Here is a 72,089-nt window from a genome sequence, read left to right on the forward strand (position 1 = left end):
CGCGTGCTCGTGTGCTTTATTGCTTGTTTCTTCAAAGATGTGCAGCGGAAATACAAAGAAATAAATGCATACAACGCTAACAAATAGATTTTACTTGGTATCCACCTCACGAGAGGTGACTAATCCAAGGATCCATGCACACACACACACACATCCACTATGTAAACACTCCTTTTCGATAACTACCGAAGGCGGAGAAGCCCTACCAGACTCTCAATACAAGAAGAAAGGAAAGGGCAGTAAAGACCAAGCAACAGCTTACAAGAAGTGCAGTAAAAGCCCTAACCCTAACTTCTCTTCTTCGCCTCTTGACTTAGACAATCCTTCCAAGAATCTTCAAGATCTGGCGTGGAGCTGGAGAAGGTCAGGGTGAAGATCCGGAGTACTTCGGGGAATCGAGTGCGTTCGACGCCAACCGCTCGGATCACGATCGATTGGATTGCTCCCGATCGACGGGGAGGCTTTGGATCGATCACGGATCAATCCAGCACCCTTTTGAAATTTGCTCGATCGATCGATCCGTGGCTTATCGCGACAAAACATACATTCCCAATCGATCCACCGATCGATTGGGATTCGATCCAGCAGGCTTCTATCACTCGCGACTTCCTCCCAATCGATCCACTAATCGATTAGGCGATTGGGGACACCCAATCGATCGGTCGATCGATTAAGGGCTGAGTATCCAGATCATGGTTTTTACCCAAAACCAAGTCCCAAAGCCCCAAACCAACATCCGTCAATCCATGACCTGTTGGTTCATCATGCCTAGTATCCGATCATCTTTGACCGCTAGGACCTCACCTAGTGTCCGGTCAATCCTTTGACCCACTTGGACTTTTCTTCATCATGCAGCAGTATCCCATCAATCCTTTGACCTACTTGGACTTTCACCATGTCCGGGTCAACCTTGACCCATATGGATTTTCCCCCACTTCCCGGACTTCCATCCTGCATAGCTTCACCACTAGGACTCTTCCGCCACGGCTTCACTCACTAGGACTTTCACCTAGCTTCACCACTGGGACTTTCACCGCTTCACTTATCGATTTTCCTAACATCCCGCTTAGGACTCAAGTATTTGGTCAACCTTGACCTACTTGACTCTTCTCCAACCAAATTGATCAGACCCTGATCAGAGGGGAATTGCACCAAATAATCTCCCCAAATGAACAACTGCACCTGCACTTGTCCATATCATCGAAGTCTTGTATTGTCAAACATCGAAACCCAAACCAAGACTCAAGCTTGGTCAACCAGGTCAGCCTTGACCTGAGGGATATTGCACTAACAATCTCCCCCTTTTTGATGTTTGACAATATCACATTTAAGTTAGGCTAATCTCATAGCCTCAACCTCCTTCATGTCACTAGGTAATGAAGGCATAAGTTAACCCTTCATTCTCCTCCTAAGAGGGCAAACTCCCTCTAGGTAATGAAGTCCTAACTTAAACCCTTCATTCTCCCCCTATTGACATACATCAACAAATGCCCCATCTTTAGACACACATCAACAAATTCACTTGTTGTAAACTCTCCCCTTTGAGACTCTCCCCCTGAAGAGTTACTCATCGTTGTTCATAACTTCACTCGTTGTGATCAACACGATAATGAAAGTCTCATACCCTTCATTATCCTTAACCCTATATTCTCCTATTAATGTAGTCAAATGCCCATTCTTGGGCATTTTTAACTTAAACCACTTGAACAATGAGGATATCCACTCCCCATTAAAGTTCAAACGCTCAACCTTGAGCATGTTCTGAAAAGAAGGTTAACAACCTTCCAAGGTTCATGAAAAATAGTTTTCATGTCTTTAAAGAGTCCCTCCCCCTAAAGATATGGTGGTAACTTCTGTCATTACACCAACAATGACTTGTAATCCCTAAACCTTTTGGAAACCCAAATTTAAAAGTTTTGAGGTTCAAATATTCAATATTTGAAGCAAACCTCAACCTAAACTTCTATTTAGTCTCCCTTAACCAATCCATCCTTGTTTTCAACATGAAAACACCTTTTTTATGTATACAAATGTATTTTTAAGGGTTTGGAATGGTTACCTAAACTAACCATGGTTCAAAAATGCTGAAATCAGGCTTTACCAGTCAAAATCAGTAACTTCGATCGATTGGAGTTGGATCCCAATCGATCGGACCATGCTGAATCGATCCACTGTTCGATTCAGGAGGGCTGGATCGATCGGTGGATCGATCCAGACGGCTTTTGTTTACGAGAAGCCTGTTCTCAATCGATCGCCCGATCGATTGAGACCCTTCAATCGATCGGGTGATCGATTGAGGTCTGATAGTTGCTGAAATTTCATTTCAGTCAACTTCAGAAACCCCTATAAAATTCTACAAAATTCCAAAAATCGTGAAAATTTGTGTAGACATTATTTAGGGTATATATTTTCAAGGGAAAATAGTTTTCTAAGAAAATACATCATATTTTCAAAGATTGACACAAACTTAAAAACTTGCAAAAACTTTAGTGTTTTCTTCAAGTTTGTGTCTAACTATTCAATGGTGATTACTATCAGAAGATAGCCTTCACCAAGGTTTTCCAAAATATATTCAAAAATATTTTCAAAACTAATATCCCACCATGTTCCTTGGGCATAATGCACATGACTTGTACATTAGCTTTCCCAATGATGATAAAACACATACTATGTGTTTTGATGAACTTAAAACTCAAAAGAATGCACTAAATTAACATCTTGAGTTTTGTTCATCATCCTAACATCTCACTTGTATCTAATGTGCACTAAAACACATACAAGTCATCTTATAGGTCTTTGTGAGATGTAAAATTTGGTTTTGCCCTAATATAGGGATCATGCATATCTATTTAGCTATTTTTGTGGATATTGAACATCCACTTAGGATATCACTTGTTGATACTTGCTGATAAATGCCTTTTGTCCTTAATTTTAAGGAAATAAACAAATACATGATAATGTTATGACATACATCAAAAAGGAATAATTTTCAAAAGAAAATTTCCTATAACTACATGATGTATGTATGTCATGACATGGTATTTTTGTGTTTTTCATAATAAGATATAAATGCAAAAATAATCATAATGTCATGTCATACAATGGGCAAGCAGATCATGGCAATTTAGCATAAATAAAATACCTAGATTACCTATCTAAGTATCTTTAAACCTTAGCTAAATTAAAAATTAAACCTAGATTGCCCTCTAAACGTGCCAAGTAAATGCCAACACCTAAATTGACATTTTTGGTTCTCTTGATTGACTTATGCCAATTGAAATTAAACTTATTCCTCAAATGTTGGCATATTTCGTTCTTCCATCAAGAGTAGCACTAAGAAAATACCAAAATCCCAACTTGGTATTTCCTTATGTTTTTTCAATATGTGTCATTTTAAAATAAGATTAATACTTCTCAAATTTGTTAGTGCAATATCCCTCAGGTCAAGGCTGACCTGGTTGACCAAGCTTGAGTCTTGGTTTGAGTTTCGATGTTTGACAATACAAGACTTCGATGATATAGACAAGTGCAGGTGCAGTTGTTCATTTGGGGAGATTATTTGGTGCAATTCCCCTCTGATCAGGGTCTGATCAGTTTGGTTGGAGAAGAGTCAAGTAGGTCAAGGTTGACCAGAAACTTGACTGGGAAGTCCTAACTGGGATGTTAGGCATAGGAAAATCCTGGTAAGTGAAGCCAGGTGAAAGTCCTAGTGAGTGAAGCTAGGTGAAAGTCCTGGTGAGTGAAGCCAGGCAGAAGAGAAGTCCTAGTTAGTGAAGCTATGCAGAATGGAAGTCCTGGTGAGTGAAGCCAGACACGGGGAAAATCCAGATGGGTCAAGGTTGACCAGACATCTGGTGAAAGTCCAAGTAGGTCAAAGGATTGACTGGATACTTGGCATGATGAAGAAAAGTCCAAGTGGGTCAAAGGGATTGACCGGACACTTGGTGAGGGAGTCCTAGCAGGTCAAGGATGACCGGATGCTAGACATGATGAACCAACAGATCATGGATTGACCGGATGTTAGTTTGGGGGCTTTGGGACTTAGTTTTGGGCAAAAACCAGCAGCTGGATCGATCAGCCGATCGATTGACTGGAGCCTAATCGATCGGCCGATCGATTGGGGTGTCCCCGCGAGAAGCCTTCGTCCCAATCGATTAGTGGATCGATTGGGAGGAAGTCGCGAGCGCATAGAACGCCTCTGGATCGATCAGCTGATCGATCCAGAGGTCCCAAGCGATCAGTGGATCGATTGGGAAGGTGTGTTTTGTCGCGATAAGCCCTGGATCGATCAGCCGATCGATCCAGGCAAATTTCTAGAGCACAGAGGTGCTCTGGATTGATCCGCTGATCGATCCAAAGCCTCCCCGATCGATCGGGAGCAATCCAATCGATCGTGATCCGACCGTTGGCGTCGTATTAAGTTGCAGGCGCTCGATTCCTTCGGAAGAACTCTCAGATCTTCACCAGTGACTCCACAGCTTCTCCACAGAGCTCTCCACGCCAGATCTTGAAGATTCTTGGAAGGATTGCCCAAGTCAAGAGGCGAAGAAGAGAAGTTAGGGTTAGGGCTTTTACTGCACTTCTTGTAAGTTGTTGCTTGGTCTTTACTACCCTTTCCTTTTTTTCTTGTATTGAGAGTCTTGTAGGGCTTCTCCGCCTTCGGTAGTTATCGAAAAGGAGTGTTTACATAGTGGAGGTGTGTGTGTGTGTGGATCCTTAGATTAGTCACCTCTTGTGAGGTGGATACTAAGTAAAATCCATTTGTTAGCGTTGTATGCATTTGTTTCTTTGTATTTCCGCTGCACATCTTTGAAGAAACAAGCAACGAAGCACACGATCACGCGACGAGCTATTCACCCCCCTTAGCTACTTTTCGGTCCCAACAAATACCAAGCACACTCATGGAGCACCAATAGGTTTTGGGTTCATAAGAGTATGTTCACTACACCCTAGGTGGGTTTTGAGTGTGTCAACTTTAATTAGAAGGGTAGTTAACCCAACCACGGTGAAGTTGACACTTTAAAATTTTTTAAAGATATTGTAATATCTTGAAAATGAGAAATGAATTTTTTACTCTTGAAGAGTAAAAGTGTGTAAATCAAAATTTTAAAGAATTGAGCTTGATCAAATTGACACAAATAGGATAAAATTCAAAGAAATGTCAAGTTGAAATTTTAGTATTTTCTAGGAAGATAAGGGCACCTTAGGTTTATATTTGACTTAGAGATTAGTTGATGATACTTAGATAGAAAATGTAGGTAATTTCTTTATGCTAAATTACCATGATTGGGTGCCCTATCACATGTCATGGCATAATGAGATACACATTGACATTACATCTCACCATGATATTTAATTTGATGTATGTCATGTCATACATACATCATTATTTATGATAGTCTTTCTTTTAAAAGTATGCATTTGATGTATGTCATGATCAGTATCATGCATAAATTATTAATTCCTTATAATTAAGGATAATGATATTAATTGACATCCTAGGTAAGATGATCAAAGGTAAATTATCTAGTTAGATGTGCATGATCCCTTAGTTTTAGAGAAAACTTATTTTACATTTTACAAGACTATAGGCTTGACTTGTATGTGTTTTTGAGACATATTAAATACATGTGATATGTTAGGAAGATGAACAAAGCTTAAGATGTTGATTTAGTACATTTTTTTAATTTTAGTATCATCTAAATAAATGGTTATGTGAAGTCCAATTATGGGGAAAGCTGGTGTACAGGTTATATACATTTAGTCCAAAGATCATGGTTGGAAATTATTTTCTAAAACTATTTCAAAATCATTTTAAAAAACTTTGGTAAAAACCTTAATATTTCTCTCTAACTTAGTGCCCACTTAATCAATGTAACTTCTATCAAAAGATAGATTAATTAATATTTATCTATATTAATCAAAGTTAAAATATTTATATTATAATAGCTATGAACTATAACTACTATAACATAGATTATTAATATTTATCAGAGTTATATATGTTATAACAATTATAGTTCATAGCTGCTAGTAGCGGAACTACCTTTATAACATAATTTATTTATGTTGACTAAAGTTGAAATGTTCATGTAATTACACTAACGTGGTAGTTTTAAAAATAAAAATATATTAATGCATGATAAAATGCTTTTTTAATAATAAATTAAAAAATGTTTCTTTACCGATTTTAATTAAAACCCCCTTTTAATTTTGGATAAAACTTAAAAGGGCATCCCTTTTTTATTGAATTGTCAAATGGGCACCTTGTTTTGCTTTATTATCAAAAGGGTGCCCCACCCCTGGTTAATTTACACTTCTCTCCCTAATCTACTATTCATCCAGGTTTGAGTTATTTCGGATGAGTTCAAGGTTGATCGAGGTGGGCGTGCAAGAACAAACCAAATACATTTAGGGTTTAATTGAGTTCATTTCTCGAAAAAAAACTCAAACATCTTGATCCCTTCTCCAAACTTCCTCATTCACCTTTCATTGTCTTTGCTGATCAACTCCCTCATTACTGCCTCACCTTGCTTGCCTGCCTCTAAAACTTCCTCTCTAAGCTTGTCTAAAGCTATCAGATATACAAAGAAAAAAAAATCCAATACATTTAGGATTTGTGCTTCTTGATAAAAAACACAAACATTTCAAGCTCTCCTCCTTCAAAATCCCTCATTCATCTACGGTGTGTTCCTCAATGTATGTGATAATCTTCAATTATTTATCTTTTAACTACATGATACTGCATTATCTTATTCAGTCCAGTTCCCATTGAAGTGGCATCTAAGTATGTTGTAGTAGCTACAATTCGGTAGCTCCTACAACATTGTAGGAGTTATCGAATCGTAGCTGCTACAACGTACTTAGACAAGAATGTTGTACCAACTATCGAATCTTACTTGTTATAACGTGCATATACCAGAATATTTTAGTAGTTATGAAATCATAGCTGCTACAACGTTATAGTTTTAGTGCTAATATAATTATTAATGGTATCGAGATTTATCCTCGAGCTTTTCCTCTTTGACCTGATTTTTTAATCAGACTTTATTTGACTGCGCTCCTTAGTCTGACTTGAAAGAAGGACATCTGATGATCACTACAATAAATATGACTTTCCGTAGTGCATCATCAATAGCGCACGGTTAAGACACACCGTTAATACTAATTTTTATTGTGCTCCTAACAAAGTACGCTACAGATAATATTATATTTATATAAACGATAGTATACATTAAAAGTATACTTTCAATACACTTTTCAAAGACATACAGAGTATGTCGTTAAAATTTAATATTAACAGCTTACGGAATACGCTGTTAATATTAATATACTTATATTATTGACGGCGCAAGAAAAATACATATTGTCAATAATTATTATTAAAATAGTGTGGGCTTGCATGCTATTAATAATATTAAAAATTTATAAAAAATTTAATCCCCTAAATCCTTCTCAAAACCTCCCAAAAACACTCTTCCGTCCAAAATACTCACAGCGGAAACTTTTTTTTTTTCGCGAAAACCCTCTTCTCCGTGCCCTCACCGCAACTGTTTTTTCTCTGCACCCTCTTCTCTGCAAAAAAACCAAATCTATGAAAACCCTTTTCTCCACGAAAACCCTCCTCCGCAAAACCCTCCTCATCCGTCCTCCGCCCTCCTCCACTAAACCCTCCTCCTCCCTCCTCCAAAATCTTTTTGTAGCAGAACTCTAAACCCTAAATTCTCTCTCCGCCGTTGTCGATCCATTGTGTCCACTGCAGTAGCACCATTGGTAGTCACTCCAATACACTCACTGGCAGCCACCCAAGCCCTCTCCACAGAAATGAACATCACCCGTTGTCTTCTGGCTTTTTTAGGTAATGTCCAAACTATTTGGCACTTACTTTTTAGTCGGAGGTGTGAGATGATTTAGGGTTGTTTTGAATGCAGGGACTGTGCACTAATGCTGTAATTCATCTCTTGATGCAAGGGAAGAACTCACATATTATGGTCTTCAGTGAAGGTCTCTTCTTTATCTATGTGCTTCCACCAATAATCTTCAATGCAGGGTACTTTTTATATTCTTTGTTCTAGTTTCACTTGTTAGTTTTATACCTAGGGAAATGATTTATATGTTTGTTTCTCTCATTTGAGTTTTGAGCTTCATAGTTTCATTATGATATGGGGCTTCTTTCTTTTATCTGTTGGTACATGAAATTTTTTGTTATTGTTCTGCCACTTCCCTATCTAATTAACAATGCATTAAATTTTTTCTGTTTAGGGGTCTAAATGCAGGATACTTATATACTTGTTTAAAATTACATTGCTAGTTCTCGTTAACCTTAACACGATGACTATTAACTAGTAATGAGATCAAACAAGTTCTCGTGTTGGCTTCAATCATGGAAGTTGCCCATGTTTTGTTCATTGTTTTTGAAAGCCTTTCAAGAAAAGAAAACAACATGGACTCAAGTTCCTTATGAACATGGTGAAGAAAGTGCTCAAAATAATTTATCTAATTGAATTGAAGGGTTTATGTGATGTTCAAAGGAGCATTACTTTAGGTATGTATTCTTGATCTTCAATTTAAAAATTGTCCATTTTGTTGTTCATACTATATGAGTTGTTAGAGATGGTCTACTTGTGATTCATATTCTCTCATTGATGTTGTTGTATATTTATGCTATAAAAAAAATAATGGCATTGCTTGAATTGTGTAGCTTCATATTGCTAATTAAATTGGCTAGTTGCCATGTTTTAAATAGAGTTAATGTATGGATATAAACTAATCCTACTCAAACTAAAGTTACCAATATTCTAATGAACTTTATTCCAATAAGCTTGCTATGTTTCTCATGTTCTAAGCCAATTTAATTCCAAAATCAGTTTCAGAATTCATGTGTGTTAGTGGATCAATGGGGAAAAAAACTTATACATATTTAGAAATTTTAAATAATTTAGTGATTTGAGAGGCGCACTGTATTATTGTTGATCTGTTAATAAACTTTAGTTTATTTATATATATATAAATTCACAAAATATCATCATAGCTAGGATGTGAAAGTGGTTAGTTGTAATTTGTATAGGTTATGTTAGGGGCATCATGATCTTGATATTAATGCTTGGTATGGTAGATTCACTTTTATTATCATCTCAGCAAAAACTTTTCCTCTTCTAATGATGATAAGCAAAGTAGCTATTATCTGATTCTTTCTTATAGAATCTATAATTATTCCTCCAATTAAGAAGCATAATTAAATACAATCAATTAAAATCCGAAGTGCATTATCATCAATCAAGGTGGACAATTTTCTCCTTATCATTCACTAGAGTCAATCAATCTACTACGAGAATTGACCTAATTTTTTACTTAATTGTTTTGGTTTAATTTGTTCTCCTTTACGTCATTTACCCCTCTTCCATTCTACCTAAATGGAAACTTATAATAACTTGTGTTTAAGAAGAAAAATAATAAAGAATGCCTAATAGCTAAGTATCAGGTAGTCCAATTCCTTGAAAATTTTATGTATTTGGAATCTAGTACATTCACATACCAAACATAGAGTAAAATGAGTTTATTAATATCTTCATGTGATTGGTAAGGTTAGCTTTGTTAGCTAGGTGATTTGGCCATTGGAATTTGATTTGTCTAAGTAGAAGAAGATTAGAAGCAGTTTGATTTGAAACTTCAGAAGAAGCTGTTTGACTTGAAATTTCTTGGAGTTTGTAAAATTTCTATGTCAACCATGATTTTATGTCAACTTTTTGTAATGCAATGGTTTTTAAAAGAATGATCTTTTGATATGTTGGACAATATTTTTGTTAGCTAGATGGATGCAACAGGAAAGATGTTTCTCTTAGTATTATTGATCCATTAATCTATTCAATTGAAATTCCTAAACAACCTTGTTCCTTCACTATTTATTTATCACATAAGTACCTGATTTACCTTGTTCCTTCATTATTTGTTAGTAAAATTATCTTATGATATATTACTTGATAATTTGTTTGTAAATTTAGGTTGCTACTGACGGTATTGGTAGCGGTATTGAGAATGATGTTAACGGCGATAGTCATGGGAAAAAAAGTGGTAATGTTGATAATATTAATTAATCTCTAACTGTTGCTCAGTAATTGTTTTGAAATTGTGTATTTTTCTAAATTAAAAATTTGTTATAAAAATAGGCATAGCAGAATTAATGTCACACCTCGAGGGTAATGTTGTCCGACGAAAATCAGACAACACCTCTCCTATAGCAGTGACAAATGAGTTATGTATACAAGGCCACACAAGAAATAATTAATAGCCAACACGGCTGGAACATACACAACCACGCAGTTATACACATAGCTCACACGGCTGGAACAAAAAGGGCATAACCATGCAATTGTACAATAAACAGCTCACACAGCTGTACTAAAAACACAACAAAACACAAAAATAAAACATAAAAACAACACAACATTATAAACTAACTGCATGCCGGCATGACTTCATCACAATAAAACCCAAATGAAATAAAAGTTGCCACAAGGCTCGGAACCATAAATAAGACTACATAACACAATACCAAATCCAAATACAAAGTACCAATAGCGTAATACGAAATAGCATGGAATGTTGATCTCAGATGTGACGTGGATTGGCAACCAGGATCCTCCAAGCAATTCCTCCATCATCTACCTATTATCTGGCAAAAGAAAAATCACTACAAGGGGTGGTGAGTGCAGATCACTCAGCGGGTAATAAGAATATAGTAGTGCATGGACAAAAATATAAGGCGATCAAAGATATACAGTCTCAGTAAGGAAATAAGAACATGATCATATATAAATGACATAACAAACATACATACCCATATTGGTCTAACACAAACAGTATAATAATCAGTAACTCACTAGGGATTCGCAATAAACCTATTCATAACACATGGGCAATATATATGACAGTATAACCATATATGATAAACAGTAATAGATCATCAAATGTGAGAGCATCGCTCCATCACAAGAATACATTATATGTGAGAGCAACACTCCACCACAAGCAATCCATTGTATGTGAGCAACGCTCCACCACAAATAATCCGCAATATGTGAGAGCAACGCTCCACCACAAGCAATCCATCGTATGTGGGAGCAACGCTCTACCACAAACAATCCGCAATATGTGGGGGCAACGCTCCACCACAAACAATCCGCAATATGTGGGAGTAAGACATCTAGCTATCTAGCTAGGGACTGCGTGAGATTACTCTACTACAAATCACTGTGGGCAGTCTGAAATGTCAGGGTCCCTGTCTACGCGAGATCAATCTATCACATATCATTATAGGCAGATAGAAAGTAACTATCTAGTTATGGGCTGAACGAGATCACTGTGGGCAGCCCAGGGTATAATAACACAAGGATAAACCACAAGCAAATCATCATATATGGGAGCAACGCTCCACCACAAGAAATACAAGTGACCAAGACATTTAGCTATATAGCTAGGGACTGCACGAGATCACTCTACCACAGATCACTATAGGCAATCCGAAATGTCAAGATTCCTGTCTGTACGAGATCACTCTACCCCAGATCACTATAGGCAAATAGGAGGTAGATATCTAGCTATGGGCTACGCGAGATGACTCTACCGCAGATCACTGTGGGCAACCCAGGATATAACACTCACTGTCAACTAGCTTTGATCTCATCCTAGAACAAGAGGGAGCCCTAGTTGATAGGAGACATGCAAATCCAGAGGTATAACAATCACTGTCAATTAGCTCCGACTACAAGGGAGCAATGGTCGTCAAACTAGCTCATACAACATGGGAGCAATGACCGTTAAACTAGCTTGTACCGAAAGGGAGCAATGGTCGTCAAACTAGCTCATACCACATGGGAGCAATGGTCGTCAAGCTAGCTCATACCGAAAGGGAACAATGATCCTCAAACTAGCTCACACCACAAGGGAGCAATGGTCATCAAACTAGCTCATACCACTAAGGAGCAATGGTCGTCAGCATGCATATAGTATAATGATGAACATGATGTAAATAACCATGATACGGATACAATGATATTCAATGCAACAACTCCCTCAACATAGGTACAATATAATCAACATGATCCTCCAATAGTGCACACCAAATACGTGTGCACACACCACATAGATATAATCAGCATGATACATCTAATAATACACACCCGACATGTGTGGACACTCAACGTAGATATAATCAACTAGAGATCTCTAATAGGACACACTAAATACGTGTACACATCCCACAATACAGGTATAATCGACAGGATACGTCTAATACGACTCACCAACCACTTGTACACACGATAAACACATGTACACTCACAACATAGGTATAATCATCAAGATACTTCTAACTAAACATGTTGGACACATGTACACATAACAACAAAGGTATAATCGACAAGATACCTCTAATAATACTCACTTGACATGTATGCACACACAACACACGATAGATCCAGAATCATGATCCATCAATCACATACACCTATATACATGAAAAGATCTAACATGTGTCTACCAACAACATCTACAATACGTAGTAACATCTATACACGTGTGCACACTAATGCATAATCAATATGATAATTCCTACAGTACACACCATACACGTGTGTATACTACAGAGTAAGAATAACCAATGATGAGACTGTATAGATAATAAACATATCATCTCAAAGATCAAGTATAAAAGTATCAAACGCAGATAAAATACGAATAGAGTCAAGATAAAACAATCTAATCCATAAGATAATCCATGCACTAAGTTCAAAGAACTATAGATGTCAAGAAAGAAGTACTTGCCTTTTTTGTAGATCGTTCTAAACAATGACCACGTCAAGACGCTCATCTTGTAACAAAGTCCTAAAACACAAAGTACAGGTTAGAAATCCTATCATGCATCCAAATAGCTATCCTAAATCTAAGTCCAATTGGAAACTCTAATTGAATCATCTGAATCATCAATCTACTCCAATTAATCCTATGAACATGGAAAAATCAACTTTCAACCACAACTGATCAATCTAATCCAGCAAATCAAGATTAATATCATTATCAATGATCTAACTCCTCTATAATGTTCCTCAAATCTGATAGCAACATAACAAAGCTGAATGAGTAGAGCTAATAGGGTAAAAGGGTTCATTTCCCTAGCACCAGCTTTCCCTTCTTCTCCGGTAGCGATGCACATCAGTAACAAACAACCCTCTAGGTTAAGGGTTAAGGTGATCGACGGTGAGTTGCCCTGTGATCGGAGCAAAGATGAAGTGACTCGGTTGGATCAAGAACTAGAGAAATGGAGTAGCGATTGGTTCATTCTGCAGCTAGACTGTGCCGAAAAGGGCAACAAATGGTAGCCCTCATTGCAGTGTTCGACAATGCTCGTGGCTAACAAGGAACCGGTGGTGACGACGATGAGAAGGAGACGGTTAGCTATGGATGGCAGATTAGTTGCGTGGGGCCAACACTCGATAGTGGAACAACGATGGAACGAGTAGGCTACGGGAGGGCTGCCCACCGCTCCTGGCACAATTGCGTCCCACACCGATGGCCGTGTTAGCTGTGCTGAAGGTGTCCAAGCCTTGTGGTTGTCGATGTCATCGCCTGGTGGCTGATGATGCATGCGAGCGCGAGCCGCGTCGGTACAGTGATAGAGGAAGAGGGAAATCGGCCAACGAGGAGAGGCTAGGGCAAGAGACCGAAGGCTTTCTCAAAAGCTTGTGCTGGGCGATCGGGTGCTAGCTGGTCGGCGATTGGGTGATGGCAGTGAAGTTGGCGAAGGTGGCTTAGGGGAGGAGATCGGGAGGGGAAAGGGGGAATCTACGATAATGAAGGGGAGGACTTAGGTTTATATTAAAATACCTAGGTTAATTAAACCAAACTTTAGATTAATAGAATCAATCAACTCCCAACTTAATTGATATATCAAACATACTTTCTCTAGGACTATTCAATTCATCCCCTTAAATGAATCATACAGACTCCATTTAAATTCTGAAAAAAATTTTAAAATTTTTTAAAAAATCCAATAAGATTCTTTCTCCAATAACACTTATTATTTAATTTTTTGTATCTTTTATTCTCCCCTACTAATAAAAATTTGATCCCTAAATTTATTGCTCAACTCAGGGATCCTCATCTGAGGATAACAAGTAAGCAGCACCCTCGAAGACTACTCCATCAAAATATCATGAATAAATCTCTACCCGTGAGGGATGACTCTGTGGGTTATGAGCTCACCCTGCTTCTGCTATTCCCATATTGCTGCCTAGCCAACTATCGATAAATCCACCACCTCTGAAATCCATAACACACTATCAGTAGATCTCCAAACATCTGTTTAGTGCGCTCAGACCATCTATTTGTTTGAGGGTAGAAAGTTGTATCAAAACAAAACTCTATACTCATTGTCTATTGTAAACTCTGTCAGAACCGTGATGTGAATCACAAATCTCTATCCGGTATGATACTTAAAGGTACATAATGAACTCTACAAATCGATCCAAAGAATTCATCCACAAATCGATAGAAAATGAGCAGATTTGGTTAACTGATCATCAATTACCCAATCACATCATATCCCCTCTGTGTCCTTGACAATCCCACAACAAAATCCAAAGGGTCAACTTCTTAACTGAGAGACTACCCATTAAGAGAATATCTCCACAACTCTTATAATCGTTCCTGTAATGTCCTCCGACAACTGTCAATAAAAAGATTGAACATTGTGATAAAAAATATAGACTTCAAGATATTGGGTAAATGATCATGTGATCAAGGTCTTGAGCGACTTGATGGAGACAATGTTAGCTGAGTCAACTAACTATTGTCTTGTAACCCATCATACTATGATTGCTCTACTTAAGATTCGGTAACCTGTAACGACGAGCAATAGAAAAAGAGGCAAAGAAATACTAGCTCTCCATAGAATCTCAAAATCAACACCAAATGATGCTTTGCCTCTCGAAGATCATCTTCTATACCTTATCACTAAGCAATATCATGATCTCGTAAGTTATAAGTAAATAACTCCATCTTCTCGCCATCATTGTGGGTCATAAATCTCAATACACCATCGATGAAAATCTAACTATATCTGATTGATCCATGACTCAGGATTTCCCATAGAATGATGTTAGGCGAGTCAACTAACCATCGTCTTGTTAACCATTATGCCTTGATTTCTTTTGTTTTCAGGTTCAAGAACGCCTAATGACGAGATATACAGAAAGATGTAGAGAAATACTATCTCTCTAGAGTATCTTGAAATCATCAACAAGAGATGCTTTATTCCTCTGAAAGTCATCCTCTGTATATTCCACCAAGTGACGGTCTAATCTCAAAGATGGTATGTAGCTAAATTGACCTTTCCTACATCTGTACAGGCTATGTACTCGAATGTGCATTCTAGGTTATCCAACCAGGCACGAGGAATCCAAGGATCGAAATATCTATGAAATAGAGTAAGTTGGTCCTCTACTGATCGAACCAACAAGAGTAAGTGACTCTAACTCTAGCCCAACTGTAGTAATAAACACTAGTAATACTGGTAATATGGTATGAGGAATCTACTGAGATTGTAATCTTTGATCTCCTATAAGTTGTTGACAAACCCAACCCCTGTTTCCCAACTTTGTATCAGTTGGTGCCACAGAAAATTCTACATTCTCTGCATCAGGTTCGAGTCCCAAAGTCTCAACTAGTTGCGTCTATAGTCGTCCTCGACAATGACTACAAATAAGCCTGACTCACAAAGTGTCACCATACTAACACCAAGTCAGTGGATACTTAACGGGCAGTTATAGAAATAACTATACAATCCAACATAACCGAACAAGGTAATAAACCTAAAGAAGTATGATAACCACTAGAACATACCTTAGTTTTTTATAGCTTGGAGATGTCCTGCCGTTGCCTGGTCTCAAAACTCGAAAAGTCAGATCGAGAAAACAAATCACAAAAATCAAATCACGAAAAATAGGCCTCATAAATCTATGTCTCTGATACCAATGAATTGTCATGCCTCGACGAAAATCAGACAGCACCTCCCCTGTAGCTGTGACAAATGAATCATGTGTACAAGGCCACAAGGCCACACAAGAAATAATTAGCAACTCACACGACTGGAACATACACACACACAGTTATATACACAGTCCACACGGCTGGAATAAAAATGATATTACCACACAGTTGTATAATAAACAACCCACATGACTGTACTAAAAACACAGTGGAAGATAAAAATAAAACATAAAAATAACACAACATTATAAACTGATTATTTGTCGGCATGACTTACACCACAATAAAATCCAAATCAAATAAAAGTTTCCACAAGGCTCAAAATCATAAACAAGACTACATAACACAATACCAAATCCAAATACAAAGTACCAATAGCGTAATACAAAATAACATGAAAGCTAATCTTAGATGTGACGTAGGATTGGCAACTAGGATCCTCCAAGCAACTCCTCCATCATCTACTTGTTACATGGCGAAAGAAAAATTAGTACAAGGAGTCGTGAGTGCAGATCACTCAGCGAGTAATAAGAACATGGTAGTGCATGGACAAAAGTATAAGGAGATCAAAGATATACAGTCTTAGTAGGGAAATAAAAACATGATCATATATAAATGACATAACAAATATATATACACATACCGGTCTAACACAAATAGTATATTGATCAGTAACTCACTAGGGATCAACAACAAACCTGCTCATAACATCTGGGTAATATATATGACAGTATAACCATGTATGATAAACAGTAATAGAACATCAAATGTGAGAGCATCGCTTCATTACAAGAATACGTCATATATGGGATCAATGCTCCATCACAAGCAATCCATTATATGTCGGAGTAACACTCCACCACCAACAATTCACAATATATGGGAGCATCGCTCCATCATAAACAATCTGTAATATGTGGGAGCATCGCTCAACCATAAACAATCCACAATATGTGGGAGCAACACTCCATCACAAATAATCTGTAATATGTGGGAGCAATGCTCCACCATAAATAATCCACAAGTGACCAAGACATCTAGCTATCTAGTTAGGAACTGCGCGAAATACTGTGGCCAGTCTGAAATGTCAGGGTCCTTGTCTGTGCGAGATCATGTTATCACAGATCACTGTGGGCAAATAGGAAGTAACTACCTAGCTACGGGCTACGTGAGATCGCTCTACCATAGATCACTGTGGGCAGCCTAGGGTATAATAACCCAAGGATAAAACCATAAGAAAACCATCATATATGGGAGCAACGCTACACCACAAGAAATACAAGTGACCAAGACATCTAGACAACTAGCTATCTAGCTAGGGACTGTGCAAGATCACTCTACCATGGATCACTATAGGCATTCCAAAATGTCAAGGTCCCTGTCTGTGCGAGATCACTTTACCACAGATCACTATAGGTAGATAGGAGATAGCTATCAAGCTATGGGTTACGCGAGATGACTTTACCGCAGATCACTGTGGGCAGCCCAGGATATAACACTCACTGTCAACTTGCTCTGACCTCATCCTACAATAGGAGGAAACCCTAGTTGATAGGAGACATGCAAATCTAGAGGTATAACAATCACTACCAACTGGCACTGACTACAAGGGAGTAATGGTCACCTAAATAGCTGGTACCACATTGGAGCAATGGTCGTCAAACTAGCTCATACAACATGGGAGCAATAGCCATTAAACTACCTAATACCGAAAGAGAGCAATGGTTGTCAAACTAGCTCTACTGCAAAGGAGCAATGATTGTCAAACTAGTTCATACCACATGGGAGCAATGGTCGTCAAGCTAGCTCATATTGAAAGGGAGCAATGGTCATTAAACTAGCTCATACCACAAGGGAGCAATGATCATCAAACTAGCTCATACTACTAAGGAGCAATGGTCGTCAACATGTATATAGTGCAATGATGAACATGGTGTAAATAACCATGATACCGATACAATGATATTCAATGCAACAACTCCCTCAACATAGGTACAATATAATCAACATGATCCTCTAATAGTGCACACCAAACACGTGTGCACACACCACATAGATATAATCAGCATGATACATCTAATAATACACACCCGACATGTGTGGACACTCAATGTAGGTATAATCAACTAGAGACCTCTAATAGTACACACTAAACACGTGTACACACACCACAATACAGGTATAATCGACAGGATACCTCTAATACGACTCACCAACCACCTATACACATGACAAACACATGTACACTCGCAACATAGGTATAATCATCAAGATACTTCCAACTAAACATGTTGGACACATATACACATAACAACAAAGGTATAATCGACAAGATACTTCTAATAATACTCACTTGACATATATGCACACACAACATAGGATAGATCTAGAATCAAGATTCATCAATAACATACACCTATATACATGAAAAGATCTAATATGTGTCTACCAACAACATCTACAATACGTAGCAACACCTATACATGTGTGCACACTAATAATGCATAATCAACATGATAACTCCTATAGTACACACCATACATGTGTGTATACTATAGAGTAAGAAAAGCCAAAGATGAGACTGTATAGATAATAAACAGATCATCTCAACGATCGAACATAAAAGTATCATACGTAGATAAAATACGAGTGGGGTCAAGATAAAATAACCTAATCCATAAAATAATCCATGCACTAAGTTCAAAGAACTATAGATGCCAAGAAAGAAGTATCTGGCTTTTTCGTAGATCGTTCTAAACAATGCCCATGTCAAGATGCTCGTCTCATAACAAAGTCCTGTAACACAAAGTACAGGTTAGAAATCTTATCATACGTCCAAATAGTTGTCCTAAATCTATGTCCAATTAGAAGCCCTAATTGAATTATCAATCAACTCCAATTAATCCAATGAACATGGAAAAATCAACTTCCAACCACAACCGATCAACCTAATCCACCAAATTGAGATTAATATCATTATCAATGATCTAACTCCTCTCTAATGTTTCTCAAATCTGATAGCAACATAACAAAGATGAATGAGTAGAGCTAATAGGGTAAAAGGGTTCGTTACCCTAGCACCGACTTTCCCTTCTTCTTCGACTGCAATGCACAGCAGTAACAAACAACCCTCTAGGTCAAGGGTGAAGGCGATCAACGGTGAGTTACCCTGTGACTGGAGCAAAGATGAAGTGACTCAATTGGATCAAGAACCAGAGAGATGGAGCAGTGACTTATTCGTTCTGCAGCTAGACTCAGCCGAAAAGGGTAACAAATGGTAGCCCTCACTGCAGTCAGCGGCGACGCTCGTGGTTGACACGGAACCGATGGTGATGATGATGAGAAGGAGACGATTGGCTGTGGATGGCAGATCGGTCGAGCGACACCTGCACTCGGTGGTGGAGTAGCAATGGTGGGAGCATGCCGCGGGAGGGTTGCCCGTTGCTCTTGGCGCAACCGCGTCCCACGCCGATGGTCGTGTTAGCTGCACTGGATGTGTCCAACCCTCATGGTTGTCGACGTCATCGCCTGGTGGCTGATGACGCATGTGAGCGCGAGTCGCATCGGTACAGTGACAGAGGAAGAGGGATATCAACCAATGAAGAGAGGCTAGGGAATAGGAGTCCGGAGGCTCTCTCAAAAGCTCATGCCGGGCGATCGGGCACTGGCCGATGTCAGGCGATACTGGTCGGTTGGCAATCGGGTGATGGTACTGAAGGCAGCGAAGGTGGCTTAGGGGAGGAGATCGGGAGGGGAAAGGGGGAATCGACAATAATGAAGGGGAGGACTTGTTAATTAAACCAAACTTTAGATTAATGGAATCAGTCAACTCCCAACTTAATTAATATATCAAACAGACTTTCTCTAAGCTTATTCGATTCATCCCCTTGAATGAATCATACAGACTCCGTTTAAATCCTAAAAAAATTCCTAAAAATTCTTGAAAAATCTAATAAGATTATTCCTCTAGTAATATTTATTATTTAATTTTTTGTATCTTATAATTAATAACTTTGTATTATAATACAGTCAAAAGTGAAAGATGTGAGACATGGAGATTTCAGTGATAATACTAAGTGTAAGCTACTTCATTGGTACAATTATGGAGCAGAAGGTCGAATTGCATTCATAGATCTAAAAGCAAAAGTGCATCATGTTTTCTTAGTGGATCTTGTTGAAAAGTTTAGATTGATAGAGTTTTTGTGGAGGTGGATCTAATTTGACCAAATGATGAAATATTTTTTTCTTGATGATGCAATAAGAACTACAGTCACTTGGTTATCTAAGTTTATAGTTTTGTATAACTGATATAGATTCTACTTATTTTAAAGTTATACTCTTTTGTAGGAAAGAAATTATGTTACTAAATAAATTTTTTATTAGTAGTTTGGATTATTTTACTTAAGTGATGTTTATATATGGTTGAATGTGATATTATAATTGATTAAATTTTGGTTTTATAATTTTATGTATGTGGTGTATGCATGTGGTATTATAATTTGTGTGTGATGTTATAATTGTATGCGGTATATGTATATAGTATTATAATTTGTTTATGGCATCTATATGTGGTATTTGAATGATCATAATCGCAGCGTGCATTTCATGCTGCGATTAAGAGCATTCGCAGCACGCGCTACGTGCTGCGAATGCTGTCAATTGCTCCTAATTGCAGCACACGTCGCGCGCTACAAATGCTCTTAATCGTAGCATGCATCGTGCACTACGAATGTTGTTTATTGCTCTTAACCGTAGCGTACGTCACGCACTGTGAATAGTCTTAATCGCAACGCACGACGTGTGCTACAAATGCTCTTAATCGCAGCACACGTTACGGGCTATGATTGATCTTAACTCCAGCACGCGGTGCGCACTGTCGATGTTTTATGACTTTTAACATCTTGTAGTTGTGTAGCATGCAATGTTGACATGTACACAAGTAGTGGTAACCTAGAAAATGCTATCTGATCTTTAGTAGATTGATTGAAAAAGATGTATTTTCTGGTAACTTGGATCAACAAACTCGGCAGAGCCCCTCGAGACCCTTAGGATGTAACTTTTCAACAAAATCATGCAATTGAGGACCTAATCGGTGGCACTAAAGCACACCACATGATTTCATCTAAGCCTTCGATGAAATGGTTTTTATGTAAAAAAAAAATTATATCGGGTGTATGTTCATATAAAATTATAATAGTGAATCATTTAAACAATTTTTGTTATTGTTGTTCGCTATATAATAAATTTGATTTAAATATCCAGACATTAGTTGATATTTATCTACTGAATAAATTTGGATGACACAATATTTATTTACTAAATAAATTTGAATCACACTCATATACTTCTAAAACAATACTTTGATTTTTAAACTATGCAAATATAATTCAGAAGCATGACAAGTCATCTAAAACTTCAACAAAAAAATAACATGAAAGAGCACGATGCATCATCTATAGAAGAAAATAATAGTTGAAAAGAGGAACGTTAGAGATAGTTCCCTTGATCCCTTCTTAAGTACGTGGCAATTGGTGAATGGTTGATAAACATTGGTTGTCAGAGATGGTTTTCTCAAAACCCCCTTAATCTTACATGACAGTCATGAATTGGACACTCCATAAAAAATCATCAGAATTACGTCTTCATCGACCTAGGCAAGAATAAGTGGGAAAGCGCAAAGAAGAGGAGATGTGGAGATACTTTTCTAATAACTATATAAACATCACAGATGGTAAGTTCTAGATACATTGGTCTTCTTATTCTCTCAAGCGGAGGTAACTCTTCTCCATTAAGACATGCTCTTCTTCTTTCTAGATCACATCTTCTTCTTCCTCTTTCCTCAGAGATTAACTTAAGCATTAGAGGGGTTGTACCAGTAAACTGAACCAAGCTCTAATCTATGGTACATCTTAGGGTGCTAGATCTCGTAAGTTGGGAGGAAAATCTAAGCTTTCTGGAGAGGAGGAGCATGAACGAGTGCAAAAAGCAACTATCAAATTGGTATATCTGTGAGAAAATCCTACAAAAATTCACTATGAAAGATAAGCTGAGGACATTGAGAGGAGGGGTAGCAGAGGCACTTGATAGTCACATGCCACTGTAACGATGAACTACACCGATGGTCTTACCAAAAGGTGTTAGGAACTAGGACGCTAAACACGCGAAAGCGCAGCGGAAAACTTCTAGTTCCTTTATCCAACATATCCATGCAAAGAGAAGAAACATTGCTTAAAACAATCTATACTAAGTTGTATGATAGTGGTTATACCTTTGATGCATGCTCATGAACTCCATATAGCTTAGATCTCAGCACGATCACATGTTCGTGCCTCTACGATATCCACACGAACAAGCCTTGCCTTCGTTTGTCTCACAAACTCACAAGAAAGAGATGAAAACACCTAAGATTGTGCTAGTAACCACACAAGGGGTTTCAGCAAGAGAGGGAAGGAGGAAGAAGAAGAAAACTAAAGGTTTTTCACATGATGAAAATGTCATCCAAAATGATATATATACCCATCTCATGAATATCAAAGGGTTTTACCCTTTCATCTTCCGATCCAATGGCTCAAACCATTTCATCTTCCAATCTAATGGCGTAAAATTGACCATTCAATCCAATGGTTCAATTTTGACCATTCAACTTCCTTGGTGAACTCAAGTTCACTCAATGAGTCTAACTCATTTATTCTCATGCAATTTTGAATTCAATGAATTACCATTCCAATCATTCGAATTAATTCAATGAATTTAGTTTGAATTGGACTTAATCCAATAATTAGATCCAATTGAGTCTTACTCAATAAGTCTAATTCGGATTAGACTTAATCCAATGAACCCATCTCTATATCTACTTGTTCTTTATGTGTGACCCAATAGGTTCTCGTAATGTTGGCAATCAACCCAAATTAACATTTAGATGCATAAGCAATGAGTGACATCTAGCAAGACATTATTGCTACCCAAGTCATGAGAAAGTCGAGATCCGACCTAACCTGTCCGTGGCTATTATCTTGTATGACTTGGTTCCTCTATTCTTAATATCTAGATTGATTAATGAGACATAGACCGTGTCATCCTCTTATCAACTTTTGTATTTCTTGATCTCTAAATAGACACTTAATCAAATAAGCTCAATATCTCATATTGACTCATTTACGCATGACCATGCTTTCTTGTGTTTTACTAATCAAGGGGTCCACAGATATCACTTCCGTCATATGGAAGAGATAGATCCCATCTACATTACTCACATCCCTCTCATGTAATTCATTGCGTACCGATCGACTTTTATTGTTCATCTCTACGTGATGTTTCACTGATTCAGTACACAACTCCTTATGTAGGGAATCGTAGTGACTTCAGGTCTAAGAACTATTCATACCAATAGTCACATGAGAATGTTTGACACTGATATAACAATCCATGAAATATTCTCATGGCGGGTCATTCAGTAATCAGTATTTATTTCTAATATATACTCATGTGTTAACCTGATATCTCATATCCATGACTTGTGAGATTAAGTCATCCGTTGACCTACATGCTAGTCTCAACGCATTAATATTGTCCTTGTATATTAATGCTTGACTAGGAATAGTTAAGAGTAGTGTTCTATATATATTTACAATATCTCACTATCAATTCAACTAATTGATATGTTGTAGATAAGAATCTACTACCTAAGGATATTATTATACTTATTCAATTGGAACTTAATTGAAACAAATATAATAATCAACTTTGCCTTTTATTAATAATAAAATATGATACAAAATTAAGCTATTTACAATAATCTCATAATTGGTACTAGGACTAATACTAACAAAAGGTCCAACCAAAGAATCCTCGAGCAGACATATGATTTTTTTAATTAGGATTTAGTCGTAGATTAGTTCCCCGCCTAGAGTGTACAAATCATTGTCTTCATACTAGGTTCAATCATATTTGTTTGATGTGCGTAGATTATATATACTTTTATGCATATTTTGGCATACATCTACTTGTACTTATGCATATAATGTATGCTTATTGCACCATATTTCATTATAATGTCATACTTACATTATATTCTATTCGGAGATCTGCTCTTTATTTGTTTTGATTGATAGGACGTGATTTGGAGCAAAAATGGAACTTAAATGAAGTCTAGAGCTTCCAGAGCGTCTGGGCAGTGTGGAACTCACACAGGCATGTGAAAACTAAGTTTTTCCATGTTTTGGCCATGTCAAAACCATGTGGAGGCCGTGTGGAGGTCGTGTGGAATCGAAACGGCCATGTCAAGACCATGTGGAATTTTTAACACTGCAGACTGAACTTAAAATGACCATAACTTTGTGCTCGGTTGGAGTTATGGACTTTTCTTTATATCAAAATGTAGATAACTTCAAGATCTACAACTTTTCTGAAGACTTCAACCAGAGAAAACCCCATCTTGGTTGTCTAAAAGACGTTGCAATAAAACATAGCCATGTAGAGCTATGACAAGGGCCATACAAGGGGTGTGTGAGATCAACACGGTCGTGCAGCACTTCCAGAGAGTAAGCAGAGGCAGGCCGTGTGAGCCACACGACCGTGCAAAATTTTCAGAGGCCAAGCAATGTCAGGTCGTGTGAGCCACACGGCCGTGTGAGCAAACCAGAGAAAGAACAATACACGACCATGTGACCTTGGCCGAAAGCAAAACATCCAGGGCCATGTGTGCCACACGACCATGGCACGGACCGTGTGGTGCCCATGTCCTGCTTTCTAAAAGGGGGTTTTCTCCCTTTTTCACTCATCTATGGCTTGGGGCTTGCCTCCATTCCTTGGAGAGGGGTTCTTCCCCTTGGGGGAACCCTAGATCTTCCATCTTCGTCGATCCGTCCACTTCTGGAGCAAGGGTTGCAAGTAAGAAGACCAGCGGCACATAGATAAGCATTCCTCTCTTCTCTATCTCTTGTTTTGGAGTGTAGAATGCTTAATTTCTTGTCTCTTATTTGTAAATCCTTTTCTATTGAGTAGATCTCTAGATCTAGGATGTAGGAAGTAGATGTGATGTGATATGTATTTGGATATTTTCCTATGCAATAAAGTGTTTATATCATCATCTATGTGTGTTGTGCCTTGTATGTGTTTGATGAAATGTGTGTGAGGTAAATCCATGTAGATGTAGGGTTAGATCACCATGTAGAGGAAGAGCCTTGGAATGTAAGATCATGAGACCTTGTGACAGAAGGTATCCCTTACTTTCTACAGCAGTTCCTTGAAATAGGGATCAATTCTTGTTAGGAAGATTAATTAGAGTTTAGAAAGTTATCCAAAATTAATGTTAGGAAGTGACTTGTGTAATCTAGGAACGTGGACCATGGGTCCTTGTGTGAAAATGATGTTCCCTATAATCAGACTTCCTAAATTACCTCTTCTACATAATTGCATTAATCTACCGTCAGGAAGTGATCTGAGTAATCTAGGAACATGGACCGTGGACTCTTGTCACAGAAGGATGTTCCCTATAATCGGACTTCCTAAATTACCTCTTCTACTTAATGGTGGTTGAACTTGGGTAAACTCTTTGGTGCAATCTTCGCAGGATTGTACCGGACTCTAGTTAGAACTCCTACATGAGTGTAAACATGGAGTTAGGGAGATGAACAATACATAGGGACATTAACTAACATCACAACGAAACCAAAATTCTAATATCTATCCATCTCCAAATCCAACTCTCCCTCTTTCTCTATTCTTTACATTCTCTCTTTTCCAACTAATCTCACGTTTGTCTAGATAATTCACCATGCGAAGTTAACTAGTGCTTAATCAGCAGTCTCTGTGGATTCGATATCTTTTTATTACTGACAACGAAACTGTGCCTTCTATGAACAATACGAAGACGCCTTCCATCAAACTTAAAGGTGTCTTCTGACACTGTTCATCTGAAGGAAAAATGTAAGGTCCTACTAGCATCGAATGATTAAATTAAGTAATTTGAATATTTTCGATGGTGATAATAATAATAATATAATATAAAATAAAATAATCACAGTTTATTAAGAAATACTTTTATAGTATTTTAAAGAATTTTTAGGAAGTTTTAGAGGTTAAACAGGACTCATACGATATGTTGGTGAAGATAAATCTATTAGGCTTCGAGGGGGGTGTGTTCAAATATCAATTAAGTATGAGTCAATAGATTCTATTAATCTAAGGTTGAGATTTATTTGCCCAAGGTATATATATATAAGCCTAAACCTAATCCCTATTCCCCACCGCCAACTTCTTTTCCCCTCTCTTCTCCGCCGCCTAACCGAAACCTCGCCGACTTCCCCTTCCCTTTTCTCTCTATCTCCACCACGCCGAACGGGGACATCACTGGTCTTAGGGACCAAATCTGGTGCTAGTTCATGTCGGTGAACTCTTTGGGGGTGTCGCGGTCGGATGTGGAGGGCTCCAACCAACTCATCGGCGACACAAAATGGTTGGGCAAGAGCCTCCATCGGTAGAACAAGGACGGAAGCGACAAGGGAAAGGCGAGTACTCTTTAGATATGTGGATATAAGGTCGGTAAGGTGAGGAATCGATGCTAGTAGGTGTTGCTAGATCTGCTGTTGATGTTTGAATACCTTGATGAGCTACGTTTTGAGGTTACGGTGTTGTACCTGTTCATTTTTGCTTGTTTTTGATTCATCGTTTGTTCCTCTCAGATTTCCACAACAGATCTAGGATTTTCATGAGACTGTCTGGGTTTGTCGGGTTCTTCTGGCCGATTGGTTTGTTTTGTTTCCCGATTGTTGAGGACTTGGCTTGGATTTAGTTCAAGGTCGCGCTGCTTGATCGAGATCTTCCTCTTTACAATTCTAGTTCGGTTGGTTCTTTGTTTGGCTTCTGGATTTGGGGAATGAGACTTGAAGAGACAAGATTCTCCTCCTTATCGATGATGTTGGCTTTACTTCAGACTCATCGAGCTGTTGGACTTTCGTTGCCAGATTTGAGTTTGATTTCTGAAGCTGTGAGGATTTCCTTTGGGTTGAGTTCTGATTTCTATGTTGTGATTTCTATGTTGTGTTGGTTCTTCAAGATAGCTTATAGTTTTGGGACAGATTTGGGTTCTCTTTGAAGATGCGTCGCCTTTCTGCTTTGTTGGTTTTCTGTGAGCAGATTTTGGATCGATTCCAAGGTTGTTTTATTCTTTAGTGATGCTTTCAGATTTTGGATGGAATTGTTTTATTTGTTTTCATTTTGCTTCCGATCTGTCCATATTGTTGGTGCAGTGGGGCCGACAAGAGGTGGGTGAATTACCTGCAAAACAAGGTATACCCTCCTTAAGAGTTTCAACTCAAAAAGATAGCAACAATAATAAAATAAATAACAAAAAATAAAAGGGAGACTAGAAATTAAGTTGGTTACAACCCAGGGGGTTGTTAATCTAAGGCGGTGGGAAAGCGCATTAGAAAAGTCTCCTTCTCTGAAGGCAGAGAAGCTTTTTACACAATAAGAGAGCACAGAAGTTGCTAGGAAATTGTTACAGAGTTGATTTATTAATTTCTTAGCTCTAGGGCCTTTATATAGCTCCTGGAAATCTTATCCCGAGTGTTGAAGACGCCTCCAAGAGGGTTGAGGGCGCCTCCAAGCAGTTTGACCGGATAAAATTTTATCCGGTTGCAAATGGTCACGAAGATTAGGTCTGAGGCGCCTCCAATGCTCTTGAAGGCGCCTCAGACTGGTCTGAGGCGCCTTCAAGGTGATGGAGGCGCCTCGGACTGGTCTGAGGCGCCTTCAAGGTGATGGAGGTGCCTCTGACTGGTCTAAGGCGCCTCGGATTGGTCTGAGGCGCCTCGGATTGCACGGTATAAATACTGCATGGTATAAATAGTTTTCAACTTCTCTTTTTCCTCTTCTTCGGAAGCGTCGTTCGCTTGGGTGATTTCGGCCAACCGAAATAGAGCTCATCCGAACCCAATTTCCGGCCTTCTCCTCGAGCAGGCTTCCGACCCGACTTCTCGTCCCTCGAACGTCGCGCACATTCTTCTCGTCCACCGGTATACTCTTTCGCAGCTCTTTCGTCCTTCAGACGTACCGAGCCCGTCGGCTCCCTTCTCGTGCCGTCCTTCTCGCTAGCTGCGTCTTCCGCTCGATTTCCTGCGTTCCTAAGTTCCTGCACACTTAGATATATGGATCAAATAACAAACAGGATCTAACCTAACTTGGTTAATCACATCAAACAATCATGGGGTCCAACAATCTCACCCTTTTTGATATGCATCAATCCAAGTTCAAGTTAGGGTAAAACAAACAAGTAATAATTTACAGAAATGATTAAACTACCAGTTTAAGCATAAATTTACAGTTAAAATAAATTGCAACATTAATTTTTGAAAAGAATATCATTTTACAAAAATTTAAACGGTATGTGAAAATATTTATAACTCTCCCTTAACTTGTGTCTATTGCTCCTCCTTTGATCACAGCAAAAACAGAGTATAAAACATGTTCAAACTAAATTCTAAGTCTTTTAAAACAAATTTATGAAACTTTTGAAAAAATTTTTAAGTTAAAAAATAATTTAAGAATTTTCTAAGTTAAAACTTAGGTAAGAGAAAAAATTTCTAATTTAGTTCTAATTTCAGAAGAAATTTTAACTTAAGCAAAAAATATTATTTGAGAATTTTCCTAAGTAAAAATTTTATGCAAGAAATATTTTTGTAAGTTTAAAAATATTTTTGTTGAATTAAAAAAATGTTAAAGAAAAACTTTCTAAAGCATTATTTAATTCCAATTTTAATGTTTTTCCATAAAGTTAATTAAATATTTTATTTCAATATTTTGGCTTCCAGGTCATGGCGAGGCACTAGACCTTCTTGGTTATTGGAGCAACAACCACTTCCTTAGACAAAGCCTAATAAAGAAACTCATTGTTTAATTTTTTCATTGTAAGCTCTAACTTAAAAAAATATTTAGTCTAGAAATGATTTTGGAACCCAGTAAAGGTTCTTTCCTACTGGATTAATTAAGAAATTAGGGGGTACATAGTTTCTAGGAACTTTTCTAAGTTGTCCCTAATGCTTTTTAATATACCAATTTAATTTTCCATAAATTTTAAGTTTTAATTTTGGAAATTTAATTAAGCATGCTCGATTATTTTTAAATTTTAAATTTTAATTTTTAATTTCTTATTTTCTAATTTTAAAATATCATACATTTCTAGTGGACATACTTTGACTAATTTTAATTTCAATTCAACATTTTCTTTTTCTAATTTCGCTAGATCTTTTGTAAGTACTTTGATAAATTCAAAAGATTGAGTAGGGGTGAGATCATGTATCTTATTTACCTCACTTGGTGATGCTCTCCCTTCGTCGCAGCTTTCTTCTTCTTCTGATGATCCTCCCCCTTCATTTATGCTCATCTCTGAGTTGATTTCCTTGAAAAGATAGTTGGCCATCAGTGCTAATATCGAGAAGGCTTCGACTTCGGATTCCGAGGATGATGATTCATCCCATGTAGCCTTCAGACTCTTGCGCTTCGAGAGCGTTGGTCTTCGAGACTTTTCTTTATCCTTTTTCTTTAATTTGAGGTAGTCATCCTTGATGTGCCCTTCTTCATTGCAGTTGTAACACTGGACTGTCTTTCTGTCGCGCTGATGCTTTCCCAGTTGCGATCGAAATTTATTAGTTTTTAGAAATTTATTGAAATGTCTTACCAGTAGCGCCGTTTCGATTCCGTCGATCGATGCTTCAGAGTCGGGATCATCCTTTTCGGCTTGTAGGGCAATGCTGAAGTTTGACTTCTCTACTTGTTTAGGCTCTACAAGTCGAGACTTGTGAAGTTCGAAAGTAGAAAATAAACTTTCTAAACTACTTACCTCATAGTCCTTAGAGATGTAGTAAGCATCTACTAAGGACCGTCATTCAAGAGTTCTGGGGAAGGAGTTGAGCGCATATCGGATCGAGTTTCAGTTCGTTACCGATTCTCCGAGGTTGTTGAGTTGAGTTATTAGCTCCTTGATCCTCGCTTGAAGTTGCGTTACCTTCTCACCATTATTCATCCGGAGGCTCGTTAGCTGAGTTCGGAGGATGTCTCGTCTTGTTAATTTTGCTTCTGAGGTACTTTCATGAAACTCCAGGAATTTTTCCCAGAGGGCTTTGGCGGAGTCGTAGTTTCCGATCCGACTTACCTCCTGGGGTGGCAGAACGCTGAGCAGGTGGAATTCCGTCTTTCCATTGGCCACAAAATTTGCTTGCTCTTTCTTCATCCAGTTGTATTCTTCCTTGTCTTTAGGTGTTGCAAAACTATATTTCATAATAAGAAGAATATCAAACTCTGTTTTGAAAAATACCTCCATTTTACATTTTCACATAGCGAAGTATCCGTCGAACTTCGGGGGATGAATGTTCGCTCCGGCCATTGTCTTGATTTTTGTGCTTCAGTTGACAGTTAGTCCTTCTGAGGCGGTCAGGCTCTGATACCACTTGTTGGTGCAGCGGGGTCGACAAAAGGGGGGTGAATTGCTTGCAAAACAAGGTATACCCTCCTCAAGACTTTCAACTCAAAAAAATAGTGACAATAATAAAAGAAACAACAAGAAATAATAGGAAGATTAGAAATTAACTTGGTTACAATCCAGGGGGTTGTTAATCCAAGGCGGTGGGAAAGCGCACTAGAAAAGTCTCCTTCTCTGAAGGCGGGGAAGCCTTTTACATAATAAGAGAGCACAAAAGTTACTAGGAAGTTGTTACAGAGTTGATTTATTAATTTCCTAGCTTCAGGGGCCTTTATATAGCTCTTGGAAATCTTATTCCGAGTGTTGAAGGTAGAGCTGTCAGACGGGCCAACCCGTGGCGGGGCGGGTCGACCCGTGGCGGGCTAACCATTTGGCGGGGCGGGCCAACCCGCCAACTTGGCGGGTTGGGAAATTTCCAACCCAACCCATTCTAAGGCGGGTTGCGGGTTTGGCGGGCCAACCCGCGGGCCCATCAAAAATTTTTAAAAAAATTAAAAAATATTTTATATCTTCAACATTTTACTTCGAAAAAATTTTCTACAATTAAATATATACATAAACATGTATTTTAAATATAAATGAACACAAATGAGTACATATGTTGGATGAAAAGTACTATTTTTATTTCAAAATTATAACAAAGAAAGATAATAAATTGACCTAAAACTTAGCTTATATATGTTTTTCAACCCTTGCCAACCCGGCGAAGCCCGAATGCGCTGCCCATGTGGTCGGTCGGCAGGCCCATCGGTGGACTTGGGTTGATAAAATTTCAACCCAACCCGCTTAAATTGTTCATGGACAGTTAACCCAGCCCAACCCAAATTAGCCATCAAGGCGCCCAAGAGGGTCGAGGGCGCCCACAGCGTGATCGATAAAACTTTATCATGCAAACGGTCATGAAAATTGGGTGTGGCGCCTAGATTGACCGACCGGCCGTCCGTCCGCCCGCACCGGGCCGGGCGTCAAACATGCAATCGGGGCAATTCAAGTCAAGTCACATCCAACTTGCCCGGCAGCTCATCGATGCCGTGACCGCATAAACCGCGAAACACCAGCCGGCTAAGCCCGAGTTCATATTTTTTTTAACGGCCAATTAAGTTCATACATGTCGCCTTAAGGTTAACCCATGTTAATATAGCTGGAGGGTTTTAGGTATTTTTTCAACGGTTAGGATCATTTGACCGTTTTTGATCAATGGCTATGATTTAGTGTCCGTTATTATCAAAACTCTATAAATAGAGAGCTTATTTCATCATTTTCACACATCTTCTCTACTCTTAATCTCATTTTCGTATTCTCTAATCTCTACACGTTTTCGTTTTCAATTACAATGGAAGGAGGTCGCGGAGGTGCATCATCTCGAGCTCGGAAGGGAAAGCAAATAATGAATCCGCGGGAGGAGGACCCCAACATTCAATGATCCACATGATGAGATCGAGCATCTTCCTAATCCGACACCCGACACACAAGACCGGAATTACTTCTAAGGTTCGGGAACTTCCTCCTCTAAAATCTTCTATTTTTACTAAACATTTTGAGAAGGTCACTCTTCCGTCGGGAGAAATGCGTGCAAAATGTAAGCACTGCAATGCTTCCTACAAATTCCAAGCTGGCGGCAGCTATGGGTCGTTGAAACGACATGTAGAAACAAAGCACCCGACCGAATATGGACTCGGTTGTTCTCAAAATACAATTATCAAGATTTTCTTCAACTAGCGGTAGTACTGATTCCGGTTTATTTTTATATTCAGATAATAAATTCTGACAATCATTAGCTAAATTTATTTATGTAGAACATCTTTCTTTTAGTTTTGGATCTAAATGCACATTTGAAGATTTTTTTGTAAATAATCTCTTAATTCATGTGCTAAACTTGTTCCTAGAACTACACTTACTCATATAATTAAAAAATTAGTAAAATAAGGAAAAAGAATTTAATTGATGAATTTAGTAAATTAGATAATAAAGTTTCTTTATGTTCGATATTTGAGTGATCATCGCAAACACATTCGTATATGGGTGTGACTTGCCATCGATCGATAACTCTCGAATCTCCGAAAAGATTATTAGCTTAGAGTTTTAATCGCATAATCCTGTATTATTATTATGTTTAATTTTAACTAAAATATTTTCAATATCATTAGATAATGCTTAGTTCATATGTATATAATCTAAAATTTGTTTGTCACATTATTAGGTTTATTTTTTCATATTCGTGTGTGTTTTAAATTTATGTGTTCAAGATGGTTTAAAATTTTATAAAGTTATATTAAACCAATTAAATTGCAATTTCTTATTTATGGTCTTATCCATCTATAATGAAACAATGGGGTAGGTTTTGTAAAATTAATGGAATGAGACCTAAAAATTTCCACGTGATGTACCAACACGTTGGAATTCAACATACCAATTATTACAAGATTCATTTCAATATAAAGAATTATTATGTTCATTTTTTGACAAAACACTAATGCTAATATATATTTATTTTCACAACAATGGAATATTTGTAGTAGTATTTGTGAAATTTTAAAAGTATTTAATGATGCAACCTAACTATCCCACTCCTCAATTAGTTTTAGAAAATTTTTCTAATATAGTATTAGTTTTAAATGAACATATTAATAATGAATCTTTATCTCCTTGCATCTTAGCTATGAAAACTAAATGGGAAAAATATTTTTATTTAATTCCTGAAATTTATTTAATTGCGTTTGCTTTAGATCCTAGATTTAAATTAGAAGTTTTACAAGAAATGTTAACTTTATATTATGATGCTTTAATTCCAATTAAAGATTCTTCTTCCGATTTTTTATATATAATGTTAGAATTTATGATATTTATAATACAAATTAATATTTCAAATTCAACAAACTACTAGTAGTAATTTAAAACTTACAAAAGCACAACTCTTATTACTATTCTTTTCGTTTGATTTAATGGCAGGAACTTGATATCTGTAACAGAAGTCGTCATATGAAGCCTGTCTTCCGATCGAAGTTGTAGCTCCTGTCGTCAGTCTGAAGCGCTCTCCTCGGTCATGCTTTACTTCTTACTTTGGCATTCTTTGGACGATCGACCCAAGGAATGCAACTTTGGATTGAAGATTTTGATCAAGGAACAAATATGGAAGTGAATGAAATGTAAAGGATAAAATGTAAAAGAACTAATTCCCTAAAGGAGGGCAACTTAAATAAGTGCAAGCCCTTTTTAATAAATTTTAATTTCTAATTTTAATGTTTAATGTTTAATTAATTTTTAATTTCATCGAGGCGCCTCCAATGCCCTTGAAGGCGCCTCGGATTGGTCCGAGGTGCCTTCAAGGTGATGGATCACTCGGGTGATATCGGCCAACCGACATAGGACTCACCCGAACTCAATTTTCGGCCTTCTCCTCGAGCAAGCTTGCCCATACGCCATGCTCTTTCGTCCTTCCGCCAAAATAATGGGATCAAATAACAAACGGACCTAACCTAACTTGGTTGATCATATCAAAATAATCACGTCCAACACATGGTATAAAGTTTGTAAATTTAGTTTGAAAGTTTGAGTCTTTTCGATGAAGCTACGTTTTCGTGATGTTAAGGGATTTAAACTCTAATGTGTTCTTGTTATTGGAATTGCTATGAAATTCCTACTGATCAGTAGGGATGAATGAAGATTGAATGGGAATGCTAGGTTAACTATCCATAGGTTAATGAGATCTTTGAATGTTGCTTTGGTGAATGAGAGTCAAATGGGAATGTCAGGTTAACTATCCAGGGGTTATAGAATTGATTTCAAATACATTAAAGTTGTTGAATTCAGTATGATCTTGTTGTTGGTATATGCATGTCTTTATTGTTTTCTTTCAAGGTATGAATGTTTTCAAAATGAATGGATGTGGTATTGACAAAAGTATAATGTAGATAGATTATGTTTTCCTATAGGACTGACTGGATGGGTATAAGCATATGTGGTGATCGTAAGGGTTGGGTGTCCCGGGATGAGCTCCGGGGAGGGTCCTTGACTGTTTGATAATGACTGTTACTATTAGCTTCGGCTATACGACTGCATGTTCTCTTAGGAGGTACCTCTAGGGGCATGAGACTAATTGACTGGCTCAAATAGTGGTTACCACATTGTAACATATCCATCCTTATTAGCTATGTAGGTTCTTTTACATATCGTATTTTCCTGCTTAGTTCTGTATTTGGGTTTATATTTTATGCCTACTAGTTACTGTTTCTGCTACTCTATGGATGACATATCTTTCATATTAGATTGTACTTATTGGGTTTGTAGACTCATGATGCCTACGTTACAGGTGAGGGAGATGTTTAGACGAGGAGACGAGATGGATGCACGACACACTGTCCAGACGTCTTAGGAGTGCAACAAAGACTTGTTTTTCTTATGTCTTTTTCACTGTATAAGGAGTTGTATTGGTACTTTCCGGTTCCTTTTGATACTCTCTTGTTGGGATGCTACTATTATATTGGGTATAGTGGTTCATTATGTTGGATTACGACCTGGATGCAATTACAGCAGATGTTAAGAGGGATATCCTTTGGTGATCATGGGTCAAAGAAGAAAATTAAATGAGGGAAGTCTAAAGATGTTTCAAAAAAATGTGCTCCTTTATCCTGTAAATTAACATTAGTCCAATAAAAAAAATAATAAGCTGCAAGACAAATGTAGTAAAATAATAATGAGTTATGTTAATTAGTTCATGTCCTCCCAGGATCAGGAACTAGTCAATGTCTCAGCTTACGGATTCTAAATGGACCTAAACTAGATCGACGTCAATTGTCTCTTCAACTGGGGCATGTCTTCACTTGGTCATTCTCCTTCAGTGACTTATTTTAACTTATTAGTTTGCTAGACATCCGGTCAGTCCATCGACCTGTTTTAAATTCATGGCAGTTATCCGGTCGACCCATTGCCCTAGTTGGATTTCTTTCCAAATATCTAGTCAGCCCGTTGATCTATCTAAACTTCGTACTAGCTATTCGGTCGGCCTATTGACCTAGTTGGATTTTGTACCAACTATCTGGTCGGCCCATTGACCTAGCTAGATTTTCTGTACACTTAATCAAGTGGTTAGATCACAACAAAATCTAACTTAACTTACTTGTCATTCATCAAAATCTGAGTTAGACCGTTAGTGTAAAATTGTACCAATAATATATAAATAAAATGTTATAAATAAATATATTTGTAAAATCCCAATAGCATCTATGTCTCTTTTACTATATTATCATCGAGTGGGATACTCGGAATGACACCCTCTGTGTGTGATTATATTATTCTTGTTTTAATATATACTTATTGAGACTTCAACAAATTACTCATCATTGTCATAGTAATACATACTAATGCAACTAAGCTACCAACTATCTCATTCTAATTAATTGAGCTCTAATAATGTATCTGCTACTATAACATCTTTATTTTTCTTAAAATATGTCTTTGCTTGTTGAATAAATACATGGACAAACATGTCATTGAAGATTAACAACAAAAAGAATTAACTATAATCAATTGTACCATCAAGACTTTGGTTTTGACATTGCCAATCTCAGCATATTTATGTTGTTGATTTGATGAGACTGTGGCAAATTTTTTTAATTGGATAGGGGCTTCTGGATTTTCATGCTAAAGAATCTCCTTGTCTTTCTCTTTCCTCTTAGTTGTCCCTTCTATAGGCATAGGTATTGTAGTCGTTTGTTTTCAACTGGTTCTCTTTCTTTTGGGAGTTTGTTCAAATTTATGAGTCGACAGTAGTCCAGTACTCTATCTAGCACACCTCTTTATTCTTGTATGTCTTGGCAAATTAGACTCTATGACTTCTTTATCCGGGGTAGGGGTTGCTTGTGGCTCTTCTGATACCTTGCCCTATAAGAGTCTTTAGAGCTCTATAATCTTTTTTTATCCTTTTTACCTATAGTCTTGTTCTTCTCAACAATGCTTATATTAGTATTGTTGGCACTCCTGTCTAGTAACTCAACAAGTACCCTTTTTTTCTCCTTCTCTTCAATGTTCTTGTTCAATTGAGCAACCAAAGCATGTATCTCAACAAATTTATCATCCTTTATTTTGTAGCATTGACATTCAACTTGCTTCTGAATATCCTCTACAGCTTGATGTTGAACATCCTCTACTACATGCTCTTGAGCATCCTCTGTTTGCTCAGGATAAAACACATTAGCAATGTTCTGCGCAATTTGATCATCAATTTAATTGATAACAAATGTTCCTCTAAATCTAATGATAGAAAGTTGTTATTATTTTTTATGAAGATAGTTCTCCAATCATTGTCTTTATTTTTTTCTCATACATGTGAGGTTGTCCACTTGCATCGGCATATTCTTGGAAGGACAAAGTTCTTGTGAGGCTCTATGATTCTAACATATTCACACATCCAACCCTCAATGCAATAAGTATAGTTATAAATTTTGAATCAATAAAATTTAATAACTCACAATAAGTATATGTGCAAATCCTTTCAGCATTAGAGTTTGATTTCCTTTAAGACTCGGTGGCTTGGGCCTCAATGAGACCATTACACCAATGTCCTCCATCTGTAAGGTCATACATTCATATACAATCTTACACCAATTATATCTATTATATTTTTAAAGTCATCTATGCAATCAAACAGTGATTGTACTGGTAGTCTAGATATAACGTTTGTAGTAGTAAATAACTCATACATAAAAAAATACAAAATAAAAAGTTGAAAACAAAAAGATCAAATTCAAGAGATGGTTTTTTGTTGATGTTGATTAGCTTGTTCTCTATTTCATTCTTTGAACAATCCTGAGATATGAAATATTGAAGGTAGAGTGCGATGGAGGCGATATCCATATACAAAGGAACTTCATCTCCATGGTCTGGAAGTCCTAGAATCAATGCAACATCTTTTCATGTAAATCTAATCTTCTGATTTTAAAAGATGAAACACTTAGCATGATAGTCTCAATTGTCAAATATATTTTGTACAAGACCTCTGATATTTGTATTATGTGATATGTCTAGAGCCCAGGTAAATGAGCCTCTACTTATCAACTATATATGTTTATTATTTGGTTGTAATGATGATATGAAGGACTTAAAATAGTAGATGTTACTTTTTTATTATATTTTCTTATGATATGTACAAGAAGTAGAGTTTATGTGAGAGGTTGAAGTACTAGACATCATTTAATTCTGTAAACAAAAACAAAGACTTGATATCTTAGTGTTACATTATAATTTTAGTTTTGAGCAATAAAATGACATTCCAGTTAGTTTTGATTACAACGATGTAACAACTATAATTTTGTAGCTGCTATAATGTTCTGGTCAGCATGTTGGCTACGATTTTGTAGTAGCTATTAAAACGTAGTTTCTATAACATGCTGTCCAGAATGTTATGGCTGTTACGAAATTGTAGCTACTAAAATGTGGTTAGACCAAAACATTATAACAGTTATGATTTCGTAGCTGTCACAACGTAGTAAGACTATAAATAAGAACGTTGTAGCAGCTATGATTTCCTAGCTGCTACAATGTTGTATCTGCTAGAACAATGACATTTGGATGGAGGAGAAAGATGTTTGGAAACTCGAATGTGAATTGAACTGACATTAAAATCTAAATCCTAAATGATAAGACAAGACATAAGTAGACAATTAAAAGATAGATAATAGAAGATGAGCATGTACATGGGGAAACATGCTATGGAGGAGGGATCGAAATGTTTGAATTTTTTCAAGATGTGAACTAAAATCCTAAATGTATTGGCTTTTTTCTCACCCGCCCCTACCAATCTTAAGTTAATCTGAAAACAACCCAAACTTGGATGAACACTAGATTATAGAGAGATGCGTAAATTAATTAGGATGGAGCATCCTTTTGATAATAAAGTAAAAAAGACATCTCTATGATGATTCGATAAAAATATGAGGTGTAGATTTGTCATTTTGAAAAATAGTCTATGGGAAATAATATTTCTTTATTTTTGTTTTTTAATTTTTTATTTTATTTTTTATTTTTTTAACTTTGGAGCTACGTTGTAACTACTCCGGTCTTTAATTTTTCAAATGGCTCTCTAAGGAGAGAGAATCCTCTAATCCACTTTTTATAGAGTAGGAGATAATCTACAATATAATTATGGTCTAATCGTAATCACGATTTAGTCGTAATTGGTTATGATCCCTTCTCGAATTGAACTTTCCATTCAGGGTGTAGTTTGGGTCGAGATAAGCAACCGAAGGCTACCGGCGATGGGCGGGTGGTCGGGCTGCCGAGTGGGAGGTTGTATTCAACCGTCCATCCCAATCCAAATTATAATCTGGATAGAAAAATAAACAAAAAAAAAAATCATAACTAATTACAATTGAATCACAACTATTATCAGATCATAATTATATTAGGGATCATCCCCTATTAAAAAAAACATGGATGAGAGTATTCGGTCGCCTCTCTAAGTCAATTCAGAGGCCAAAGTTCAGGAATACAAAACTGTACTGCTTCCCACGGATTAAAATTGATGATGTCATCCTTCGCCGACAGAGGCTGCTCCCACAAGCCAGGAGGGGAGCCGGGCGGGCGGAGTCGGCCGCCAAGCTGAGGCCTTGGTGGCAGCGGTGGCATCGTCGAATCGGGTACGAAACGCAGGGGCGCAGACCGGGATTGGCGCAGCGGTGGCGGTCGTGGCGGTGCAGCGCGCACTTGCAGTTGCGGTGGTAGGGGCGTTGATCGATGCCGGAGCACGTGGCGGGGATGCAGCCCTCGAAGACGCAATGGAGAAGCGAGTCTGCTCCGGCGGCCATCATCACTGCGTCGTGTCCTCTCGAGTGCGCTTCCGCCGCCGCCGGTGGCGCGTTCGTATTAATTACTCGACGTTAATTCGATCGGCGATGCTCTTGCTTCTCGCTTTCGGTGCCATTTATAGCGTACTGCTCGAGCTGTGGATCTATTGATTGGATCCGAGATGATGGCCAAGACATTTGCGCCGCCCAATCAATTAATAATTGACTTAGAGATTTCCGTGGCCAGCGTGGAAGACGAGAAAAGGAGCAGTGTAGTGAAGATTTTTTTTTGTTTGTTTGTTTTAATCTAGGTATTAAATTATTTGAATCTATTAATTTCAAAGATATTGGATCTAATCCATAAAAATTTCTCACTCGGAAACTTGACCAATGATATGACAGGATGATCTACTATCCTAAGTGATTCAAGCACCTCGATCATGTGATATTATCCTAGAATTACATCTTGACTACCTCGCGGTTGAAATTCATACTCTCAAGTGACAAATTTTTACGCACTAACCACTCTAGATATCCCCGTGGGGTAACATTATAGTAAAGAGTGGCAAAAAAAAGGGCGAAACCCTCGCCCTCAGGGCCCCCGCCGCACCCTGCCCAGGGTCATCACGAGGGAGGTAAATCACGGTAGCTCGGTGGCAAGTACGCAGTGGGCCGAGACTTTTTGCACAAGGATAGAGAATAAATCCCCGTTGCCCTGCGGACTCGAACCCATGTTCTCAGTGGCAAACTTCCACGCCTTTACCAGCCGAGATAACCCCGTGGGGCAACATTGTAGTAAAGAGTGAATCTTGCTTGGCTGGGTGGTGTAGGAGAGAGTGAGTCAACGAGACAAATTACTAACAGAAGATTTACGGGAGTGCTTAGCTCTCATCGATCCACTTTTAATCGTTGATGCTGTGCGGTTTATATTTCGATCTCTTTTTGTCTTTACAACTACGTTACCGATTCATATTAGATATTAAAAGACCACAAATAGACAATAAACTTAAACTTCTTCTTATGATGTTCTTCTTCGACTATAAAAACAAGAAGATAATGATGTGTTATGATTCCATAAATAGATGTTTATTATCAAGATGTGTTTGCAATTATTCAAATATATCGGACTATTTATTTTAAATTTTATTTGTCAATAAGATATGAGATTCCATTTTAAAAAAAATAGAAAATTGAGAATGAGGCATCTTCAAGAAACTTTCTTGTTTCCTTGTTTAAACTTACATTTTCTAAAGAAAAATAGGGAAAAGGTATTTATCATCTCTTTTGTCTTTGATTTTTTTTTTTTATGACAAAATGCTTAAACTTTCCCAAAATAAAAATATCATAAAATACGTTGTAAAAGAAAAAACATGAAACAAAATACGTAAATTTAAACAACATTAAATGTATTACAAACATCGAAGATTCACATTTCTTCGTTGGAGCAAGAAAACTAATATTGCAGCTGTTATATCAAATGAAAACCAATATCGCAGGCTAACAACAAAGAACCAGACTAATTAAGAGACAACAGCAGCTTTTGAATTTCTATCTAAAATTTCTGTTCTCAATTGCATTAAGAGCCTGCCCAAGTAATTTAGGCCTTCGCCTTCCCGGCCTCCACCCCAGAAGAGATCATGGGGTGATGCTTCAACGAGAACAGAGCCTGCAGTTGAGACAAGCATGGCACTTAAATCTGGATATGTAGAAAATTTACACTTGAGAGCTCTGTACATGACATCTATCTTGGCAGATTCCCAGTCAGCACGAACCTGGACGGCAACGAAGTAACGTTAAGAATAAACTTTCAACCATGAAAATAAGTGCGTGAAAATAAGGGCTTATTGCAAAATCATTTAAGCGCTATAAAACAGAAACAAACTAGAGGCTCAGGTCAAATTATCAAATCAGATCGTCCAAAATGCAACTCACGTATTGCACAGAAATTCAAATAGCAGCGAGGAGAATGTATGAATGATGTGTTGCAGTTTGAAAAAAATCCATATATAGTACCCAACGTTGAATTCAAGTAAATCAATTTGGCATGGAAAGTATAACAAATTGAACTTGCTCAAGGGTAAAGGCTAGATCTCCACTTTTTGTAATCTATATTAAAAAAATAATAATAAGAGACAAAAAAAAAGGCATAAAGAGAAGGATGAGGAGCAAGGAGCATATGAACCAAGTTAAAATTGCACACCGACAGACCATGACCTTTTCGAGCACGTCATAAAGGCAAAATGTAATACAATTGAAGGTTTTATTAAGAAGTCTACTCTGCGGCACTTCTAATGTGATATTGTCAATTGTCACAGGTAAAAGGCCAGTGGAAAACAAGAGGTTTACAGCATCAGTACAAGGCATGTCAATAAACATACATACTATTCAGTGTTCCTTCTTTTTGTTCTATAGGCCCTAATAGCAATAAAAAATCAAGCTGGTTCCTAATGCCTTTTTTTGGATGTGGTCATCCAACCCAATTAACTCAACATATATAGCATAAAGCATACCATGTCAGGATGTTGTCTCTGCAATCTTCTTCCCTTACGTGATGCTTCTTCTGGGCTTTTTGCTGTTTTTATTTCTTCATAGGCATCTTTAGCAAGACGATCATCAACCCCAGCAAACTTCTGTGCCTGAAAACCATATTAAAGCTTCTGTTTAACAATAACAAAAAATTTAAGTCATCAATTAGTTTTCTGTCACGACCCGACAATGGACACTAACCTGATAATAGTGTTCCACGCTTGACCATGTTTGATACTTTCCATTTTCATCAGGCATTTGTATAGGATGCGGGGAGTAATTTGAGAAAGCCCCATACAGGTCCCACGTCTTATAGAAAGATATAATTTTTGTATCAAATGGACAGACAGTTGGATCAATAGCAGAAAGCTCATCTGATGAAGGTATAACAGGTGAAAGATCTGGAATTGGCTGAAGAAATCCACTTATAAGCATGTCTGGCCCAACCTAACTTGCAAGATAAACATATCAGGTATATGACCTAAGCATAAGAATAAAACAAGATTGCTTATCATTTTTTAATTACTCAAGCTGAGATTAAAAGTATCTCTAAAATCGCTCCATTGTTAAAAGAGAACATTTTCGGCACATTTTGTATGGTGAAAGGAAGAAAGGAAGTAACAAGATGAACAAAAGGGCTGATGGGACCCATCCTTCCTTCTATTACCTATGGAGGCCATAGGCGGATGGAAAGGAACAACTAGGAAAAGAATCCCCTAGTTTGACCAAAACCATTTATGAGCAAAAGAAGAGGAGGAAGAGAGGGAACCGCCTTGAGATTATATTTGTGCCACATTGTCAATAAACCACCTTTAGTTCTCATCTTAAATTTATGATTGAAGTTCATCTTACTCAACCTTCAAGTCCAATTACTATGATTTAGGCACATTTTATGGTGATCAATCAAATAAGAATTCTGAGACCTATTGTATCCATATTCAATACCATTGCTTGTTCTAATTTCAATTACTAATTCAACATCTAATTGTCAATCAAGATATAGTGATAAAAATATGGATGGGAACCATATTTATTTCTGGTGATGGGAAATTATGGTATTGGTATCTCACCGAAATATTACAAGAGTTAATGCTCCAATCTAATTGACACTAGTAGAGACTAGAACCTCCTACTCATAAGATATTGTTAAAGATAAAGGTCAAAATTATGTCAGCTCGATTGGAACACTGTTGATTCACGTTGAGTGTCTGCATGGCTCAGCATCGACATGATATTGTTCTGAACTAATATAAACCATCACTTATAACAAAATTGTAAAACACAGATATAAAGCATTTGTCATTAAATAACAACAGAAAAAGATGTTTAGAAAAGTGAGTGCAGCACACCAAATAAGCCCTTCAAGACTATGGATATTGGTTTACCCTAACAATCTGGTCTAGTCCATGCTATAGAAGGTCCTTTTAGGTACATCAAAAACAAATAAATCACAGACAAAAAAATAACAGCATTCCAGATAACATGTACAACAATCCAAGAACTTACTTGCTCATATGAAACATCAATTAAATCCAGTGCTTGAGACATTTCAACCATTCCCAGTTCGCCAACTGGAGATGGAGCATTCACTCCCCCAATAATTTTTGGTGCAACAAATGCATAAACCTGATACATGGAAGAGCTAAGAATAAGAGCCTAGAAGATGTAACTGGTATTTCTAATGGGAATATCTAAATAAAAGAATACTGGTGCATATTTATATGACATTGATAACAGGATGGGCTAGCAAACAAATTTTATCGGTTAACTTTTAAGCCCAAAAGATAAACAAATAAGAATCAGCCAAATTCATCAAACTCTACACAAATTAGCTGAGAAATAAAACAATTAAAAGCAAACTAGATGAATGATGTGTCTTCAAGTAATCTATTTTAAAACCATCAGGTTTGCCTCCAACTTTGAATATTTAGAATAAAGTGTTTTTTTCTTACTCAATGGTAATTCAAAAAGCAGTCCATTTTTTTAATACCGGTTTTCAAGAACATGGCAAAATGTATAGTTAAATAATAAAACATTCAATAATTCATACTTCATAAGGCACATCGAAGAATCATAAGAATAATAGCTAATAATTCAATTTAAATGAGAACAATTGCCTACTGAATCCAGTAGAAAACGGAGAAATGTGGGAATCTTTACCACACATATCTTGATCAACTAGAAAGAACATATGGTTTCAGCTTAATATCAACCTTATGAATGACCCCAGATGAAATAGCAGGTGCAGCGAGAGAACCACCACATTCCCATAAGACAGAAAGGTAGCCACGATCATAGCAATATTGCATAACATCCCTAGGACTCAAAATATCAAACTCCACCACTTCTACACCTTTTTTTGCAAGTTTTTTCTGTAAATCTTTCCGAGCACCTCTTTGTGTCGCCACTATCGTATATGCTTCATAGACATTCCAGAGATTTGCTTCATCAGGAAGATCAAGAGTTTGTGACATCACTATCCTTACAGGAACATGTCCTCCTCCATGTCTAGCAGTCAGCCGTGGATCTTAAAAAACAAAAGAAGATGAACATCAATCGATACAAGAAACAATAGTTATTATACAAATATAAAAAGATTCATGGGAATTACCGTCACGGCGCACAGTATTCCCCCCAACAACAATGGCATCACTTCTGCCACGCAATTCAAATACTCGACCTCTAGATACCTTGCTGCTTATCCATGAAGCATGCCCACTTCTAGTTGCAATCTTACCTGCCATTTAACAAGTCTCTAGACAAAGTTATGATCAGAAAAGAAAGATATAAATGTACAAATGTTACTTACATCACAGAAGAGCTAATTCATCTCACCGTCTAATGTCATAGCATATTTCAGAACTGAAAATGGAACGTGAAAGGCAGCTCTATAGAGTAATGGAGCATTAACTATGAGGCAGGACTTCAAAGCATCCTATGACAGTATATAGCCGGATGATAAGAACTATAGACAAAATAATGACAATCACAAATTGAAAACATATCTTGCTTCATGCGTTCTCATAAGTCATAACTCATTCAAATATACAATGGAAATGTTCTCTTACCATACTAGAAGGAGAACAAATAACATGAATGGAACAGAAGTAAGGTACGTACAGGTCTAGCATGAAAACCATACCTCAAAGATTTTACTCTGTAAGTCTTCCCCAAGAACATCTACTTGAACACCTTCATTTCTTAATGACTGGATTGCTTTCCCTCTTAAATGTTGGAATGGATGTCTCAAGCCCACTACAACTCTTGAAATTCCTGCCTAATAAAAAGCTCAAATACTGCATTCCTTTATTCAAAGGAATAGATGAATTCTAAGCTCCATTCTAAATCTACTAAACAGCAATTAAGGATTTGTTTACTTTCACAAATTTTTAAAATTTTAATATTTTAAAAGGAACGATTTGCAGGTTTCATTAGACTTTTAGAACAAACATTATTATACATTCCATTTTGTACTTTATTATACTTAGATATGCATGTTAAGAGCATGAATCTAAGCATGCCTTATCAAGAGAGTTCAAATGAAGACAGAATGAATGATAACGTTTTCTTTAATGCTAACAAACAAATATTCACTCGCCTTCTCCAATTCTCTACAATCTTGAAACCCACAAATGGTCAAATTGATTTTGATGTCTTCAGAAATCTCAATTACAGAAAACTAGTGGCATTTGAACATTAACTTCTGCGACTTGAATGCTAACCAGAATGACCACTGAAGCGAGGAAAAGTAAAGAGTCTCGAAGTCAACAATACGTAGTGAGCCCTAAATGAAAGGTTTATCAGACCGTTGGCGTGAGAAGCAAAATTAGGAAGCAAATAATCACAGCTGCTAGAATTTTTATTATCCCAAGCGCAACAGAAAAGGAAGAGCATTCTGTTAAAAACGGGAATGTCAACATTGTCGACCCATCCCGAAAGATAAACATAAATGACAGGAAGCACAACAAGTCCTCTGAGAAATTTTCACAAACAACTGGCAAGCAAGTTCCCGTCAGGGCTCACACAAGAAAATATCAGCTTCTCAATGACTAGCAAGAAATAGAAAAGAGAGAATGCGATGCCAACCTGGACAAGGGACGACACAGCGGTGTGATCGGAGAAGCAATCGCCAGGCTCCATGTTCAGATAGGCAGTGGCGCCACGCGCGAGGGCGCCGGCCATCTCGACGGCCTGGAGCTCGGCGCACTTTGTGCCCTGCGCATAGAGGAAACCCTCACCGACGACGTCCACGCCCCGCGCGATGACGCATCCGAAGTTAGGGTGAGGCGAGGTGTGCCCCGCCGAGAGGTCCGCCACCTCCGCCGCTCGCCGGACTAGACCCGCCTCCTGCAGCGGCGCGGAGGCGCTGCACCGGAGAGCACGCCGTCGGAAAAGGGCGGTGGCCGGAGTGGAGGTGAAGAGCGATCCTCCAACGAGCAACATCGATATCGGTAAAACCACGCAGCTTCGGCGAACCGTTTGAATGGATCGGAGGATTAGTCCTTAAACGTGTATATAATAGACTATCACCGCTAATTTACGATTATGACTATCAAGTGCACTTACGCAAGGGCAAGGGCCAAGGGGTAGGGGTTGATCCATTCCCTCGTATTAATTAACTTATTAGTAGAAATACTTGAGGCAGGTCCTCCTATCTGCTCGCCTAAGGTTGCGTAATGCCTAAAGGGAACCTTATTCATCGGAATACCACAAATACACTTGGAATTTAACCACAAGTCTCACTTAACCATGCATCACACGAACATCAAGCGTTTCCTATGTGCAGATCCACTTAGAATTGCTATCCATATTCAGGTAGCCGGATTAAAATGGACTATTATTCTTAATCATTTTGAAAGAATATTCATATCAACAATTTCTATAATGTATAAGAATAAGAATGACAAGTCCCTTCGCAACAATATGATGGTTAGCACATGAAATGTTATTATCATGAAATCTGAAGTTCAAATTTTCATATAACCGAGATAAATACTCTCTTCCTCGTGTATTAATCATTATTCCAAATGCTAATAATCACCTGTAATCACTTTTTTATTAAAAAAAGATAGGAATGATAAGCCTCTATCTCTCAAGATAAAGAAATTTAGAAGCCAGTATTATTCTTAAATATTATGATGAGACAAGATGCTGATCCTATTAGCATACTAATTAGTAAATCAAAACAACATATTTAAGAATAATACAAAAGTAAAAAAATTAAACAAGCTAGCACTAAGGCATATCACTTCAACTTAATGAATAAATAGACGAAGTAACAAGTTTCTTTAGAAATTTAGATGAATATGTATATATGTCACCCGAAACTGCTATTCATCTAATAGAAACGACTCAGAAGAAGTTGAAGCATTTGACAAGAAACATAAAAATTTACCCCACAATCGGATATAATATTTCAATAAAGATAGAAATATAATAGCTAAAAATTTTGAAAATGACTATAAGTCTCCTGGCTTTAGCAAAAGACTTGATAAATATGGGAGAATCTACAATTACTTCTACCATAAGGTCAGTATACAAAGGAAAATTTCCAAAATGTATTATGGGAATCATGGATTAGGGACAAGGACATCATCCTAAAAGAACAATTAATTTATACACCAATAACATTCCTTTAGATAAAATCAGTGGCATAACTAGGATTTTCAAGGGGACGAATTCAATAAATAAAAAAAAACACAGCACAAATTATATAATAAAAATCATATATTAACTTCATATTTTTTTTATAATATCACTTTCCGAGATTTCATACTTTGAAAATGTTGAATAATAGCTTCATTATCAACAATATCAAAAACGTCTCACTCAATATATGATATCAAATAATCATTTACTATATCATCTTTCAACCAATTATGAAGTCAGTTTTGATTATTTTCATCGTTGAAAACACTCTCTACAATTGTAGTTGTAATAAATAATCGCAATGCTAACTTTAAAAGTAAATATAGCAAATGATACAATTAATGTTTCTTCAATTGAACCATCCCTTTAGCAAGTTTGCTAATCCCCATAACCTTCAAGAATTGATTGTCACTTCGCGTGTCAAAAATAAAGTTATCAAATTAGTGCTCAAAATACATTAACTCCATAAGGAAGAAATCGAATGGATAAAACTGAGCAAAATGAAACAATTTTTTATTATCATATGTAGCGAATGAATTTAATAAATCAAAACAAGTCATACATAATAAAAACTCTATGTTCACCTCGTTAAAATGATTGTTCAACTCTTGAAGTTGCAATCTATCATTTTATAAAACATTTCAATGTGATAATAGTGAAAATTTGTCGTTCCTTCAATATTTCATCGTGATCTCCTATGACAGAGAAACAAGTTTTCCATGTGCACAGTGACTACCTCATATTTAATACAAAATAAAGAAACTTCATTCAGTAACAAATTCCAACCATAATCTCTCATGGTTTACAATTAATATTTGCTTGATCTTACAAGAATCATGGCATTTGCGGTGTCTTAATCTTTTTTTTTTACAAAGTTTGTGACAAATCATTCGTGACTCCTAAGATATTTTTCGTTAAGTGTGTCTAAAATATAAATTAATATTTTCCCATCAATTCCAATAGATTATTGCTTTTTCCCTTTGCTTATGATTTTTCCCTCCTCTTCAAGAATTAAAAGGACATCAGAACCATATGTTATAATGTGAACTCCAACGTGTGCTCCTGACTCTTTCATATATTTTCTTAAAATACCCCCAACATTCCTATTTCATATAATTTATCATTAACATAATATTTTAGAAACATAATCATCAAATTTAATGACTATCTTTTTCCAACAATTCAAAAATGAATAATAAATGAAATTGATAGAACCGACTTAAGAGTTAATGATCCTTTATTTTTCACACATATTGATAGAGATACTAAGTCAAGTGCTTACATTATAAAGATATGTTTTTCTAGTCATATAACTATCCAACTTTAATTCTTATCCTAACAACGATTTCTTTCGTATGCATGTGGTTATTATAAAATGTCCATGTATAGTTGATATCTTAATATGTTCAATTATATAATGAGGTTATCCATGCAATAAATGATGTGATTTAATTGATTAAACTTTTGAATGATCATCAATGAAATTGATCACCTTCATATGACAAATCAAATATCAAATGCATTGAATTTCTCAATATCTATAAATACTTGACATACGTGCCTAGCAAATAAAAATATGAATATTTGAAAAATTAACACTATGTTTTTCCAAAACATAAATATATAATCGAAAGAGATCAAACAAGAAAACTTTACCTCAATCAAAAGGTATTTATTGTGGAGCATTGGTGAAGTGACGACAGCGACACTAGCAACAATAGCGATGTGTAGTGATAGCAATGTGGGCAGCAACGATAGCGACATGCGGAGTAGGATTTTGAGGGCAAAAATTAGGGAAAGAATAAGAAAAGGATTAGGAGAGTAAGAAGAAAACACAGGAGAGAGAAAAGAAAGGTTCATCTCGGGAAAGAGAAAAAAATGGCTGGTGGGTTTTAATGACTTTTAAAAAAAAAAAAATCCAAAAATAGTTTAGAATTTATAACTAGGCCCTTTTTTAAAAAAAAATCCAATGTATTAATTCCCCCCCCCCCCCCCCCCAAATTCCATTGTTGGTTAAAACTATTGGAAAATAAAAGCCACCATAGGTAACTTTCTTTAGCAAAGATGTGATACTTCTAAATATAACTGAATGTGACCCTCAATTGTATGATACTTAGAAAAATTAATAGTATTTATAAAATGAGATTACCAAGATAAACATGAACTTGATATAGAAATTGAAGATGCTATGATCTGAGTAGGAGAAAATTACTTTTGTTGGTGCGGGAAGCATCCGACGATCGAACCGGTATTTTGATTATATCAAAGGGTTCAAGTTAAACTGGTTTGTTATCTAATGTGTGTGAACGAGTTTGCAGGAAAGTCCTAACTGCGGTTAGGCAGGTGGAAAATCCTAGGGAGTGGTAACCCTAGGTCCTAGGGGGTGGTAAGCCTAGGTGGTGGAAAACCCTAAGGGGCGGTAATAGGTCCTAAGAGGTGGTAACCCTAGGTGGTGGAAAGCCCTAATGGGCGGTAATCTTAGGTCCTAGGGGGTGGTAACCCTAGGTGGCGGAAAATCCTAGGGGGTGGTAACCCTAGGTCCTAGGGGGTGGTAACCCTAGGCAGAAAGTCTAGTCAATCTGAATGATCGGTCTGGCAACAGGTATGCTCTCTTGAGTAGAGTAGGTGAGGACGTGTTCCTCGCTGAGAGAACAGTAGGCGTCGGTTCGACCTAGGGTTTCCGGTCAGAAATCCGAAGTCAGAACCGGACAATCTAATGACTGTCAGACTTTTATTTTTATATTATGATTATGTGCTAACTTTGTTTTGCAGGATATGTTGTTGTGTTGGTGAATAATATATCTTGTAGTGACAAAAGAACAAGATTTGCCTCAGAGCAGAGGCCTCGGCGAGGCATGGATGGAGCGCCGCCAAGGTCAGTCAGTGTGCGGTGGCCAAGCGGAGGCGCCAAGGGGGCGCCCGGCGCCTTAGACACTTGAGGGACTCAAGGCAAACCTCCAGAGCGATTGAAGCCTGGTCAAGTATTGAGCCGGCGCTTCTTGGGTGAGGAAGATCTTAGCATGTCCATGCGGATGTTATGGATGCGCTCACCTTTATAAAGCCCGACGCCGGCCAGAGCCTCCTAAAGAATCAACACCTCGCGATCTCACGTATGCTTGCCTTCAAAGCAAGCATCCAAGACCCGACAGCTAGCAAGAAACCCGGAAAGCATTCGCTAAAATTTCATCGTCTAATCGCTCGCTCGGTGTGGTGCTTCTCAATTAATTTTGTAATACTCATAGTTCGATTCGTTCGCTCAACTTCGCAGGGGGTGATACTTCCAAAATGACATCGCTGTATTTTAAAGGAAGTGTAAAAAGTCAGTCAAGGCCGAACAACTAATTTTACTTTCCTGATTTGACTCTTAGGGCCGTGGTCCTTGACCACCCTGGTACAAGAAATGCAATCTATATTCCGACTGGAACCTGCGAAATTACACAAAGAAATTAGTACAAAGCACAGGGCGTTGCTAATGAAACAAAACACAAAGTCAGCACTAATGTAAAAGAAAACTGCAAGAGCAAGGGCGCGCTGGTTTCTGGAGCCTCGTCAAGGCTACTGGAGTACGTAGAGCAAGAAGCAATCTCGGGAATCGAGATGTGTTTTTGAACCCACCGGGCTTCTTTTATATGCCTCCCAAGCGCCTCTGGAACACGTGGCAAGTCCAACAGATGCTCCACGGTGAGAGGTGATCACAGAGGATAAAACATGCTCCCAAGCGCCGGATCCTTCCATTTATTTCGCGCCCAACCACCTTTTCCAGATTCCTTCTCCAAAACAAGGTTAGTCCGAGGCAAAATATACCCCTCGCAAATACGATTGTCAAGACAATGAATTACCAGTACACTTAGATTCTGCCTTTCCGAGACCGGAATCTAGTCACGGTCTCGACTTAGATATCCTAAATGGATCTAAGCCTGACGACCACGTTCCCTTCCCAGAACGCGTCCCCTATGTAGCCACCCTCCAAAGGATTTACCCATTTACCCGCGACGTCCTACCGACCCATCCGACTCCTCGGCCACCATCCCGGCCACCCCTGCCGACCTACTGGACTTCGCCAAGCGCCCGGCCACCACGACCGCCACCCCGCCGCCCATCCCACACCCCATCGACCTCACTGACCCCCCGCCAAGCGTCCGGGCCGCCCCATCAACTCGCTTTGGACTCTCGTGGCCGACATCCTGGGCCACCACGACCGTCTCGGGATTCTTATCCGCACACTCGATCAGTGTTAGATAATCTAACCTAATTTGTCATTCATCAAACCGAGTTAGACCGTTAGTGCTAACCGCACCAACAATCTCCCCCTTTTTGGAATGATTAAGTTAGTGATAAATATATGCAAAAATCAAGCATGATTTTCGAGGTTTTTAAGGTTTTAAGTTAGTTTTTCAAGTTTACATTTAGTTGCTCTAACTTAACCACATATCTCTCCCCCTTTGGCATTCATCAAATACGGACATAAGCCAAGTAATTTTGGAATGCAGAAAAAGTAAAACTTGTAAAAAAAATGTCAAGGTAACCTGGGGGAGTTTAAATAGTAATTTAGCTTTTGTTTCTTAACTTTTGTAAAATAACTAAGTTTTGAAAGTAGCTAATTTAGCAACATAACTTAGTATTTAGTACATTTTGAGTAATTTTGAAATATTTAATTAATTTTGCAGTATTTAGTATATCTGCAAAATTAATTGACTTTGTAAACTTAAGAGAAATTTTTGAAAGCTAATTTTCAAGCTTAAGTTTAGGAACGCTAAGTTTAGATATCCTAATTTCCAAACATGGGGTTATAAGTTACAAATTTTAAGATCAAATTTTCAAAGTAAGTTTCAACTTTTAAAACACTTTTCAAACATGAATTATTAAAACCAAAATTTCAAGGTTTAAATTTTCAAAATATGTTTCAACTTTGAAACACTTTTCAATCATGAGTTTTCAAAATCAAAGTTTCAAGACTGAGTTTGCAAAAGATTCAATTTTCAAAACCTTAGTTTATAAAGTCAAATTGAAGAATTTAGTTTTAGAGAAACTAGTTTTCAAGAATAGGTTTATAAAGATAAGTTCTCAAGATTAAGGATTTCAAAACTAAGTTTGAAAAAAAATCTACTTTTCAATACTGACTAGGTTTGTAAAACCTTTAAATTTGAACACCGAAATTTAGGTGCTAAGTATTGATTTAATCCTCCCCCTAAACCTGATATTTAAAATAAAGCTTTTGAAAATATTTGCTAAGAATATTTAATATAAGATTTTCAAAGTAATTGGGATAGAATTTTCTAAAGATATTTTAAAGAGAAAAAAATAACACTTAAGGAGATTAACAAAATAAACCTCCCCCTGAATTAGATACTCCTTTAATTTATTACTCTCCCTTAATTTATTCTAGAACAGCATTTAAAAAGAATTTAAAATAATTTTTATAATATGTTTTATGTCAATTAACATACGTTTGATTCAGTTTTGATTTTAGATTTAAATTAATATTAGTGGTTAATTTAAGTTTAAGTTAAAATTTAAATTTAAGTTAAAATTTTTAATTTTAACTGTAATTTCAATATTAAGTTTTAATTTAAGATTTAATTTTCAGTTAAGTTAAATTAAAATAATTTTAAGGTTAAAATGATGTTTAAGATTAAAAATGAGTTTAAAGTCAAAATAATAATTTTTAAAGTGAAAATAATTTATAGAAATAATTTATTATTATTACTATTTTTTTTAAGTTAATAGAATTATAGTTTTTAAAGAATTTTTTAAAAGAGTTTTTAAAGAATTTTTAAAATAGTTTTTAAACAATTTTTAAAATAGTTTTTAAAGAATTTTAAAATAATTTTTTAAAGAATTTTTAAAAGAGTTTTTAAAGAATTTTAAAATAATTTTTTAAAGAATTTTTAAAAGAGTTTTTAAAGAATTTTAAAATGAATTTTTTAAAAGAGTTTTTAAAGAATTTTAAAATAATTTTTAAAGAATTTTTAAAAGATTTTTTAAAGAATTTTTAAAATAGTTTTTAAAGAGTTTTTAAAGAATTTTAAAATAATTTTTAAAGAATTTTTAAAAGATTTTTTAAAGAATTTTTAAAATAGTTTTTAAAGAATTTTTAAAAGAGTTTTTAAAGAATTTTTAAAATAATTTTTAAAGAATTTTTAAACTAGTTTTTTAAAGAATTTTAAAATAATATTTTAAAGAATTTTAAAATTAGTTTTTAAAGAATTTTTAAATAATTTTTAAAAGAAATTTTTTTTTAAAAGGTTTTCTTTTTTAAATAATTAAGTTAAAATAATTTTTAGGTTAAAATAAATTTTTCATTTAAAATATCTTTTAGGTTAAAATAAATTTTTAAGTTAAAATAATTTTTAGGTTAAAATAAATTTTTAAGTTAAAATAATTTTTAGGTTAAAAAAAATTTTTAAGTTAAAAAAAATTAAGTTAAAATAAATTTTTAAAAAATTTAATTTTAATTTAATTTAATTTAATTTTAATTTAATTTGAAATTCGAAATTTAGTTTTAATTTGAAATTCAAAATTTAATTTTTAATTCAAAATTTAATTTTAATTTGAAATTTAAAATTTTATTTTAATAAATTTTAATTTAATTTGAAATTCAAAATTTAATTTTAATTCAAAATTTAATTTTAATTCAAAATTTAATTTTAATTTGAAATTCAAAATTTAATTTTAATTTGAAATTCAAAATTTAATTTTAATTAATGTTAATTAATTTTAATTTAATTTGAAATTCGAAATTTAGTTTTAATTTGAAATTCAAAATTTAATTTTAATTCAAAATTTAATTTTAATTTGAAATTCAAATTTTAATTAATTTTATTTTAATTTGAAATTCGAAATTTAATTTTAATTTGAAATTCAAAATTTAATTTTAATTAATTTTAATTTAATTCGAAATTTAATTTTAATTTTAATTTTAATTTTAATTTTAATTTTAATTTGAAATTCAAATTTTAATTAATTTTATTTTTATTTGAAATTTGAAATTTAATTTTAATTTGAAATTTTAATTTTACTTAATTTTAATTTAATTTGAAATTCGAAATTTAATTTTAATTTGAAATTCAAAATTTAATTTTAATTTGAAATTCAAATTTTAATTTAGTTTGAAAATTAATTAATTTAATCCTTATTCATCTCACCCGATCTAGATTATCAATCAGGGAAACCTATAATTTTGTGAGATGAATTAGATTTTATTACAGAGTTTAGTTTAACTTGTGTTAGATTCAGGTTTAGCTTTGGTCTCAACAAATAGACATTCTTCGGATAAGCTTCTAAGCTTGGTGAGTCACTTGGACATCATTAGAGTAACCATGCCTTCGAGGTTTTCCGAATAGTCCTATCCACGGAGCTTAGTACTAAACCTTGGTCTAACTAGTTAGGATCCATTTAAAGGTAGCTTCGGTCGGTTCCACTTGGCCAAATGCACCAGATTGAAGCCATATCTTTTTAGACATGCGATGCCCAAGCTTCCCAATGTACTATCATCAAAAAACTTCACCAGTACCATGATTCAAGTTAAACTTGAACCCTCTTTAACTAGTCCTAATTACCCTGTCGGGTAGGTTGGTTGGGGTTACCCTTTCGGGTAAGTTAGTTTTGGAGGTGTCAGCTATTCTGGAGCCTCCCCCTAAATTATTGGCCATTAATTTAGTTTTTAGTTATGGGTTTATTATAGTTAAATTTTGGTTAAAATTTAATGTTTAATCTGTAATTTAGATTCAAGTTTTTAATTTTGAATTAATTAAATTAGTCAAATTATCTTTCTTTAAGAGAATGTATTTAATATTTAAATTTTCTTTCAATTTTACTTTTATTAGGTTAATTGAATTATCTTTCTTTAATAGCTTATGTTTAAAGTTTAAGTTTTTATTCATTTTTAAATTTGAATTAATTAAATTGTTTGAATTATATTTCCTTAAAGGTTTATCTTTTAACCTTTTATTAATTGTTAATTTAAAATTTTTCATATTATCTTTATCTAATATGTTATTTTTAACATTTAATTTTAATTTTGTTAAATTTAGTTTTGATTTTATCAAAGTGTTTGATATATTTTCTTTATTGTTTAAGTTGATATAATTAGTGGAATTTATTAGATTATTCTTATCGTTAAAATTTAATTTTTTATTAATTAAATTATCTTGGGTTTGGATAGGATTTTCTAGATTAATATTGTCTAGATTATTAAATAATTTATTAATTTTATCTAGATCAATATTCACCTTGTCATCTCTATCATTTGAGTTTTCAGATTTGTTTAGGTTCAAGTTTGAATTTTTTTAAATTAATTAGATTTGTTTTATCAGATAATATCCTAGGGGTATTTTTGTAATTATTGTCAACTACATTATTTTCACATATATTTTCAGAAATAACCAGATCAATGCTCATATTTTCTAAACTACTATTAGCAGGGGTATTTTGGTAAATATCACTAACCTTGAGCGCAGCTTTTCGATTGGATCTAACCCGAGTTCGGATTCGATTTTTACTTGATCCTCGAGCTCCTCGTGAAGTTTGATCAATTGGGTCCAAAGCTCATGTGCATTCTTGTACTTTTCTAATCTGCATAAAATATTGTTAGGTAAAATATTACAAATGATGTTACTTACCTTTTTGTTCAGTTCCGAGTTTTGAGAAGGTTTTCTCAAAATTAACATATAATCGATGTCTACGCTTCCTAAGAAGCATTCCATTAATCGCTTCCAGTAGTTGAAGTCTTCATGATCGTATGGTGGTGGTTCGTGGGGGTTCCGTCCTTCTTGAAGAGTCATTATTCTTGCACACAAAGAAACAGAAAAAAATCCCAAGACTTGGTCTTGGATTAGCAGTGCTGAAAAAAATAATATTTCACTATTTTCGGAAAAAAATAATAAAATATTATTAAAATATTAATAAAATATTTGAAAAAAATATTATTTCAAAATTTTGAAAATGTAATATTTTTTAAATACTAAACAATGGTGAAAAGATGACGATGTATTTTTCAAAAACCGTTTTGGAGGGAAAAAACGAAAGGTGTAAGATTTTATTTAAAAGACAAACAATATCTAATTTTTTTCTTTAAAACGACCCCACTTTGCTTGATTGGTGGTTGCACCAAATCAGAGCGGTACCTGCTCTGATACCACTTGTAGGACCGTGATCGTTCGATAGAGGGGGGTGAATATCGATTCGAAAACTCGAGTGTAAAAGTACGCAGCGGAAAAGTAAATGAACACAATTGATTTTACTTCGTTCGGAGCCTGTGACGACTCCTACTCTCGTTGGGCAATCACTAGCAATTCGAATGTGATTACAAAAAGTACAAGAAATGCTAATGAAACAAAACACAAAGCTGTGCTGACGGAAAAGAAAACTTAAAGAGCAAGGGCGCGTTGTCGGAGCCTTGTTGGCGTCTCAGCAAAATTCGAGATGTGTTTTGAAGCTCCACTGGGCTTTATATCTTTGCTCGGCTGGATGATCCCTTCAGGCGCCAGCAACGTGCAATGAGGATCCAACGTGTAGGATGCTCCGTGGTGAGGTGTGTGACTAAGGGCATCGGATCCCTTCCAAGCCGGATCGGTGCTTGAACCTCTGTTCCAGCCAAGCAGTCAGAGTGAAAATATACCAGTACTGTTAGCACAATGAATTCGATGAAAAGTATGACTTAGATTATTACTTCTTTGAGATCGGAATCTAGTCACGATCTCGACTTAGATATCCGAAATGGATCTAAGCGGATCGACGCCTAATGTTCCTTCGGCGCGTCTCAGCACTCGCTCTCCCTCCGTGAATTACCTTACTTACCTGCCAGACGTCCGGTCAGCCCTTCGACCCGTCTGGACTTCTCGCCAGCTATCCGGTCAGCCCGTCGACCTAGCTGGACTTCTCGCCAAGCGTCCGGTCAGCCCGTCGACCCGCTTGGACTTCTCGCCAGCTATCCGGTCAGCCCATCGACCTAGCTGGACTTCTCGCCAAGCGTCCGGTCAGCCCATCGACCCGCTTGGACTTCGTGCCAGACATCCGGTCAGCCCGTCGACCTGTCTGGACTTATCCTGCACACTCGATCAGAGTGTTAGATAACGACGAATCTAACTTAACCTAATTTGTCATTCATCAAAACCTGAGTTAGACCGTTAGTGCTAACCGCACCAACAATAACTTTTTGTAATCTTTTGCGCTATTATAGTTGTTGCCCAAAGTAAATGCTCAACGAGCGTGGACCTTGGAGTAGGAGTCGCCCAAGGCTCTGAGCCAAGTAAAAATACTTGGGTCTTTCTTTGTTTGTTTTTATTTCCGTTGCACATACTCGTTAAGTTTTCCGAATACGAAAAGTGAAAGTCATGAGCGTTATTCACCCCCCCTCTAGCGCTTTTCGATCCAACAATTGGTATCAGAGCCAGGTCGCTCTGAATTGGTGAAACCACCAATCGTGCAGGGGGGTTCCTTTTTGAAAAATAAAATTAGATATCGTTTTTGTTAAAAATAAAACCTTATGCCTTTTGTTTTTCCCCTCCAAAACTAGTTTTAAAAAATTCAGTTTCATCTTTTCACTGGTGGTCGTATTAGCAAAATATCGCATTTTCAAAAATTTGTAATAATTTTTTAAAATGTTTTTTTTAATATTTTATTATTTTTTAAAATTAGTGAATTGTTATTTTTCTCTTAATCCCGCACTACTAATCCAAGACTAAGTCTTGGAACAAAATTTCTTATTTTTGTGTGTGCGAAATTGTCTTTCTAAAATGGCCTATCAAGAAGGCTACAACACAACTCGTCCACCGCTCTTCTCCGGAGAAGACTTCGGTTACTGGAAGAGTCGAATGGAGTTGTACCTTCAGATTCATTTCGAGGTCTGGATGATGGTCAAAACCGGCCTTGAACTCCCAACTGACGACAACGGCAAACTGATATCATGCGAGAACTGGGATGCAACTCTGATAAAGAAGGTAGAAGCAAATACCAAAGCAACGTATACACTTCAGTGCAGCCTAACCAAGGAGGAGTTGAACCGCGTCGACCCCTTCGCAAGTGCAAAAGAATTATGGTAGAAACTGATTGAGCTACACGAAGGTACTTCCAATACGAAAGTAAGTAAGCATGATTTAATAGACGAATTATTTGAGCAGACTAATACTACTCCGGCCGAGAAAGGTGTTACGTTGGTTGCAGGTACAAGCAAGACAAAGGAGGCTAGAAAGAAGAAGGTGTTGAAAGCAACATGATCCGAGTCATCAGACGAATCCGAATCCGACGAAGAAGAACAAGCAAGCTTACTCGCTCTACCGGTACAAGCAAATATTGTGGAAACCGAGTCTGAGTTCGAGTCTAAAACTAAGAGCGAATCAGAAACCGAATCCGAGCAAAGCCACGGATCTATATCCGTTTCCATAGGGTCGAACCCCGCTGTAAGTATTTCTCGATTGTGTAAATTAATTATCTTATGCATAAATTAGCTAAATCTAACATTCGGATCAAATCACTTCTAAAGGAGGTAATAACCCTTAAAGAAGTGACTAGCTCCGAATCCTTAACTGACCCTATTCAGACTGGAACCTCAACTCAAGTCCAAAAGCTTGAGGAAGAGAATTCCAGCCTGAAAACTCAAGTCAAGGATTTGACGATCACATTGGAACGGTTTACACTGGGTTCCAAGAATCTTGACATAATTCTTGGAAAACAGAAATTCATATACAATCGATCCGGACTAGGATTTAGGAAGAAAATAAAACACCATTCATATCTGTCACTTTGTTAACAGACCAAATAGAAAAGTAGTCCAAGCATAGATACCTAAGTCCAACTTGGTCAATCAAGTTGGACTTGGTAAATATTGGATCCCCAAGGATCAAGTCCATTACCTTGATAGACCATATCGAGGCTATGATCCAGGGGAGCCAATAGAAAAACTATCTTAATAAATAAATAGAATTTCTTGATGATTGCTATTTTCTTTTCTTTATTCTTATGCATGCTTAGATTAGGCTAGATTAAGGACTTAGGCGTAATTTACACTTGAAAGGTTAGTTCTAGGAGTTTCGAAAAGAAAATTAAATATATATTTTCTTTGAAAGGATCTGTCTAGAAGTGGTGGATGATCTCATACCCAATAAGGTCTAGTGTCTCGCCACAGCCTGGGAGCCGATCCTTGAAATGCGTATTTAATTGATTAATTGGAAAACCTGAGTCTAACCCAAATGTAAATTAATCCTTATACATAATCTAAATTAAACATAATCATCTAACAAAAATACATAAGATTCCCTGATTGACAACTTAGAATCGGGTGAGATGGACCTAGGATGAACTTAGTCGAATTTAATCAACCTAATTTAATTTAATCAATTTAATAAATTTAACTTAATTAATTTTAATCTTAATTTCGAAATCATAATTATTTTCAAAATCATTATCTACAAAATTATAATTTTCAAATCATAATAATTTCTAAATTCAAAATCATTATCTACAAAATTATAATTTTCAAATCATAATAATTTCAAAATTCAAAATCAGTATTTACAAAATTAGAATTTTTCAAATTATTAATTATTAAATTTTCCATTTTCAAACCGTATAATAATTAATTTCCAAATTATAGTTAATTCAAAATCTTAATGATAATTAATTTTTAAAATCTTAGTTAATTCTCAAATCATATTTTCAAATTATGATTTAAAACTGAATTAATTATATTTTCAAAATCTTCAAAATTTTAAATATTTACTCATTTGAAATTCAAACTCACTAAATTTTCAAACTTATCTCAATTTCAAATATTTATAAAAATTAAATAAATTTAGCTCCGTCTCACACTCACTCATGAGCTGAACATGCTTGATAACCTAGAATGGGTGAGATGGAAATTTAGGAAAATCATACGTAACAATTGCTAAGTTTTTATTAATTTACATGCTTGGACACTAGGTGTTGGATTTTTTCGGGCCGCGAAAATCGTTTTTTCGCTTCGCGGAAACCCCGAAAGCCCCTAGCCAACGGATCCGTACAAAGAAAAATTTGAAAAACATACGAATACGAGTTTCTACCTAGATCTACACTTAGATCTACAAAAGAAAAGGCTATACCTTTGAAGCGAAGCCCTTCGCATTCCCGCTCGTCCAAATGGTGCCGGATCTCGAAGTTGTCAACGTAGACAACTCTCTATATGTATCCACACGAACACGTAGATGGAAAATCACACAAAAGATGTGCTAGCACCTTTTGATGATTCGGCCAAGAAGGAGGAGAGGGAGAAAGGAGAAGAGCACTTGAGGAAGAAGATGGAATGAATGAGATTAATTCACAAAATGAAAAACATATCATCCCATTCATATGGCCGACCACATTAAGAGGGTGTGTAACTCCCATGGAATGCCAAGAGTCACAACTCTTGGTAACTCCCATGAGGTGGCATCCCACTTAAGCAACCATGATGATGTGGAGCATCATCATTGGCCCACTCAATGCCAACTCACCAATGAGGTGGCATAAAGTCAAGTCAAACTTGACTCTTCATCTTCCTCTCAAGTCAAGTCAAACTTGACTTAATCTCTCTCATGGTTGATCTAATCCAACCATTTAATTCAAGCCAATTTAATATAATGAATCTAATTCATTTAATTAAATTGATTCAATGAGTCATAATCCAAATTAGACTCATTAAACACATGAATCAACTTGAGTCTAACTCAATTAGCCCAATTATGATTACTCTTAATCCAATTTGATTCATCAAATGAATCTAATCCTCTTGGTTCATCATATGAACATAATCTCCATCTAATTGCCCTTAGTGTGTGACCCTATAGGTTCTCGTAACGTTGGTAATGCCCCTAAACCCATTTAGGAGCATAAGTAATGAGCGGTATCTAGCAACACATCATTACTACCCAATGTTACAAGAATGTTGAGATCCAACATCACCTTGTGACTACTAATTGTGACTCCTCACAATATATGACAAGTGTCCTTCTATCCTAGACATCTAGATTGATCAATGTGAGGCATAGACCGTGTCATCCTCTGATCAATCTAAATCCTGAACTCCAAGTAGACTCACTAAATCAAATGAGCTCAATATCTCATATTGACTCATTTGGGCATGGCCATGTACTTCGTGGTCTCACTCTATCAAGAATACCGATGTCTCTCCTGTCATATAGGAGGGATAGATCCCATCTACATCACTCACATCCCTCCGCATAATTTGTTACATACCCAGTAATCGCCTTTATAGTCCACCCAGTTACGGGTGACGTTTGACGAAACCAAAGTACATAACTCCTTATGTAGGGAACCATGGTGACTTCAGGTATAAGGACTAGTAGTCATACTAATAGCCACATGAGAAAGTATATGACACTCATATAACGATCCATGATACTTTCTCATGGCGGGTCATTCAGTATACATTCTCTAATGCATACTCATGTGTCAACTTGATATCTCTATATCCATGACTTGTGAGATCAAGTCATCGAGTTGACCTACATGCTAGTCTTATTACATTAACATTGTCCCTGAATGTTAATACTCGACTAGGAATGATTAAGAATAGTGTTCCCTATATCATCTCACTATCGATTCAACCAATCGATTGATATAGGTAAGAACCTTCTACTCAAGGACGTTATTATACTTAGTTTATTTGGCACCAATACAAGTAAGTATAATAACCAAAAACCAAATGCCTTTATTTATATATAATATGATACAACAAGTCCAAAAATACAATCATCAAATGATTGGCTCTAGGGCTCTAGCTAACACTAGGACCCTAAGAATTTATTAAGGCATTAATCAAGGGGAAGTGAAGGAAGTCGAGCAAAGTTTTTCTTAAATTTTTAAAAATATTTCTAAAAATTCAATTTATTTTTAAAATGAAAAGTAAATTATCTAAAAAACTAAGTATTTACTCAAGTGTTTTTCAAATGACTTACTTAATTAAGTAGTTTTTCAAGGAAATATTTTTTAGTTAAGTTTTTAACTTTAAATCTAAGATTCTATTAAATTTTTTCTTTAGCTAAAGTTTTTATCAAAATTTATTTTAAGTTGAGTACTTTTTCAAAACCTTTACTTGAAGCTAAGTGTTTTACGTTTGAAGCTAAGTGTTAAAATTCTCAAAATCTTTTTAAAGCTAAGTTTTTTTAAAGTTAAGTCTTTTTAAGGCTAAATACTTGACAAAATGATTATTTTCAAAAGTTTAGCAAAGTCTTTGATAAAAATGTTTTCAAAGAAAAAATTCAACTAAGTTTTTTTTTTAAAAAAAGGGGGATAAGTTTTTGTTGAAAAAGCTAAGTATTTTTGCAAGATTTTTTTTTTAAACCCTAATGTTTATTAAACTCTCTTTCAGCTAAGTTTTTAGCTCATTAATTTTCAAAACTAAATATTAAATTAACATGTTTTCTAAACTTAGCTATTTAGCAAGGTGTTTTATCAACACCAACATTTTAAAACTGAAAATTTAGCTAAGTTTAGTTTTCGAAAAAGATATAAAACTTATGTTTATCTAGGTTTTTGTTGAAAAAGTTAAATATTTTTTCAAAGCATTTCTAAAGTAGCTAAGAATTTTTAAAACTAAATTCAGTTAAGTGCTACTCTTTAGGGGGGCTTAGAATTACATAGAATATTTTTTTATTTTTTCTCTCTACCTATTCTTTTTGATTTATATCAAAGGGGAGAGAAAAGTCAAAGTTAATAAGAAGTTAAGTAAATTAAGAATTTTTAAGAAGTTAAGTAAATTAAGAATTTAAACATAAGGAGGAGCATAAGTTTTACATTCATGCTCATGTCTAAATTTCTTATTTATTGTCATATTTTTTTACATAACTTTGAATCGTGTTGCCATAATCAAAAAGGGAGAGATTGTTGGTGCGGGAAACATCTGACGATCGAACCGGTGTTTTGATTATGTCAAAGGGTTCAAGTTAAGCTGGTTTGTTATCTAATGTGTGTGAATGAGTTTGTAGAAAAGTCCTAACTGCGATTAGGAAGGTGGAAAATCCTAGGGAGTGGTAACCGTAGGTCCTAGGAGGTGGTAACCCTAGGTGGTGGAAAACTCTAAGGGGTGGTAACCTTAGGTCATAGGGGGTGGTAACCCTAGGTGGTGGAAAACCCTAAGGGGCGGTAACCTTAGGTCCTACGAGGTGGTAACCCTAGGGGGTGGTAGCCCTAGGTGGTGGAAAACCCTAAGGGGCGGTAACCTTAGGTCCTAAAGGGTGGTAACCCTAGGTGGCAAAAAACCCTAGGGGGTGGTAACCCTAGGTCATAGGGGGTGGTAACCCTAGGTAGAAAGTCTAGTCGGTCTGGAGGACCGGTTTGGCAACAGGTATGCTCTCTTGAGTGGAGTAGGTGAGGGTGTGTTCCCCGCTGAGAGAACAGCAGGTGTCGGTTCGACCTAGGGTTTCCGGTCAGAAATCCGAAGTCAGAACCGGACAGTCCAGTGACTGTCAGACTTTTATTTTTATGTTATGATTATGTGCTAACTTTGTTTTGCAGGATATGTTGTTGTGTTGTGGACTAACATATTTTACAGGGACAAAAGAACAAGGTTTGCCTCGGATGAACAGTACTTGAGGCGCCCTCCATGGAGCTTGGAGGCGCTTGGGGTGCAAGGCAGAAGCTGCGCAGGAAGCCAAGCTGGAGGCGCCCTCATGGAGGCTTGAGGTGCCTCGGACGGCATTGAAGGCGCCCTCAAGTGGATAGGCGAAGACTGCTTTGGAGCTTATCTGCGTTGCGGATCCGGCGGTGATGGAGGCACCCTCAACGGGCTTAGAGGCGCCTTCAACAGTCTTTATAAGGCAGTCTCGACCAGCAGCCTAAAGAATCAACACTCAAGCGATCTTTCAGTTGTGCACTGCTCTAAAGACGATCCAGAAAGTCTATAGCAAGAACCCGACGACCCGAAGCTACAAATTCCATTTCGTTGTTGTCGGTATAGCTTTCTCAATATAATCTGTAATAACTTTTTGTAATCTTTTGCGTTATTATAGTTGTTGCCCAAAGTAAACGCTCAACGAGCGTGAGCCTTGGAATAGGAGTCGCCCAAGGCTCCGAACCAAGTAAAAATACTTGGGTCTTTCTTTGTTTGCTTTTATTTCCCCTACACGTACTCGTTAAGTTTTCCGAATACAAAAAATGAAAGCCACGAGCGCTATTCACCCCCCTCTAGCGCTTTTCGATCCAACAACTTATACAGTGTAACCAGAGCCGTCTGGGAAGATTTTAAATTAAATTTTCTAGAAGAAGTTGCTAAAATTACTTCACAGGACAATAACATTTTAAATTTTTGTTATGTCATTCATAGACATTTAACAGCTCGGGATGCAAACATATGGTTAGATATACGACAAAAAGAAGTCATGAGAGACTTGAAATAACTTTAACTATTTAGTTGAAATTATATTAGACTCTTCTGTAATGATTTCTTAGCACTAACTGTAGTATCAGGTAATTAGTGCAATTCTACTTTAGGAGAGATATTATTTGTATAGGGAGACTAAGGAAAAGAAATACACAAGTTATTGGCTGACATGCATATGTCAGCACTTTATGATAACATAGGAGTAAATGTATAATATATTATTGCCAAACTTAAAGAAAAATGTACTTACATTCAAATACAAAAATAATTAAAAAACCAACAATATGATTTCTGTAGCCAGATTTATACACCCCTACTCCAACGACTCTTTACCAGTCGACTGATCTTTTCAGTCGTCAGGCACAAAAATATTCTGTGTCTTGCCCCAGTCGACTGGTCCAAATATCAGTTGACTAGTAAAACCCTAAACCTAGGGTTTCCCTTTATGAGTACATTTCTCTCGCATTCCGACTCTCACGACTCACTTAACTCTTCCTCACAGTCTTGACCTCTTGCTTTCAAGCCTCCTTCCTTTGGCTCTTGTCCCTCGGATGCATTCAAGCCCGCGGCTTGTCCCAATACTATCCTTCGCGTATGCCTCGAAGTACGCTTCTCTCGGTTTGTCCTTACTACCTTGTCCACGGTCCTTCGGATATTCCATCCTTCACTAAACCTGAAGCCATCAAGCTAAGTGTAACGCCCGAAAAATTCTCAAAACTGTTTTAGAAATATAGTATGATTTTTCTGGAATTTTTAGATATTTTTCCGGAATTTTCCGAGTAGCGGAAGTAGCAAAAACAATTAGGAAACGAAAATGGCCTAGGCGGGAATCGAACCCGAGACCTATGGGTTGAGGGATAATGCTAGTAACCAGTGAACCCAGCAGGGCCGTGCTGAAAGGAAAGGGGAACAATTTAATTTATATTAGAGTTGGGCCTAGTTACCCACTTAATATAAATAAGAACTTAAGTTGGGGTTTGGTTTATTTTAAGTTGGTTCGGCAATTCCCCCTCACAAAAACCTCACGCCGATCCTCTCCAAACCCTCAACGCCGAACACCCCTCTTCCTCCTCCTCTCTCGGCGCCCAAGCCACAAGGGCTCTCGGATCACTTTCCGGCGAGGACTCCAACACGAAAAAGGTTCATCTCAGCGAGAGGAACGCGAAGACGTGAACGGATCGTCGAGAGGATCAGTTTTCCGGAAAACCTAGCGGATAGAATCGTAAGAAATTACGATCAAGAGGTAAGAAACCCCTCACCTGCAGTATAATAGCTATCGTTTGATTTTATGTGCATTAGTTTAGTTATATGCGTATGTTTTCGACACGTAGGGTGTATTTAACCTTCCTCACAGGTTTAGGGATTTAGTGAGTACCTTTAGATGGGCCGGACACGTCTTTTCTCCTTCAGTTGGAGGTTTAGATGTTGTTGGGTGCCTAAAGGTAGTCTCCCTAATAGAGAGGGGAGTTAAAGCACACTAAGTGTTCGATTAAATCACCAGCTTAGAAAAGAATGCACCTTAAGCATTTTAATAGCTCAGTTAAATGTATTAGAAGCATTTAAAAACAGTAAATCAGTTTGTGATAGCTTATATGGGACTACGGTCCAATGGGTGGGCTCCCACAGTCGCCTCTAGGTTCAGATAACCTAGATCTAGGTTCAGATAACCTAGAAACAGCATGTTATATCAGTTAGCTATAGATATTAGTATTTTATTTTCAGTGGCACTGTACTGGATTAGATATCCATTGGGTTGGACTCCCACAGTCGTCCCTAGGTTCAGACAACCTAGTAAACCCTGCTAAATTCGGGACTTGCAACCCCGGGTCTAGTAGGGATGCGCGCACAGCAAGTACAGTTGCCGGGCCCAACAGCATGTTTATTATTTTCACTTATTATGTACTAGTTTTCAAACTCAAAATCAGTTATGTTAGTTGAGTTGATTTCAGCTTCAGTTTAGTTTAGTTTAGCTCAGTATTATGTTTCAGTTCAGTTCTCTATGTTAGCTTTATGATTAGTTGTATGCTATGCCATGACTTGTTCAGTATGCCATGTTTCTATGATTGTATGCCATGCCGTGCTAGCCTGTTCAAAATATTTTCGAATAGCATGTTTTCAAATCATAACCGCATCGTATGCATGATTTTGTGAGGTAGATGGTTTCTTACTAAGCGTTAGCTTACAGGTACTACTTTTCTTATACTGCAGATACAGGTAAAAGAAAAGTGGATTAGCAGTGGAGGCTGGAGGTCAATGCAGATGAGGATGTGTGTGTGTGGAACTGGAATGAAAGATCTCAGGGATCTAACAAGTTTTAATTATGCATTAGAACTCGTTAGCATTTACGTTCAGCACTTTCAGCTTATTAGTTTTGATACTTTCATTTTCATGCAATTTAGATTTGGAACGCATTGAACTATGAAAGAATGTTTTAAAATGTCAGTAATCATGTTAGAATGTTATTACATGTTGTTAGAATAGTTTATTATGCAGTAGGTAGTCGTTAGATTGTATTTTGCACGCCGAAGTCTTCGGTCATTGCGATGACTCATCGGTCTCGAGCCGACGATCTCGAGCTCCTGACCGTAACGAATCCGATCCAGACGGATACGATGCTCATCTTAGATCGCAGACATCGCCTCGACCGGATCGTCGGTTCTGATCCCAGGAGAATAGTTCTGGATCGTGCCGAGTTCGGATCTCTGGATCGATCGTGAGGCCACGGTCCCGATAATATATGGTACATATCTGATAACCGGAGAATTCCGGGTTCTCGGATCGGGTCCGCCGACCGATCCGACATACTGATCGGTCGGGAGATCCGGAGACAGAATCGGGTCGTAGTCCGATCGATCCGTGGATCGATCGTAGCTGAGAAGTAAATTATGAGTCCTAGCTAAGTTGAGATGTTTAGTTTCCCCTCTTTAGCACATGTACACCAGCAAAGGAGGTCTTTAGACCTTTCTTATCAGCTGTCTTAGTTATAGTAGAGAAAAATTTTAATTAGCCCAGCTTTCCGCACAGTATAGTTTAGCACAGTACAACTGTAGCGATTCGCCTTATAGCCTAGTAAGAAGGGGGTCGTTACTGAGTGGTATCAGAGCGATGTTCCATACTTCCTACACACACATCAGCATTGTGCCTACAGCTTCCAAGTAAGGATACCTCTACTCTCCTTAATGTTCTTGCTTATAATTACAGTTCATGTTATATGCTTGTGCTTGTTAGTACATGATAGTTTAAACATGATGTCGGAAATTATATAACTGTGATAGTATTAGTTATACATATGTTCTCTATGTCATTAGAAATGGCACGAGGCGCCCACTAGAAGGGCACTAGCTCTGAGCCCGGAAGAGGCGGTGCGTTGGTGCCTCCTCCGGACTGACATTAGTGGCTTGCAGGCTACTAGTGAGCGACATGGAGATAGCCACCTTAAAGGCTAATCAGCAAAATACCCCCACAGTCACCCCCAGTAGTCTTAGAGGTTCCACCATTCACTTCTACAAAGACCGGCCCGGCTTCAGCAGCCTGAGCCAAGGAAGAAGCCTATCTAATCCATGCAATGAGTCAAGCCGAGAACTTCGGGCACTAGTGAACCATGGGATGCTCAAGCACAGTTCAAAACACCGGAAAGCACGATGGAGCTGGCAGCCGCAGAAGGTGAAGTGTGCCTCCTACGCCAGAGAGATGCGCATGTGTGGGAAAGGATCGAGCGGAGCGCCCGTGAATCGATGTCATGGGGGACTTGAGAGGAATTCTTCGAGGAGTTCTTTCACATGCGGGTTACAAACCGCCACTACGACGAGTTCACGGAGTTTCGTCGGGCAACCTTTCGAAGGAAGTGAAGAAATTCAACGAGTTGGCTCGCATGTCCCGAGTTAGTCGGCCGAGAAGGAACGAGTCCGGTTGATGCTCAAGATCTTTGAGGCCCGAGATCGCAGTGACGTGGCGGGTGGCATTCATAGCCGCAGACCCCGGAGGAGCTAGTGGCGGGCCTTGACCACAGCATTACCGGAACAACATGAAGACGAGAGCAAGTCTCCTCGAGTCCAAGGCCAAGGAAGCTCACACTCGAAGCAGTGAGGCCACGCCCAAGGGAAGGGAACTCCCATAGCGCAAATCGTGGAGTGACCCAGGCCATCTAGCAAGCGACCCAGTTATCCAAAGTGTGCTACTTGGGAAATTCCACCGGGGTTTGTCGCGCCCGAGGATGCTGAATGTGGACAAGAAGGGCTGCCGCTTCATGACAAGGCGTCTTCTCGACCGGCCAAGATTATTGCAAAGATTCGGTTATATCGAGGCCGCCGCTCTAGAAGGCCCACATATCACCAGCGGGCAGATTAGGCCCCGGCTATGAATGGCGACGAGGATCTACTCACTCACGAGGGAGGAGGGCAAATGCCTCGACCGATCGTCACAGTCGATTAGCATTTTTCGATATAGTTACTGTTCTATTTGATCTTGGGGCAACCCATTCATATATAGCCGGATGTTCTCCGAAAATTAGAGGTACCCCCAGATACTCACGGTCGGCGGTGCACCTTCAGGAGAGATCATGGCGCCCACGACCGCTCAAGGCTCCGGTCATTATAGCGAGACGAGGCTCTTTATGCGATAGTAGTGCTAGAAATGACCGACTATGACGTTATCTTCGAATGAACTTTTGGTCAAATCGGTGCCTCTATCGAGTGTCGAAAAGAAGTCACGTTCCAACCTGAGCGGGGATGGGCTGGCTTCGGGGAACCAAGGAGAAAGGCCAAGAGGTTTCTCTCTCGCTATGAAGGCACGTGGTTACTTGGATTCGATGCACGGATTCTTAGCACACGTAGTCGGACACGGACAGGGACCAGCACACTAGGGAGGTTCGAGTCGTTTTACCGACTAGGCCTTCCCGAGGAGCTACGGGCTTAGCACCACAGGGAGATTGAATTTGAGATAGAGCTCATCGGACAAATCCAATTTCCAAGGCCGTCTGCATGGCTCCGTGGAAGCCAAGGAACTGTGAGCAACTACCTGAGCTTCTTGACAAAGGTTTCATGCTCGAGTCACTCACCATGGGGCCCTTTGTTGTTTCGTGAAGAAGAAGGATGGAAGCATGCATCATGATACGTCATAGAACGAACCGGTTACAATCAAGGTATCCTCTTCCTGGAATAGATGACCTATTCGATCAATCAAGGGGCATCGGTGTTCTCTAAGGTAGATCTCAGATCGAGGTTATCATCGTAAAGGTTAAAGGGGATATACCAAGAACTGACGAACATTCGGACACTACGAGTTCGTGGTCATGCCCTTTAGCGTGACCAATGCTCCAACTACATTCATGGATCTCATGAACGAGTATTCAGGGAGTATTTAGATAAGTTTGTTATTGTGTTTATCGATGACATTCTTATCTACTCAGAACTCAGAAGAACATGCAGCACACGAAACTAGTATTAGACACTGATCACACAGACTTACGCAAGTTCACGAAATGTGAATTTTGGCTAGATCAGTGTCCTTCGGGTCACATCATCTCAAAGGATGGTATTATGGTGGATCCCAAGATAAGCGAGTGCTGATCAGGCCGTAAGAAACGCCGGGTGAAGGAGCTTTCGGGATTAGCGGATATTACGGGAAGTTTGTAGGATTTCTCCGTAGCCTCCCACCGCCGACGACCGAAAAAGGAAAGTTTCAGTGGTGACGAGGAGCACACGGCATGCTGAGCTAAAAGGAGATTGACCCGGTGCTCTATGGCTCGCAGGCTCGCATCGACATCTATAGTGATGCCTCTAAGTTGGGGAAGCGCAAGGTGATCGCCTATGCCTCCAGACAACTCAAGGATTATGAGAAGAATTACCCTACTCATGACCTTGAGCTTGCAGCAGTCGTCTTCTCTCAAAAATTTGGAGACATTACTTATATGGAGCTCACAGAGTGTATACGACTGACGTGATCAAGTACTTCACCTCGGATCTGAATATGCGACAGTCAATGAGATAAACTTGGCTGGTCAAGGACTACGATATAGACATCCTCTACCATCCAGGAAAGCCAATAAGGTAGCGATGCACTTAAGGTGAAATCAGCTACCTTATTATCTCTGACACCCGTGCGCCGGAGATCGTGGATTTCGGTCTCGAGCTCATCGTGGGACAGCTCTCTCTACTGACCCTAGAGTCTACCTTGCTTGGTGATATTCTTCGGGATCGGGACCCCGAGATTCGGAGAATCAAGCAAGGGCCGTAATCGTAGTAGAGAATTCGAGTGTCCGATAATGGCGGGTGTTGTATTTTGGCGGCACTCATGTTCCGATCGGAGGAGCTACGGAGATGTTTTAGATGAGGCTCACAGACTCCCGCGATGCATCCGTGCTCCACCAAAATGTATCAAGACTGAAGAAACACTTTTGGTGGCCGGGTGCGAGACATCGCAGATATGTTAGCATCCGCCTCACGAGGTCAGGGCGGAACATCGCGACGAGAGGAGGAGTTCTCGTTTACAATTCGTAATGGAAGTGGGAGGATATCTCGATGGACTTCATAGTGGGGCTACCCAGAACCACAAATGGTTTTGATGCCATCGGGTAATAGTTGAGGTTGACTAAATCGGCCCACTTTCTAGCTATCAAGATATCCTACTCCATGGAGAAGCTAGCTCGGTTATCTCCGAGATCGTGACACATGGAGTCCCCGAACCATCATTTTGCGACGAGCACGGATTTACATCACACTCCGAAGTGTGTTTCGACCATGGGCACCCAGTTAAAATTCGACCTGACTTTCCATCCTCGACGATGGTCGGAGCGGAAGTAAAAGTGCTCAAGATATGCTCCGAGCTTGTGCCCTAGATTTCAAGAAGTTGGTGCAAATATGCAGTCTAGCGCAATTTGCATACAACAATATCGCCACTATCGGCATGGCTCCATGAGGCACTATCATGGGCGGAGGATCATCATCCAACGATGTGTGTGAGGTGGTGAACCGAAGGAACTAGCTGGGATCTAGTCAGCGAATACCAGCCATGACCATCAGATTCGGGCGCAGAGGATAGAGGCGACAAACGATCGGGAAGAGCTATGCCGATACACACAGCCCCTAGAGTTTTTCGAGAGATAGGAGTTTTCTCGAGTAGCTCCCATGAAAGGAGTCATGCGTTTTGGGAAAAGGGAAGCTAGCTCCCGGATATGTGGGACCATACCTTATCACGAAGAGAGGGCAAGGTAGCATATGAGCTAGAGCTACCTCGGGAGATGTCATTTGTCCAATGTATT

At 37.4% G+C, this 72,089-nt stretch overlaps 1 protein-coding gene and 1 long non-coding RNA gene across 5 annotated transcripts; one reads left to right on the forward strand and one right to left on the reverse strand.

Moving 5' to 3' along the window:
- Positions 1 to 7,491: 7,491 nt before the first annotated feature.
- On the forward strand, positions 7,492 to 35,033 carry LOC122030941. 4 transcript variants are annotated; one of them, XR_006125668.1, is made up of 4 exons: positions 7,492 to 7,858; positions 7,932 to 8,050; positions 10,002 to 10,071; positions 34,833 to 35,033. It is a non-coding gene; the product is annotated as an uncharacterized LOC122030941 (long non-coding RNA). The 4 variants fall into 4 exon arrangements; XR_006125670.1 differs by lacking the exon at positions 34,833 to 35,033 and adding an exon at positions 28,857 to 28,891; XR_006125671.1 differs by lacking the exon at positions 34,833 to 35,033 and adding an exon at positions 20,074 to 20,250.
- Positions 35,034 to 40,674: 5,641 nt separating this feature from the next.
- Positions 40,675 to 46,416, reverse strand: LOC122032387 (riboflavin biosynthesis protein PYRR, chloroplastic-like). Its single transcript, XM_042591677.1, has 9 exons — positions 45,916 to 46,416; positions 44,972 to 45,106; positions 44,665 to 44,764; positions 44,441 to 44,566; positions 44,043 to 44,356; positions 43,336 to 43,455; positions 42,031 to 42,276; positions 41,814 to 41,939; positions 40,675 to 41,075 (listed from the first exon to the last, which is right to left on the reverse strand). The coding sequence occupies exons 1-9, from the start codon at positions 46,270 to 46,272 to the stop codon at positions 40,824 to 40,826; spliced, it is 1,776 nt and encodes a 591-aa protein (XP_042447611.1). The 5' UTR covers positions 46,273 to 46,416; the 3' UTR covers positions 40,675 to 40,823.
- Between the last annotated feature and the right edge of the window lie 25,673 nt (positions 46,417 to 72,089).

This window comes from Zingiber officinale, chromosome 11A, assembly GCF_018446385.1.
Source record: "Zingiber officinale cultivar Zhangliang chromosome 11A, Zo_v1.1, whole genome shotgun sequence".
NCBI lineage: Eukaryota > Viridiplantae > Streptophyta > Magnoliopsida > Zingiberales > Zingiberaceae > Zingiber > Zingiber officinale.

Excerpts from the sequence above, each read along its gene's own strand:
- LOC122032387 (XM_042591677.1), bottom strand. The coding sequence starts at position 46,272 with ATGTTGCTCGTTGGAGGATCGCTCTTCACCTCCACTCCGGCCACCGCC. Across the intron at positions 45,107-45,915 it reads CTGTGTCGTCCCTTGTCCAG|GCAGGAATTTCAAGAGTTGT; the intron begins GTTGGCATCGCA and ends GCTTTTTATTAG. Across the intron at positions 41,076-41,813 it reads AGAGACAACATCCTGACATG|GTTCGTGCTGACTGGGAATC; the intron begins GTATGCTTTATG and ends GTTGCCGTCCAG.